The 72089-nt window shown below is 39.6% G+C and overlaps 3 protein-coding genes across 3 annotated transcripts in view; all 3 read right to left on the minus strand.

Annotated features, from left to right (window-relative positions):
- Positions 1-19575: 19575 nt before the first annotated feature.
- Positions 19576-30728, minus strand: LOC139738317 (uncharacterized). Its single transcript, XM_071648957.1, has 12 exons — positions 30662-30728; positions 29904-30031; positions 28958-29186; positions 28269-28463; positions 26425-27207; positions 25863-25964; positions 24999-25126; positions 23287-23512; positions 22496-22642; positions 21800-21850; positions 21422-21564; positions 19576-21031 (listed from the first exon to the last, which is right to left on the minus strand). Exons 1-12 carry the CDS (start codon positions 30726-30728, stop codon positions 20969-20971), a joined length of 2262 nt encoding a protein of 753 aa, XP_071505058.1. The 3' UTR covers positions 19576-20968.
- A 1690-nt stretch (positions 30729-32418) lies between these two features.
- Positions 32419-41688, minus strand: LOC139738318 (complement factor H-like). Its single transcript, XM_071648958.1, has 7 exons — positions 41297-41688; positions 39664-39849; positions 38358-38564; positions 37681-37833; positions 34494-34586; positions 33511-33702; positions 32419-32672 (listed from the first exon to the last, which is right to left on the minus strand). The coding sequence occupies exons 1-7, from the start codon at positions 41379-41381 to the stop codon at positions 32419-32421; spliced, it is 1170 nt and encodes a 389-aa protein (XP_071505059.1). The 5' UTR covers positions 41382-41688.
- A 22339-nt stretch (positions 41689-64027) lies between these two features.
- LOC139738319 (uncharacterized) overlaps positions 64028-72089 on the minus strand; it is an 8197-nt gene continuing 135 nt past the window's right edge. The window contains exons 2-10 of the mRNA XM_071648959.1: positions 71576-71767; positions 70792-70986; positions 69554-69742; positions 68593-68781; positions 68057-68125; positions 67283-67477; positions 66655-66876; positions 65279-66244; positions 64028-64158 (exon numbers count right to left, since the gene is read on the minus strand). Coding sequence (XP_071505060.1) covers positions 64028-64158; positions 65279-66244; positions 66655-66876; positions 67283-67477; positions 68057-68125; positions 68593-68781; positions 69554-69742; positions 70792-70986; positions 71576-71767 — 2348 coding nt within the window. The remainder of the gene's footprint in view (positions 64159-65278; positions 66245-66654; positions 66877-67282; positions 67478-68056; positions 68126-68592; positions 68782-69553; positions 69743-70791; positions 70987-71575; positions 71768-72089) is intronic.

Consider the following 72089-nt stretch of genomic DNA (forward strand, 5'->3'; position numbering starts at 1 on the left):
GGTTATTGTCGCTTCTTCCGTGGTAATCGATGTTACTTTGTTGGTTGACTCTTCCGTTGTTCCCATTGGGCTTGTACCTTTCACTGAAGTAAGGTCAGCAATCGTGGTACTCTCCTTGACGGTAGATGGCTCCATAGACGATGATTCTGGCGATGTCACACTTTCACTTGCAGTTGGTGCAGACGTGACTTCGTTGGTATTGGTTTGGAGTTCAAAAGTAGTAGCTTCTTTGGTAGGGCTCGAAGTGCCACTGCTTGTTTCTTCCTTGGTCGTCATTTGACTCGTGGCCTGTACTGTACTGGGTTCCTCGTTTGTAGTACCTTCTTCTACAGTAGATAAAGGTACACTAGTTACTTCTTTCAGTGTGGTTCCAACACTTGCAGTCTCCTGAGAAGTATACTCATCGACGGTGGTACCTTCCTCAGTTGCTTGTGATGAGGGCAGATTTGTGGATTCCGTTGAGGCAATTCTGTCACTTGTCGCATGAATGGTAGTAACTTCGTTCGCAGAAGATGTGGCTTCTTCGGTGGAAGACATCCATTGACTTGTGGATTCTTGTAATGTTGTCCTTTCACTCGACACTGGTTTGGATGTATATTCATTGGTTATTGTCGCTTCTTCCGTGGTAATCGATGTTACTTTGTTGGTTGACTCTTCCGTTGTTCCCATTGGGCTTGTACCTTTCACTGAAGTAAGGTCAGCAATCGTGGTACTCTCCTTGACGGTAGATGGCTCCATAGACGATGATTCTGGCGATGTCAAGCTTTCACTTGCAGTTGGTGTAGACGTGACTTCGTTGGTATTGGTTTGGAGTTCAAAAGTAGTAGCTTCTTTGGTAGGGCTCGAAGTGCCACTGCTTGTTTCTTCCTTGGTCGTCATTTGACTCGTGACCTGTACTGTACTGTGTTCCTCGTTTGTAGTACCTTCTTCTACAGTAGATAAAGGTACACTAGTTACTTCTTTCAGTGTGGTTGCAACACTTGCAGTCTCCTCGGAAGTATACTCATCGACGGTGGTACCTTCCTCGGTTGCTTGTGATGAGGGCAGATTTGTGGATTCCGTTGAGGCAATTCTTTCACTTGTCGCATGAACGGTAGTAACTTCGTTCGCAGAAGATGTGGCTTCTTCGGTGGAAGACATCCATTGACTTGTGGATTCTTGTGATATTGTTCTTTCACTCGACACTGGTTTGGATGTATATTCATCGGTTATTGTCGCTTCTTCCGTGGTAATTGATGTTACTTTGTTGGTTGACTCTTCCGTTGTTCCCATTGGGCTTGTACCTTTCACTGAAGTAAGGTCAGCAATCGTGGTACTCTCCTTGACGGTAGATGGCTCCATAGACGATGATTCTGGCGATGTCACACTTTCACTTGCAGTTGGTGCAGACGTGACTTCGTTGGTATTGGTTTGGAGTTCAAAAGTAGTAGCTTCTTTGGTAGGGCTCGAAGTGCCACTGCTTGTTTGTTCCTTGGTCGTCATTTGACTCGTGGCCTGTACTGTACTGGGTTCCTCGTTTGTAGTACCTTCTTCTACAGTAGATAAAGGTACACTAGTTACTTCTTTCAGTGTGGTTCCAACACTTGCAGTCTCCTGAGAAGTATACTCATCGACGGTGGTACCTTCCTCAGTTGCTTGTGATGAGGGCAGATTTGTGGATTCCGTTGGGGCAATTCTTTCACTTGTCGCATGAACGGTAGTAACTTCGTTCGCAGAAGATGTGGCTTCTTCGGTGGAAGACATCCATTGACTTGTGGATTCTTGTGATGTTGTCCTTTTACTCGACACTGGTTTGGATGTATATTCATTGGTTATTGTCGCTTCTTCCGTGGTAATCGATGTTACTTTGTTGGTTGACTCTTCCGTTGTTCCCATTGGGCTTGTAGCTTTCACTGAAGTAAGGTCAGCAATCGTGGTACTCTCCTTGACGGTAGATGGCTCCATAGACGATGATTCTGGCGATGTCACACTTTCACTTGCAGTTGGTGCAGACGTTACTTCGTTGGTATTGGTTTGGAGTTCAAAAGTAGTAGCTTCTTTGGTAGGGCTCGAAGTGCCACTGCTTGTTTCTTCCTTGGTCGTCATTTGACTCGTGGCCTGTACTGTACTGGGTTCCTCGTTTGTAGTACCTTCTTCTACAGTAGATAAAGGTACACTAGTTACTTCTTTCAGTGTGGTTCCAACACTTGCAGTCTCCTGAGAAGTATACTCATCGACGGTGGTACCTTCCTCAGTTGCTTGTGATGAGGGCAGATTTGTGGATTCCGTTGGGGCAATTCTTTCACTTGTCGCATGAACGGTAGTAACTTCGTTCGCAGAAGATGTGGCTTCTTCGGTGGAAGACATCCATTGACTTGTGGATTCTTGTGATGTTGTCCTTTCACTCGACACTGGTTTGGATGTATATTCATTGGTTATTGTCGCTTCTTCCGTGGTAATCGATGTTACTTTGTTGGTTGACTCTTCCGTTGTTCCCATTGGGCTTGTAGCTTTCACTGAAGTAAGGTCAGCAATCGGGGTACTCTCCTTGACGGTAGATGGCTCCATAGACGATGATTCTGACGATGTCACACTTTCACTTGCAGTTGGTGCAGACGTGACTTCGTTGGTATTGGTTTGGAGTTCAAAAGTAGTAGCTTCTTTGGTAGGGCTCGAAGTGCCACTGCTTGTTTCTTCCTTGGTCGTCATTTGACTCGTGACCTGTACTGTACTGTGTTCCTCGTTTGTAGTACCTTCTTCTACAGTAGATAAAGGTACACTAGTTACTTCTTTCAGTGTGGTTCCAACACTTGCAGTCTCCTGAGAAGTATACTCATCGACGGTGGTACCTTCCTCAGTTGCTTGTGATGAGGGCAGATTTGTGGATTCCGTTGAAGCAATTCTTTCACTTGTCGCATGAACGGTAGTAACTTCGTTCGCAGAAGATGTGGCTTCTTCGGTGGAAGACATCCATTGACTTGTGGATTCTTGTGATGTTGTCCTTTCACTCGACACTGGTTTGGATGTATATTCATTGGTTATTGTCGCTTCTTCCGTGGTAATCGATGTTACTTTGTTGGTTGACTCTTCCGTTGTTCCCATTGGGCTTGTAGCTTTCACTGAAGTAAGGTCAGCAATCGTGGTACTCTCCTTGACGGTAGATGGCTCCATAGACGATGATTCTGGCGATGTCAAGCTTTCACTTGCAGTTGGTGCAGACGTGACTTCGTTGGTATTGGTTTGGAGTTCAAAAGTAGTAGCTTCTTTGGTAGGGCTCGAAGTGCCACTGCTTGTTTCTTCCTTGGTCGTCATTTGACTCGTGACCTGTACTGTACTGTGTTCCTCGTTTGTAGTACCTTCTTCTACAGTAGATAAAGGTACACTAGTTACTTCTTTCAGTGTGGTTCCAACACTTGCAGTCTCCTGAGAAGTATACTCATCGACGGTGGTACCTTCCTCAGTTGCTTGTGATGAGGGCAGATTTGTGGATTCCGTTGGGGCAATTCTTTCACTTGTCGCATGAACGGTAGTAACTTCGTTCGCAGAAGATGTGGCTTCTTCGGTGGAAGACATCCATTGACTTGTGGATTCTTGTGATGTTGTCCTTTTACTCGACACTGGTTTGGATGTATATTCATTGGTTATTGTCGCTTCTTCCGTGGTAATCGATGTTACTTTGTTGGTTGACTCTTCCGTTGTTCCCATTGGGCTTGTAGCTTTCACTGAAGTAAGGTCAGCAATCGTGGTACTCTCCTTGACGGTAGATGGCTCCATAGACGATGATTCTGGCGATGTCACACTTTCACTTGCAGTTGGTGCAGACGTGACTTCGTTGGTATTGGTTTGGAGTTCAAAAGTAGTAGCTTCTTTGGTAGGGCTCGAAGTGCCACTGCTTGTTTCTTCCTTGGTCGTCATTTGACTCGTGGCCTGTACTGTACTGGGTTCCTCGTTTGTAGTACCTTCTTCTACAGTAGATAAAGGTACACTAGTTACTTCTTTCAGTGTGGTTCCAACACTTGCAGTCTCCTGAGAAGTATACTCATCGACGGTGGTACCTTCCTCAGTTGCTTGTGATGAGGGCAGATTTGTGGATTCCGTTGGGGCAATTCTTTCACTTGTCGCATGAACGGTAGTAACTTCGTTCGCAGAAGATGTGGCTTCTTCGGTGGAAGACATCCATTGACTTGTGGATTCTTGTGATGTTGTCCTTTTACTCGACACTGGTTTGGATGTATATTCATTGGTTATTGTCGCTTCTTCCGTGGTAATCGATGTTACTTTGTTGGTTGACTCTTCCGTTGTTCCCATTGGGCTTGTAGCTTTCATTGAAGTAAGGTCAGCAATCGGGGTACTCTTCTTGACGGTAGATGGCTCCATAGACGATGATTCTGACGATGTCACACTTTCACTTGCAGTTGGTGCAGACGTGACTTCGTTGGTATTGGTTTGGAGTTCAAAAGTAGTAGCTTCTTTGGTAGGGCTCGAAGTGCCACTGCTTGTTTCTTCCTTGGTCGTCATTTGACTCGTGACCTGTACTGTACTGTGTTCCTCGTTTGTAGTACCTTCTTCTACAGTAGATAAAGGTACACTAGTTACTTCTTTCAGTGTGGTTCCAACACTTGCAGTCTCCTGAGAAGTATACTCATCGACGGTGGTACCTTCCTCGGTTGCTTGTGATGAGGGCAGATTTGTGGATTCCGTTGAGGCAATTCTTTCACTTGTCGCATGAACGGTAGTAACTTCGTTCGCAGAAGATGTGGCTTCTTCGGTGGAAGACATCCATTGACTTGTGGATTCTTGTGATATTGTTCTTTCACTCGACACTGGCTTGGATGTATATTCATCGGTTACTGTCGCTTCCTCCGTGGTAATTGATGTTACTTTGTTGGTTGACTCTTCCGTTGTTCCCATTGGGCTTGTAGCTTTCACTGAAGTAAGGTCAGCAATCGTGGTACTCTCCTTGACGGTAGATGGCTCCATAGACGATGATTCTGGCGATGTCAAGCTTTCACTTGCAGTTGGTGCAGACGTGACTTCGTTGGTATTGGTTTGGAGTTCAAAAGTAGTAGCTTCTTTGGTAGGGCTCGAAGTGCCACTGCTTGTTTCTTCCTTGGTCGTCATTGGAATCGTGACCTGTACTGTACTGTGTTCCTCGTTTGTAGTACCTTCTTCTACAGTAGATAAAGGTACACTAGTTACTTCTTTCAGTGTGGTTCCAACACTTGCAGTCTCCTGAGAAGTATACTCATCGACGGTGGTACCTTCCTCAGTTGCTTGTGATGAGGGCAGATTTGTGGATTCCGTTGAGGCAATTCTTTCACTTGTCGCATGAATGGTAGTAACTTCGTTCGCAGAAGATGTGGCTTCTTCGGTAGAAGACATCCATTGACTTGTGGATTCTTGTGATGTTGTTCTTTCACTCGACACTGGTTTGGATGTATATTCATCGGTTATTGTCGCTTCTTCCGTGGTAATTGATGTTACTTTGTTGGTTGACTCTTCCGTTGTTCCCATTGGGCTTGTAGCTTTCACTGAAGTAAGGTCAGCAATCGTGGTACTCTCCTTGACGGTAGATGGCTCCATAGACGATGATTCTGGCGATGTCAAGCTTTCACTTGCAGTTGGTGCAGACGTGACTTCGTTGGTATTGGTTTGGAGTTCAAAAGTAGTAGCTTCTTTGGTAGGGCTCGAAGTGCCACTGCCTGTTTCTTCCTTGGTCGTCATTTGACTCGTGACCTGTACTGTACTGTGTTCCTCGTTTGTAGTACCTTCTTCTACAGTAGATAAAGGTACACTAGTTCCTTCTTTCAGTGTGGTTCCAACACTTGCAGTCTCCTGAGAAGTATACTCATCGACGGTGGTACCTTCCTCAGTTGCTTGTGATGAGGGCAGATTTGTGGATTCCGTTGAGGCAATTCTTTCACTTGTCGCATGAACGGTAGTAACTTCGTTCGCAGAAGATGTGGCTTCTTCGGTGGAAGACATCCATTGACTTGTGGATTCTTGTGATGTTGTCCTTTCACTCGACACTGGTTTGGATGTATATTCATCGGTTGTTGTCGCTTCTTCCGTGGTAATCGATGTTACTGTGTTGGTTGACTCTTCCGTTGTTCCCATTGGGCTTGTAGCTTTCACTGAAGTAAGGTCAGCAATCGTGGTACTCTCCTTGACGGTAGATGGCTCCATAGACGATGATTCTGGCGATGTCAAGCTTTCACTTGCAGTTGGTGCAGACGTGACTTCGTTGGTATTGGTTTGGAGTTCAAAAGTAGTAGCTTCTTTGGTAGGGCTCAAAGTGTCACTGCTTGTTTCTTCCTTGGTCGTCATTTGACTCGTGACCTGTACTGTAGTGTGTTCCTCGTTTGTAGTACCTTCTTCTACAGTAGATAAAGGTACACTAGTTACTTCTTTCAGTGTGGTTCCAACACTTGCAGTCTCCTGAGAAGTATACTCATCGACGGTGGTACCTTCCTCAGTTGCTTGTGATGAGGGCAGATTTGTGGATTCCGTTGAGGCAATTCTTTCACTTGTCGCATGAACGGTAGTAACTTCGTTCGCAGAAGATGTGGCTTCTTCGGTGGAAGACATCCATTGACTTGTGGATTCTTGTGATGTTGTCCTTTCACTCGACACTGGTTTGGATGTATATTCATCGGTTGTTGTCGCTTCTTCCGTGGTAATCGATGTTACTGTGTTGGTTGACTCTTCCGTTGTTCCCATTGGGCTTGTAGCTTTCACTGAAGTAAGGTCAGCAATCGTGGTACTCTCCTTGACGGTAGATGGCTCCATAGACGATGATTCTGGCGATGTCACACTTTCACTTGCAGTTGGTGCAGACGTGACTTCGTTGGTATTGGTTTGGAGTTCAAAAGTAGTAGCTTCTTTGGTAGGGCTCGAAGTGCCACTGCTTGTTTGTTCCTTGGTCGTCATTTGACTCGTGACCTGTACTGTACTGTGTTCCTCGTTTGTAGTACCTTCTTCTACAGTAGATAAAGGTACACTAGTTACTTCTTTCAGTGTGGTTCCAACACTTGCAGTCTCCTGAGAAGTATACTCATCGACGGTGGTACCTTCCTCGGTTGCTTGTGATGAGGGCAGATTTGTGGATTCCGTTGGGGCAATTCTTTCACTTGTCGCATGAACGGTAGTAACTTCGTTCGCAGAAGATGTGGCTTCTTCGGTGGAAGACATCCATTGACTTGTGGATTCTTGTGATATTGTTCTTTCACTCGACACTGGCTTGGATGTATATTCATTGGTTATTGTCGCTTCCTCCGTGGTAATTGATGTTACTTTGTTGGTTGACTCTTCCGTTGTTCCCATTGGGCTTGTAGCTTTCACTGAAGTAAGGTCAGCAATCGTGGTACTCTCCTTGACGGTAGATGGCTCCATAGACGATGATTCTGGCGATGTCAAGCTTTCACTTGCAGTTGGTGCAGACGTGACTTCGTTGGTATTGGTTTGGAGTTCAAAAGTAGTAGCTTCTTTGGTAGGGCTCGAAGTGCCACTGCTTGTTTCTTCCTTGGTCGTCATTGGACTCGTGACCTGTACTGTACTGTGTTCCTCGTTTGTAGTACCTTCTTCTACAGTAGATAAAGGTACACTAGTTCCTTCTTTCAGTGTGGTTCCAACACTTGCAGTCTCCTGAGAAGTATACTCATCGACGGTGGTACCTTCCTCAGTTGCTTGTGATGAGGGCAGATTTGTGGATTCCGTTGAGGCAATTCTTTCACTTGTCGCATGAACGGTAGTAACTTCGTTCGCAGAAGATGTGGCTTCTTCGGTGGAAGACATCCATTGACTTGTGGATTCTTGTGATGTTGTCCTTTCACTCGACACTGGTTTGGATGTATATTCATCGGTTGTTGTCGCTTCTTCCGTGGTAATCGATGTTACTGTGTTGGTTGACTCTTCCGTTGTTCCCATTGGGCTTGTAGCTTTCACTGAAGTAAGGTCAGCAATCGTGGTACTCTCCTTGACGGTAGATGGCTCCATAGACGATGATTCTGGCGATGTCAAGCTTTCACTTGCAGTTGGTGCAGACGTGACTTCGTTGGTATTGGTTTGGAGTTCAAAAGTAGTAGCTTCTTTGGTAGGGCTCAAAGTGTCACTGCTTGTTTCTTCCTTGGTCGTCATTTGACTCGTTACCTGTACTGTACTGGGTTCCTCGTTTGTAGTACCTTCTTCTACAGTAGATAAAGGTAAACTAGTTACTTCTTTTAGTGTGGTTCCAACACTTGCAGTCTCCTGAGAAGTATACTCATCGACGGTGGTACCTTCCTCAGTTGCTTGTGATGAGGGCAGATTTGTGGATTCCGTTGAGGCAATTCTTTCACTTGTCGCATGAACGGTAGTAACTTCGTTCGCAGAAGATGTGGCTTCTTCGGTGGAAGACATCCATTGACTTGTGGATTCTTGTGATGTTGTCCTTTCACTCGACACTGGTTTGGATGTATATTCATCGGTTGTTGTCGCTTCTTCCGTGGTAATCGATGTTACTGTGTTGGTTGACTCTTCCGTTGTTCCCATTGGGCTTGTAGCTTTCACTGAAGTAAGGTCAGCAATCGTGGTACTCTCCTTGACGGTAGATGGCTCCATAGACGATGATTCTGGCGATGTCACACTTTCACTTGCAGTTGGTGCAGACGTGACTTCGTTGGTATTGGTTTGGAGTTCAAAAGTAGTAGCTTCTTTGGTAGGGCTCGAAGTGCCACTGCTTGTTTCTTCCTTGGTCGTCATTGGACTCGTGACCTGTACTGTACTGTGTTCCTCGTTTGTAGTACCTTCTTCTACAGTAGATAAAGGTACACTAGTTACTTCTTTCAGTGTGGTTCCAACACTTGCAGTCTCCTGAGAAGTATACTCATCGACGGTGGTACCTTCCTCAGTTGCTTGTGATGAGGGCAGATTTGTGGATTCCGTTGAGGCAATTCTTTCACTTGTCGCATGAATGGTAGTAACTTCGTTCGCAGAAGATGTGGCTTCTTCGGTGGAAGACATCCATTGACTTGTGGATTCTTGTGATGTTGTCCTTTCACTCGACACTGGTTTGGATGTATATTCATCGGTTATTGACGCTTCCTCCGTGGTAATCGATGTTACTTTGTTGGTTGACTCTTCCGTTGTTCCCATTGGGCTTGTAGCTATCACTGAAGTAAGGTCAGCAATCGGGGTACTCTCCTGGATGGTAGATGGCTCCATAGACGATGATTCTGGCGATGTCACACTTTCACTTGCAGTTGGTGCAGACGTGACTTCGTTGGTATTGGTTTGGAGTTCAAAAGTAGTAGCTTCTTTGGTAGGGCTCGAAGTGCCACTGCTTGTTTCTTCCTTGGTCGTCATTTGACTCGTGGCCTGTACTGTACTGGGTTCCTCGTTTGTAGTACCTTCTTCTACAGTAGATAAAGGTACACTAGTTACTTCTTTCAGTGTGGTTCCAACACTTGCAGTCTCCTGAGAAGTATATTCATCGACGGTGGTACCTTCCTCGGTTGCTTGTGATGAGGGCAGATTTGTGGATTCCGTTGAGGCAATTCTTTCACTTGTCGCATGAATGGTAGTAACTTCGTTCGCAGAAGATGTGGCTTCTTCGGTGGAAGACATCCATTGACTTGTGGATTCTTGTGATATCGTTCTTTCACTCGACACTGGTTTGGATGTATATTCATCGGTTATTGACGCTTCTTCCGTGGTAATTGATGTTACTTTGTTGGTTGACTCTTCCGTTGTTCCCATTGGGCTTGTAGCTTTCACTGAAGTAAGGTCAGTAATCGTGGCACTCTCCTGGATGGTAGATGGCTCCATAGACGATGATTCTGGCGATGTCAAGCTTTCACTTGCAGTTGGTGCAGACGTGACTTCGTTGGTATTGGTTTGGAGTTCAAAAGTAGTAGCTACTTTGGTAGGGCTCGAAGTGCCACTGCTTGTTTGTTCCTTGGTCGTCATTTGACTCGTGACCTTTACTGTACTGGATTCCTCGTTTGTAGTACCTTCTTCTACAGTAGATAAAGGTACACTAGTTACTTCTTTCAGTGTGGTTCCAACACTTGTAGTCTCCTGAGAAGTATACTCATCGACGGTGGTACCTTCCTCGGTTGCTTGTGATGAGGGCAGATTTGTGGATTCCGTTGAGGCAATTCTTTCACTTGTCGCATGAACGGTAGTAACTTCGTTCGCAGAAGATGTACCTTCTTCGGTGGAAGACATCCATTGACTTGTCGATTCTTGTGATATTGTCCTTTCACTTGACACTGGTTTGGATGTATATTCATCGGTTATTGTCGCTTCTTCCGTTGTAATCGATGTTACTTTGTTGGTTGACTCTTCCGTTGTTCCCATTGGGCTTGTAGCTCTTACTGAAGTAAGGTCAGCAATCGTGGTACTCTCCTTGACGGTAGATGGCTCCATAGACGCTGATTCTGGCGATGTCCAGCTTTTACTTGCAGTTTTGGCAGACGTGACTTTGTTGGTAGATGTTTCTTTGTCAACCGTAGTTTTGATTGTTTTTATTTCGTTTGTGGTTATCACTGAAGTGAATTCTTCATTTATAGGAGATAAAGCCGTTGTAGTCTCTTCAGGTAATGAAGATGCGGATGAAATGAGAGGTGTTGAATATACCGTGGAAAGGCGGCTCGTATGAGTCGTAAATATTGTTGACTTCTCTTGTGATATAGTTTCACTGTTAGAAGTGGTTCTTGATATCACATCAGTAGTGGCGGATGCGCCATATGTGCTTGTGGCTGACAAGGATACATTTGTCGTCGATCTTGATGTGGCATGTTTCGTTGTGCTCTCTGATGTTCTTGATTCGGTTGTCGTCTGCGGTTTTGTGGTACTCGGTATTTCAGCACTCGTGTGGTTCCACACTTTGGAGACAAGGGAAAATCTTATTCAAATTCATGAAATTCTTCCGTCGAGATGTTTTCATTACAACTGATTTACAAATTGCCCTACATCGACGTAAATAAGCACTGAATTGATCAGTGTTTTAGTAGTAGCCATGATAAAAAAAAAAATAATGGGCGTACATATTCGAGTAGGACTCGAACCTACGACCTCCTGATTACCGGACAGTAGTGGAGATGACGCCTGTCCGGTAATCAGGAGGTCGTAGGTTCGAATCCTACTCGAGTATGTACGCCCATGATTTTTTTATCATGGCTGCTACTAAAACACTGATCAATTCGGTGCTTATTTAGGTCGATGTAGGGCAATTTGTCAATCAGTTTCAAGGGAAAATCTTATGTTAATATGAGATAAAATCACAATATCAATGATATATAGCTGTAAAACTGCATATTCGCATGTATATACATATTATTATCAACCTTTCCTGTTATGCAAGTCTTAACTCTTAATGTGCCAGGCCCAAAACCCCTAACGTGCCAGAGGTTTTTACTTAAGGCCAGAATGTATCGAAACTGGACTGACAATGTAATTTAAAACTGCCATATCTTTCAAACTATCGACTGTTTTGAATTGAGTTCTACACAACAAATATCAAGAAATGATTGTTCTTTCGTGCCATGTAGTCAGTTTTCCGTAATATCTATCTGAACTTGAAATATTGCAGAAATGAATAATATCATCAAAAAATTATTGGAATTTTTTGTGTAGTATGAAAAGAAAGAGTCAGTCGTGGTTTTTCTTCAATAGAACGCTCCCTTGACTCTGTGAGAAAGTTTTAGAGCTACATCTCCCGTTTCAAATGATAGCAAAATTGTCTTCTAGAATTGTATGATTCCAAAGATACAAGCGGCTTATTTTGTCTTAGCAATTTCTCTTTCTGCCTCAGTAATTCATTCCCAAATCGGAGTCCTTTAGTCCCAGATCCTGTATTTGAAACTAAAGTAATTGTCCCGGGCCCTGGAAAGTGTCTTTTGTCCACTTGAGAAGGAAGCACCCTCTAATCCTTCTTTTGTCTATGCGGACTACGGGCGGGCGCACTCTATTGAAATCGGCAGGCCTTTGTCAGCGAGGATTTGTGCGCGCGCAATTCCTTGGTAACGGCGGAGATCATCCGAGTACTGATTGAGTACAATACACACTAGCGGTTGCTAGGGGCAGCTTGAAGGATGAACATGACTCCTGATCGAAAGCGAAGATGCTGCCGTGATCTGACCGATAAAAGTGCACACGCCTTCCGGTTTTTATTTGTCTAACGCTGTATCAATCAAGAATGTTGATCCGATCAACCTATTGCCAGCCACTGTCCATCCGATCACAACATTACCAAAATATTATAACAAAGTTAATTCACGGTAGTATACCACTTTTGTGTTTATTGCCAATCCAGAGAAATCAAAGTAAAGTGGGTTTGGCTAGAAAACCAGTTCAATCTCAGCACCACGAGGTCAGTCGCTCGGAGCAGCACACCACGTGCTTGTAAGCCCAGCGCTGGTGTTTGAAGCCATGTGCGTGCAACTGAAAAGCTCACCATTCATTTCATGATTCGGTAAAATAGCGCTACGTTGGGAGGAGCCCTCTCATTCTCGAAACGATCATCTCACTTTGAAATAGTAAAGTTCAATAGCGCTGTACTTGTGAACTATGCGGCCAGAGTTGTGAAGTAATTGAATCTTGCAAACGAATGAATTCAGTCAGATTTGAAATTTCCAAAAGCCCGATCAGAACAGCGAAAATAACAACGAATTGAGACAAGACACTAAAACATGACACAGATAAACAGTGAAAGGAAAGGCAGCTTTGCACATATCATGATGAAGGAGCGAACAATGCAATTACATTCAACAAAATCATTACGGTACAAATAACACTTAAAAAGAATCAAAAGCCCCCTGACAGTAGGCCTGATCTGCATAGCAAAATTGGTGACAAGAAGACAAAACTGTAGGTGCCGACAAGTATAAAATCACGTTTTACATTGCTGGTATGCTTTTTCAATGTTTGCTGTCTTTGATTGTCTTTAGTCTCATTCGCCGTGAAACATTTGATTATCTGAATATGACATTATTCAACGGCACATTCCATACTTTCACATGGCGTCAGAAATCTCTATAGCGCCTGCCAATATAGGTTTCATACCGAGCGATTTGTAACCATCAGAATTATTTTGAACGTTCATGGAAATCATAACATCGATCACTCTACTGTTGAAGTTCCTTCATTGGTTTATAATAGCCGATGGATGTTAGTTCCGTACTTGAATTCGTACCTTCATTGCGTTGTGACACAGTTTTCATGAAGCAGCATCATCCGACATTTCTTTCTTTCTTTTTTTGTGTGATCTCCAACACTGTTTTACTCCAAGGACTGAACAGCGGGATCTGAGTTTGAAGTTTTCAAAATCTGCATGCTAACAAATAGTTTGATGTTACTTTGCATCCTCTCTCTCTCTCTCTCCCTCTCTCTCTCTTATCTAAAGTCCTACGTAATAATAACTTTGATGGATTTGCTTGAGTTTGAACATTTTCCTCTTCACCTGCGACTCGGGGAAAATAACACGTTTCTATAAGAGGTAGGATAAACGATAAGCAAAGCTCAACAAATAACATAAATGCGTAAATATACTTTAATTCTGTGTCTCACTGAGCGATGAATGTTTGGAAACCTATCAAATTATAGGTTTCGAGCTTCCTAAACAGTTGAAATCAAAATCAAACAAGAAAACCCGTTTGCGAATTTGATATTGGCTGTCTACGAATTACTAATCGAATTCTGTTCTACTTTATCGAGACTGTGCTGTAGGGATTGTGTCTGCATCATTGCTTGGCGATAAACGATACAGCTTCGATTTTTGTTATCATGAAATGATAAATAATTATTGATCATTTTGCGTGGTTGAGTAAACAATTTCTATAATACACCAATCGACTGTCGATGGTTCTTTTTTTGTTTGTTTTGATTTTGTTTTTGTTTTTAGCCAAAAGAAATAAGATAAATATTCTTGACGTTCGCAACGATTCTGGTCGCTAATTCGAGAGTACGTAGTTAGAGACATTTACTGTTCCAATAGCCAAGGTTATTTACACGCTATTTATAGCCGGAAAGCTACAAGAACCAAAACATCCTCCAAAATACGGCAGGACAATGACAAATTTTACGGATACGGAGATACGCTCAATGCGTGAAAACTAGTTTTCTTCAAAATGTATAGAGAAAAGAAGAAGCAACATAATAAGAGAGAAGGCATGCCGAAAGAGGTACAGTATGAAGACCAATTGAAGAGAAACCCTCAAAGAAAAAAAAAATGCAACCGTGGACGCAAGCACAAAAACAAAAACCAGTACATGGATAACAACATAGTTTGACTGATTTTCACGTGCACATCGTCACATACATATAGAAAATCAGGCTCTATAATGTACTTTCATATCGGTGGAGTAAAACCAATACAGCCAGTTTGCGCTAAAATTACAGTTCCAGTCACTTTCGTAAGTTTGAGAAAAAAAAATCGGTTTTGGGTCAAAACCAGTGTTGATTAGTATTTGTACTATTTGCATGTCGTCGCTCAAAACAACAGCTCTATTCGCTCTTTGCGAACGCTGCCTACAATTTTTAAACTGAACTAAGCAAAATAATGTTAATCTTTTGCGATCTATATTTTGTCTGAAATTCCGAAACACTAGATTTCTACTTTGAATTTCATTTCGCTTCGAACTAGGAGAAGGTAATCACGCCAAAACAAACTACGAACTACGTGTGGTACCAAGCGGCATAGTTTACAGGTCTACTTTCCGTTCACTGCACACGTGCATAAGACAAGAACAAAAGCGTCTTCTTCTTTTGTATGCTAGCGTGGGGACGATTAGTGAAGTTCACCAAAATAAAAGGATGAAAGACTTGACCGACGAACGCAAGCTTACCGTCTTTGAGGGACAAAATCAAAGCAGCTTCCCGCCGGACAGCATCCAAGCGGAACAATACAACTGGAACCGCATAGGCAATACACGCAGATTAAATAGCATACACACGCGTGGTTTACCAATGAGACTTTTGATCTATACACATCTCGCAGAGGGTGCGCTCGCTGCGGATTTTCCCGACGCGAAAAAAATACATCTAGCCGAAAAATCACGTATTTACTCAAAATTTTCCAATGTAAGCATACTCATATTTTTGGTGAAAACGATGGCTATGCTAGTCAGCTACCAGTACATATCATTGTCAGTTTCTTGGTGTAACACATTATGGTACCATAAGAACTTAAATAATCAATGTTTTTCGCGCTCTTCTTTGTCGCCGATCGGCGACCATGGCACGTCAGCACTAAGGTCGCCGTTCGGCGACCATGGCACGTTAAGAGTTAAGAGCTATATTCCACTACAAAAGTCAAATTAAAATTGGCATTAGGTACCTCTTTCACAGTACACTCATCGAATTGTGTACAATTTGCATATTTCAATTACGCCTCGATGTATCGTAGACGTATCTTAAATAAGTCTTTAAAGTTTAAACAGTTTCGCGAAAGTTTAACAAAAAAGCTGCAAAGGCATTGTATTTTCAATCTTCAAACCAAACTTACTTGTAATCAATTCATCTATTTCATCTGTAAATATATGATATTTCATTATGGTTCAACGGATCCAGGTTATATAATTTTCGTGTATGTGTGTGGCTTGAGAAGTTAGCAGGGAAATGAAAATGCCATTAATTTTACCTGTTGTGCTCACTATCACTTCAATAGCGCATTCAAAGCCAGCTGGTGTTTCTCGGCAGACTTGCTCACTGGTGCACATTCCAAAACACGGATCTTTTAAGGTAAACAAGAGAAAATGACACATTGTATATATCACATAATTTCTGTATCTCAGCTGATTACTAGAAAGAATATTGAGTGAGGAAGTTCCTTATTATGAGTAACTGTTTTTCATTGCTCCTTTATTCTCTTCAGAAGAAAGTGATATATTTTAGGGTAGCAGTTAATTAAAGGGATCGTATAGTTTGGGTTGAGACCAAACTTCAGGTTTCTAACATTTTTTTTTAGATAATGAGAAACCTGTTATAAGATATAAAAGAGCATAAATATGAATTCAACGTTCATTTGACGAAAATTAGTTTTCAAATGGCTGAGATATCCATAACAGAGCAATCCTGATAAAAGATGGGTCTTACAATTGCTTTGTTTTGGGATGTCTCAGCCATTTCAAAACCAATTTTTCATTAAATAAATGTTGAATTCCTCCAAGAATGTTGGCAGGCTCTGTGCTGTTTTATATGTGGTTCCTTGGTATCTCGCAAAAAGTTAAAAACCCAATCTTCATCTTCATCAATAATATACCATCCCTTGAAAGTATAGTGTGTGTGTGTGTGTGTGTGTGTGTGTGTGTATGTGTGTGTCCGTTTCACATTCAAGGAAAAATGTTTAAGCTCTTAACATTGTCAATCAAGCGTGTCCATTACCTATCTTCTTCTATATATGCTTCTATGTTGCGATGTGATATCAAATTGTCTTATCAAAACTTAATAATGTTATAAAAATATATCAAGTAATCAATTCAGTGTTTGTTAACATTAAAAGTGATTACTTTCTCTCGTTCTTGGAATTTGATCACAGAAGAGCAGGTTTCTGTATTTAAAGTATTTGCTCTGTCAAAAAAAAAAGAAAACCTCGGATATTAAATAAAATACCTGTACCAAACTTGATATATTAGTCAAATTCAAAGTCCTTTTTATGGGCAATTTAAGCGTGGAGTATGCAAGTTTCGATTTTTCGTTGCTAATATAAAGAGGAACGGATCTTCCCTTGCCACATCATTCATATATATATATATATATATTATATTCTTTCAAAATTCATGTCTGGCGAACATTTTTTTTTCAACTTGGGCTACAGTCAGATAAAGTACACTTGTCTTTCCAGAAATAAATTTAAAATTTGTAAACATATTTGCGTCATGTTTGAGTTAAAATAGATCCATATGAGTGGATGGTAAAAAAAAAAATCAAAATTTTTCAATATAATTATTCATATTGAATTTTTTTCCTCATTGGAACAGTGCGTATTGTAAACTATCCAATTTAATGAGAATTCATCAGTCTTGGAAGAGAAAGGTGAATTTTACCTGGACAAGGGTGAGTTCCAGGAGGGAAGGGACCGAGGCAAGTACAATCATCTCCCACGCAGCGTTCTGTGTCTGGATTGCATTGTCCGCAGGCCAGTTCTATAGAAGTACGTGTACACAAAAGGCAAGAGTTCCTATTTGTAGATTTCATTTTAATTCAAATATTTTGCTGCATTCTGAGTATTTCTGCCGTACCCATGATTTTATCTTAATCAACACGTTGAGGTGATTCAGGGATTACAGAAATCGAATGTCGCCTCGATATGAATGCTCTGAGTTACATGTACGTTTGAAAAAAAAAGGAAATACGGTTTAAATCTTAGTCTCATCAATGTGGACAATGTTCTAGTGTCTAAACGCGAGTAACACGTCTATTCAGATCTAATTCGTGCTGTGTGATTTTTGACTAATTTCATTTCATCAATGCTGACTATTCTTACAGAGTAAGATAAAGTTAATGATATTCAGTGATATTATTACAGTTTGCATCTGCTGTAGATTCAGTGAACCGATAGTTATATTCTTTTACGTAATCTGAAATATTATGATCGTTCCACTGTTTATTATCGAAGATGACATAACTGCATGGGTTTAAATGGTTTAAATTCTTGATCAATTCTTTTTTCTTACCGTGTTTTTTTTTATTTGTGTGAAAATGAATACACACGCTTTATGTTGTATACAGATTTTTTTAGACAATTCAATTATTCAAAGGATGATTTGTACAACTCTGTATCTAAACACATTGTTTAGTGATATTTCACATTAACAAAGTAGGAAATGTTCAACAGAAGTTCAACAGAAAATAGAGGTGAGAAATGCATTACCAAGAAAGGGTTCTGCGGCAGTCATGGCGAAGGATCCAGAGAATAACAAGAGAATCCCAACTTGTACTATTGTGCCCACGTCCATACTGGGTATCCTTTTGGTTGCCATTATAAAGCAAGACCTGGAATCAGTTGGATGTCGGTACATGACATCCTCCGCTCATTCTACAGTTTGAAAAATACGCAATAAAGCTTTGGCGGTTGCGGAATATAATCACTCGGATCGATGTACTTGGTTTTCTTGTGGAATTGTATATAGGATTATGTCAGTAATACGGGCATGCGCACTTGATGCATCGCCACGAACCCCCCCCCCCCCCCCCCTTCGAAAAATGAACAAATCTGGGAGCTGTCATTTGCTTTGGGTTGTTTGGGTGGTTTTTTTTTTTAGTCTCTCCTATACTAGAGCGTTCATCCGTTCAATATTTATGAAGTTTTGAAGTCCCAATGCCGCTATAGCTGGATGAGAAGACTACAACAGTTTTTTGAGAAAACATAAACAGAATTCAAAATAATCATTTTCATGTTTGTACCAAAAAGAAAGAGCACTTGACTTTACCACTTTACCTCTTTAGCAGGAGGAACAGTATCACCCTTAACATGTGTAGTTGAAATAAATCTAAGAAAGTTTTTTTTTTTCGAAAAAAATAATATTTTTTGGAATCGTGTGTGCATTTTCTTTACATCCTTGTCTTGCTGTGATGTCACAAACTGTTGTAGTCTTCCAACTGAGTGATAGCGGCACTGAAACGGTTATTGTAAAACTGTATAACTTTTGAACGTATCTCCTGATTGTCTACGAACTCCGATGAGATGTTGTAATATTATTGATACATTCACTTAAATTACACAAATATTCGTGTGAACTTGTCCTGTAAATTTATATTCGTAGGATGTAAAACTTTTGAGTTGTCATTGAGACCACTTATATCTTAATGAGTAGGTTTGTCGCGTATCTACTCATAATTGGTCATAATATAATCATCATCTTTCAGTACTTATCTCCATCTTGCATGCCTTCGTCTCCCGTGGGTATATCAATTTTATATTTTGTTAGGTCTATTTTTATTCTCTCTTTCTGTTTCTATGAAATAGTATATGTATATATATATATATATATATATATATATATATACAATATATATATATATACAATATATATATATATACATATACATATATATATATATATATATATATATATACATATATATATTATGTAGTCGTGACGAAGGAAGACGGCTGGTAGCGGACGTTGCAGTAGTTATTGCCTTTAATGATGCCAAGCTTTCAACCCTTTTTCAGGTTTTCGTCGGGGCTTGGGACGTGAACATAGCAAAAAGCAACCAATTAGCAAACGGAATAAGGCAAAAAGAAGGCAAAAATAAAACAAAGCCAACAGAAAAGTAAACATCAACATGACACAAGGCGACATTCACTACACCAGAACAGTATGGCATACATTGGCATGAACGGCGGTGAAAGTCACGACTACACTTTTAATGCAGCATCCACCACTCGTGCGTGGCCATCTATGATATAAATATATATATATATATATATATATATATATATATCTGCATGAAACTACCATTATCTCCTGTCTTTTTTTTTCTCTCTCTCTCTCTCTCGGGGGGGGGGGGGGAGGACCTTTCTTATATTTCGCTTAATTAGCGTTTGATATAATGAAAGTAACAAACATACCAGCAATGGATTATGATTTGAAAATTTATTTGGACATAAAGAAGACATTTTAAGCATGAAATCTTTGAGTACAGTTGAATTCACCAATCCAGAGATAAAATGAATTAACTATGTCTAACACAAGGAAGAGAAGGGGAAAAAAAAGCTTTTCTTTGCATAAAGAGTATGCCGAAGAGCCTATCATCAATCAGTCGTATTTGAGTGTTGTTTAAAGAATCCAAGAATATACCTACGTCACTTTGCAAACAAGACGCTCTTTTATTCACTCTTATCGCTGTATGCTTGCAATTCTTAAAGTAGAACCAGTGCCTTGGCTAACGCACCTCCTTTCGTAGAGCTCACTTGATCTCAAATAAAGCGGGAAGAAACTTGACAGGAACAATAGACTCAGCCTTTCTTCAAACTGTAGTGGCTGTGATATGATCATACAATGTAGGCGAGTAAGCTCTTGAAACAATAACAAAAACACACAAACACTCAGTCAAGTAACGATAATATAATATTCGTGTATATAATCTTATGTAAAGTACTTAACAGAATAGGGGTGGTATATGTCAGACGCAGACGTCTGCCAAATGGTTGTGTGGAGCAAATAGGAATGGTGGATTTTAATCGCATGATGTCTCAGATAATTACAGTATTGAAAAGCTCATGACGTAGACAAAATAAAATGCAACCTTCTAGCATGAAACCCAATATAAGCTAATCAAAGTATACCTAATTTCAGTAGCTAGCTTAGAATTCTACACAATAAAGGCAATCTTCTTATCACAAATGCAAGATCTGACATTGCTGTTTGATATTGCACTTATGCCTATGAAGTTGTTACTAATGAATATGGTCATTTGGATTCTCTTTAATCTCGAAACTAGTGCTTCTGATACGATAGTTGTGAAAACAACCCGTAAAATACTTCACGATACTGTACGAATATGTACAATCAGAGAGAGAAAAATGTTTAATGAAAAACTTATTATTGCACAAACTTTACAATATTTTTATAAGCAACTTAGTATGACATCCTTCTATAGTACATTGTAACTGTAAATGAAACATCTGTCTTATATCTATCGATCTATTATTGCTTTTAATATGAGGAAAGAAAAGGAAAAGAAGAAGACAAATCTGTTTTAAGCCGAATACGACAATAAGATTTAAATGCAGTAAACAAGGCGTACGATGCACTAATTCTGACGTCGTTAGCAAGGTTAGCATCGGCAAGTTATATCGTTTGGTGTTTCAAGTTGTTACAGTTTTAAAATTTTCTTTGCGCTAGATTCATACAGTTAGCACTTTAATCTTTGATTCCAACTGACGTCACGTGTGCAGTGAGGGCGCCATCATTCTGAACCAGCTGGCAACCAATGCATTGCGTCATTCGAAATACGATAACATCATACGACGTAGCGAGGAGCGCTTCCGAGACGACGGAGTTCAAAGTTCAGTATTTTTTTCAGGTTGAGAAGTTGGTTTAATGTCTTGGCCTTCCTTTTCATTCTGTTAAAGAATTTTGGAAAATCGAACAAAACAAGGAAAAATACAATCAGCATTTTGAATGGAAAAATCATTTAATCAGATCCCATGAATTTCAGGTAAGTAAATCTTCAATCATATCTCTTGCTTTTTCTTTTTCCTCCTTTAATATCATTACAAATCTGAAAACTTGCCGTCGTCTTCCTTTTCTCAATCCCTCAGTTTCCAACAGTCTAGACCAACTGAAATGTGGACTAATGGTTTGAATGGTGACTAAAATGATGACGAAAAAGAGGGAAAAAATGTTTAAAAAAAGACACTATATTTCCACCTCAGAGAGAACAAAAGTAGTCCAAGCTTTCTACCTTCAAAAATAAGGAGAGGGAAAGTCATTATTTCTGAATTTGTACACACCTTTACTTTCATAGACTCAAACGGTTCCTCCGGATGGGTTGATTTGCCCCGTCGACATCTTTTCACGACGCAAATAAGGATGACGAGGAAGAGTAAAAGTGCAGCGCCCCCACCGACAGCAATCACGATTATTATCCATAATTCTGTTTAAAAACAATAATGAAAGGAGTCCCGCGTGAAACGCATTTCAAATCTTGACATCTTGACAACATACTCATTTCAAAGGAGTAAGGGACTCTAACATGTAGAAAATGTTATTGTTTTTATTGTTCTTGTCCATAAACCGAATAAATTCATAGACGACAGCCATTTTTGTGACATTTCCCAATCTGCTTGAGTGTCTAAACAATTATGCTGGAATACCAGAGTAATTCTTACCAAGTCCTGGAGCCTCCGGTATTTCAGTCGCTGTCGACTCAGTGGTTGCATCTGAAAAGTGACAACGTAAAGACGAATGTTAAGTCATCACTTTATAGTCAACGTCACAAGCTGGTCACCGAAAGAGAATGCGTATTGGGCACATGTTTTGCAAGTATATAATTCGTTTTGTTTTTCCTCACAAGGGCGTGACTAAGACTTGAGCAACGCATTGCCTTATTGTCGTCACCGCCAACATTATGTTTTTATCATCACTAATGTTCTACTAATATGCTGTGACATCGCATTCCACATCCAGGGTGTTTGAAACGCGAGTTTCTTTGTAACGGTCGGCGCTAAATATTTCTTGTACATGTAATCTAATCAAATACCATCCAGAAATTGCATACCTTGGGACAGAAGAAAAAAATCATAGCATTCATAGTTTCCTTTTCAAACATTATACTGTTTAAGAACTATTGACATATACTTATGTGCATGAAAATAAAAGTTTAATAGATATCTTTATTCATAACATCTCAATATGTCATCCATCGAATGCGTCACCCTTGTTTTACGATCACCATGATTGAAATTAACCCGTTGATGACGGACTGATTTTGGTACAATATGCATTTCCCATAGATACCTGCCCGAGTATACTCGGGACTCGTCCTCAACGGGTTCAAAGAATGTCATCATGCAGGTACCCCTCACCTGAGATACATATCAACCCAGCCGGTTGATTGCCCGGAGCGTCATGATATCCGGGTAGACACGTGCAGGAAAACCCTCCCTCACCTGTCTCAGAACATTCAGCGAACCCTGAACAGTCGTCCAGACCCAACGTGCATTCGTCCGTTTCTGTTTCAGCAAAAGTCATATCAATTGAACATTTAAAAACAGAAAGTATCTAAAAATGACGGCGGAAAATGCAATGCCCGCAGGTTTTGCAAAATCTATGAACATTATTTTGTCAAAAGGAACCATTCGTCAATGCGCAAGTCCGAAATTGTACATTGATTCCTTGTCTTTATAAGATATCAACACCTGTGCAACAAAATGTGTTAGACTCTTCCGCTTCCTTTGAAATGCAACGGATACAAAGTAAGGTCACTCTACAAGAACACGCAAATAAAACACACATACCTTTATTTTAGCGGCAATGAGCGCATCTTCTTGAAATAATTTACATACGCTAATTTCTTCACAATGTATTAGGCACCTACTCTCGCAAGAACTTAGGTTTAGACTTATTTTGATAATTCAGCCATGGAAAGAAGTGCAATGTACCAAGAGAGGAAATTCAGACGTGATGCCTCCTTGTTCATACCGACGCGTCGTTAGTTAGTGTGTGGCTGTGGATGTGAACACGTGTGTTGTGTGTGTGTGTGTGTGGGGGGGGGGGGGTGATCCTGTCTTCCTGTGTATCTAAAACCCTGTAAAAAAAAGAGAGAGTTAAAAATTTGCTCCCTTTTTTCAAACTACACATAGTAGTTTCCACTCACCAGTTACTGAAACACTTCTAGTGTCCAGGGTATACGAAGAAAGTGTCCCATTTATCCTGTCCAGGTCCAATGCAGCCGTATCAACGACCTGATTACCCACTGTGTCGTTGGATATGGAGGCTGTGCGACTAAAGTATACCAAAGATGATACAACGATGCTGCCATTCCTGAATTCGAGCACTTCAGAGCCTAGAAAATTTTGCAGGCCCCCATACACTGTACTTATCTGAGAAACACGCAAAATACAAACAAACAGAAAAAAAAATGTGAATTATATAAATCATATAATAATGTGTACGAAGAGTTCAGTAATGTACAACACACTTGGCACAAGTTTGGAATTTCAAGAGAGGTTTTTTTTTTCTCTCTCTTTCTCTCTTTACATCAGAGGAAACAAAATTGCAGAATGCTTGAAATTAAAGTTGACTTTGAACGAAGATCTAACTTTCCGAAAGTATTTCTATGGACCTAACTGTTATCCATTCTTATTCAGGTTTAACGTCATCTAACTAGTAATGCGTCAGAGCTGCATCATGTCACCTAGTTTGTTTAATCTATACACAGAATGTATTTTTAAAAGCATTGAAGGCATGCCTAGGATTAACGTTAATGGAGTAATGATAAATAATCTCAGATATGCCGATGATACTGTGTTGCTAGCTGATAATGAACAAGACCTGCAAACAATTGTTGATGCCATATACCACCAAAGTAAGGCATTTGGCTTGGACATGAATGTGAAAAAGACCAAAACGATGGTGATATCTCAAAAGATGGAAACACCAAAGATAAAAATCTCCATCAACAACACCCTCCTGGAAGAAGTCAGTGAATTCACATATTTAGGACAAAATGCTTATGAAGATGGGAAGAATGGTGGAGAAATTAGGAGAAGAATTGGAATGGCTAAAACTAAGTCTACTCAAATGAGTAAAGTGTTAACATCAAGGAAGATATCTACTGCAACCAAGCTCAGACTAGTAAATGTTACGTGCATTCAACTCTCCTTTACTGTTGTGAAACATGGACATTGTACTTGAATGATGAGAAGGCTGGCTGCATTGAGATGTGGATATTCAGACGCCTTGGCCACATATCATGGTCAGACAGGAAAACAAATCAGTATGTTCTAGATCATCTGAATGACAAAAACCTTGATGAAAGACATTATAATGAAGAAAACTTTTGGCCATGTCAAAAGACATCAGAACAGCCAAAAAGTGTACTGGAAGGGATTCTGGAAGGCAGGAGGTACAGAGGACGCCAGCGCAGTATGTGATGTGACAACATAAAGGAGTGGACAGGAAAGAGTGTGACCGCATGAACAGAACAGAATGGAGGTCCATAGTCGCCAACCTTCGGACTGAAGACGGCACTCCAGAAGTATAACTAGTAATCAGAATCATGAGCAATCTCAGGGAGTGTTATTGATAATGTACAATGATACTGAATCACCAACAGAGATCTGTCATGTACCCGTACCTACAATCATGAGGACTGCCAGATGGCAACTGATAGCCTTATTATAATTGTGGACTGAATACACTTTAATGAAGGATATGGACCATGTTCTTCATGACTCTAAATATGAAGGCATATTGATACTTTTATTTAGGGAAAAAAGTGCTGATGGTCTACATGCCTTTTCCAACGGCAAAATAAATCGTACAGTGCTTTTACTAGCTTACGCAAACGTTGGTTTCTAGACTTACCGCTATGGTAATATCGACTTCGATGTCTCGGTATGCAACACTTTCCTTGTTGAGGAGGTCATTTGAAAACACAGCATCGTTGTTGTCAACCAGTATTATTCGATAGTTTAGAACGAATGAGCTTGTGTCTGTTCAAACCAGATACACAAAGAGAAAAGATGAGAATAAAAAGATGTCAAACACAATTAATGGAGACAGTGGTCATTTGTAAACAGCGGTGAAGCAGTGACACGCGTTGATTTATGTCAGTATCACGGAACAGAATGGTTTTAAGATAAGCTCTTCTTGAAGAGAAATAGAAATCCTACCCCTGTCATATTAGTAGCTTGCTAGATCTCATGTATTTGTATGTATGCGAAAAGACATTTAAGTTTTAAATAGCTGGATACATTTTGTTCTATGCTTTGAACATAACTTCTTACATTTATTTTCATATTTTGATTTGAATGTCAGGATGGAAGTCTTTAATCTAAGTAATACAAGCTGACTAATAGTCTTTATCAATAACTACATTTCAGCGATTGGATCTAACTTTGATTTATAATGGATTCGTATGATTCTTATACATACTTAAAGTGACAAGGTTCTTTCTCTTTTCATCGAGAGACAGGATCGTATTGAAGGATTTTTCATAAAAGCTAATAAATTAGAACAAATAACATTGTGTCGCAATTGTATCTGCATGTGCGTTGTTACCAAAGTAGAACTGGAGAGTACATTCGGTAGGCCGAGGTCTCTACGGCTTTGTTTAACTTGATATCGCATGCCAGTGTGAAGTGTTTGGCAGTAAGGGGCCAGTAAGTTTTGACCCAACTCACAGTCAAGGCCAGTTCCATACCAAACGGGCCCTGACTTGTGTCTCACCTTGACATTGACCGCCTGTAGTCAGTCGGTATTTGCTCGGTCTACAATTACATTCCTGGTCGACGCACACCTCGGTAGTTGGATTACAACTCGAACAAGGATCTGATGTTTGGAGGGTGTTTAATCGGAAACAGAATGATTCAGACTTGTACTTTATTGTTCTGTAGAAAGGTAGACAGATCTAAGTTATAGACAGATTGATTGATTGGTTGTTGATTAATTGATTGATGATTGGTTGATTGATTGATGATTGGTTGATTGATTGATCGATCGATTGATTGATAGATAATTGATTATAATACACTGCATGTACGTATTGGCCGAAGACAGTATCAAATGCAGACAGGATGAGTACCACCAAATATATCATTACAGTTACAATCGTAATTAGGTTTCGGAGAGGGCGTTTTAGAAAGTTTGTAAATTATTTTTATGCTATTGCAGAAGGCCAAATTGAAGAAAGTTGCAAAGGAAGCACTAGTGCAGAAAAGAAATGACAAAAAAACTTACATTTAAGCAAAGGACCGTGAGGGCAAATTAGTGTCTCTGTCTTGATACCCACCTTCCGTTGTCGACTTGGTCGTCGAAATTTCCGTAGTTGAGTCATCGACCGAGGTGGTCAGGGATTCTGACGCTGTTGTCACCGCAGGTTTCTGTGCATCTGTAGTGGTGAAATCTTCTGTGACTGTGGAGAGCCTTTCGCTGTCAGTTGTAAGGTGGAAAATAGTCACAGATAAACTTTGCGTCGATAAATCTGCTCCTTCTGTCGTCATTACGGAGGGCGGTAGTGATTCTTCTTCCGTAGTTTTTGTTATCATGTCTGGCGATGATAGTACCTCTGTAGAAAACACATCTGTTGCTATGGTTTCAGTCGTCCTTTTCTCAGGAACGCCAGTGTTTGTTTGAATTTCTTCAGTGACGGATAAGGTCGTCTGGTAATTGGCGGAGGAAATCCGTCCCGTGTTTCCAGTAACTTCCGGAAGTGTTGTAAGAATCTCCACGAGCTGTGGAGCAGTACTTGGAGGCAGGGGAGATTCCGTACCCGCACCGTCGGTTCTTAGAGCCGTGGACGTCAATGGAGACTCGGTGGTCATAACGGTAGTCTTTTCCTGGCCCTCGGATGTATGCAAAACGCTTTCTGTGGTCGCGTGAGAAGTTTCCCCGGGGCCAGACATAGTTGTCGGGACTGCTTCACTCGTTGGCTCCACTTTAGTAGTGGCGTCATCGCTCGGCGTCGTGAAGCCGCCAGTGGTTCGGACCGACTCTGTGACCGCCTTTGAACTTCCAGTCTCTTTCATCGCTGTGGTCGAGGATGAACTCGTGGCTTCGACTGTTCCTTCAGTCACTACAGGAATTGAGGAATAGGACACGGTAATATATAGAGGAAATAAATAAGCAAGCAGATAAGTAATTTCCATGATTAAAACTCCAGGATCACAAAGAAGAGTAATGTCTTCGGTAGTAAAGCGCAGAGACAAAGTAATGACGATGATGATGTTGTGTAGTATATTATGTTTGTATGTATTGGTATAACATTATACATATTATGAGAGATAAAACCTCCTAAATAATGTTTAGTAGTTATCTACACAAACAGATTTACTGCCCCTACTGAAATTGCTGTTTCTGTCATAACTCAAACCACTAATGCTTAACACATTATTGTTATAACATTTACGTACTACGAAGCGACACTACTGCTACGAGGCACCTTCCACACATGGGATTCGAGGTTATGACGGCAGTGGAATTCATTAGATATGTGGGAATGATGTCTTATAATTCATGACAGTGTCATGCTACGACTTGTCTCAGAAAATAATCAAAATACTGAAAGGAATATCGAAATGTTGAAGAGTCTTTCACATTCATATTCTACGAACATGTCAACGAAGGAGTAGGAAGTGTCACTAGGAATGCGCTTGGCAGTTATATCTGTTTATGATAGTCATGTCTTCTTGTTAATTAGGTGCTATTGAACTTTTGAGCGCACTTCATCCGACATCTCTCCTACCATTCTCGCCGTCATCCAGGGTGCACTATCCCTACTGAAAAGAACACAGTGTCACACAGTGTGTTAACAGTGTTTTCACAGTGTGTTCATATAGTCGACTATGTGAAAACGCTCGAATTTAACAGTGTGAAGATGATTTCACGATGTGGTGTGGTTTCCATAGAGTGTTCACATGGTAATGCTTTGTTTCATACTGTGAATTGACGACTCACATTGTGTTCACACTGTTAAAACGCTCGAATTTAACAGTGTGAAGAGATTTCACACTGTGTTCCCAATGCGTTCACACTATGTTCGCACTATGTGGTTCTCACACTGTGGGACATTGTGTTCTTTCCAGTAGGGATGATTCACTTTAATGAGGGTCAGCTTGCATGGTAGCGGCAATTTACCAACACACGTGGACTCTGTCTCTGGTATCCAGACACCGTTTTCGCAGACAATCTCCTCTGGTCCTTCAACTTGAAGACTCGTGTCCAGACAGAAGAGAGTTATTCTTGTGTCGTGGGCGTACCACATGCCATTCGCTGGTTCTTCACTTGCGTCGAAGCCCATATTTTCGCCGAGGTTTGGCGGCATGCAAGGCGCTAGGGTTTTGTAACACATAATAGAAGAAGTCAGTCTTATGTAAGGATCAGCAAACTTGTTAAGAATCTTACATAATTTTACAGTATAACAATTTCAATCTTTCTAGGTAACATATTAAATTGTATTAACAACAAAAAAAATAATAAATTGATATGTGTAAATTAAGAGAGAATGTGAAGAGCACAATGTGGAAGAAACGTACTTATTAATTTTCAGAATAAAGGTATCATTTTTATCACTTTCATAACCGTTGCTACTATTAATTTTAGTAACCACAGACTGTTTTCACCAAAGACAGAAGACTTACAAGTCTAAATAAAAAAATACCAGACCATTTTGTAAATGCTTATCATGGAGATAGCATGATTGACTTTGTTTTATGTTGATGTTGTTGTTGGGGTTTTTTTTGTTGCTACTGCGCCACCACAATTATAACTTATTCCTCTCAAGTTTGATAGCGCTGTTAGACTTCTTTTTTTTAAAGAGTGCTTACTTAAGATTAGAACTGACATGACATCGATAGTGATGCTCCTTGAGCCACTTTCTAAGGTGTCATCATCGTCCAGGGCGGTGAAGAGTGTCTCGTTAAGATCGTTCGCTGTGGCGTAGCCGGAAGCGGCGTCCAAGAAGGCGACGAGACGAACGCCAATTCTGGTCAAGTCCTGAAAGGACAGTATGAATGACCTCTGGTACCCCGGATGACTCGCGTACACGCTGTCGATCTGTTGTCAGTATGATCCGAATGAAGTTAACGTCATTAAAAACATACAAAGAGTTAGGTAAAGGAAAACAGCTGGAAAAGTGAGGACTTTGATGATTGACTATAATGTCCGATGTGGTTTAAGACATCCTCAACAATGGCAACGTAGAAATATCCGGAATTGACCAAATGACGTTGGTTGTAGTAGCAGCAGCTGTACTAACAGAGATGAAGAAAATTGGTCTATACAACTTCCCATGCTTATTGTGCTGATAAAAGATATATTAACCCGTTGAGGACGAGTCCCGAGTATACTCGGGCAGGGGTCTATGGGAAATGCGTGTTGTAGCAAAATCAGTCCGTCCTCAACGGGTTAATTGTTATGATTTTTATTATCAATGTTCACACTGTTTATATGATCAAGATTATCCATCATGAATATTTATGATGATATGAATTGTGAGGATAGCAATAAAACTGTTGAAGCGTTTTGAGTCCGCAGAGAAAAAGCACTATATAGATATTAGTTATTAATAGTAATAAGAATGATGATAGATTCGAGCAATTTTTTTTTTCGTGGTTACACTTTCACGTGTCAAGCAGTCTGACTTAATGGGACCAAATTGCTTTACGTCAATTTCCTTGAGAAGAGAGAGAGAGAGAGATAAACAAACAAACGAAGTAAGAAAGCGGGAAAGTGAGGAGCGTGGGGGGTAGAGAGACAATAAGTTTAGCTCACCGCTGACACTACCAGCGTCTCTAGTTCAATGAACGTTGTACTGTTTCGCACTGCCAGATCCCCGACAAAATTCGCCACATACAAATCCACATGCGTGATTTCAAATTTTATTTCAAAGGGTACAACATCTGAAGAAAACAAAGCAGAAGAAAACACGAAGACATGAGATTACGATGACAGAGAAGCAATCGCGAAATCAACTCACTTTACCTTTTACTTTGAGATTTGAGAACTTGTTTTCAAATGATAAGATTCCCTGCCTCATACCCCTATGTAAGAACATTAGAGATTTACGCAAATCAAATGTCAGAGAACAATTAAGATGCAAAACCCAGTGATTCCGCAACAGATCAGTACCGTATCCCATTGATTTGTTGAATTCTTTTTAATCAGGTTGGTAATGATATATTATTTGTATGGTATTTTGTACAAACTAAGTTGCAGATTGTTTGTATGTTACATAATTTACATAATTTATATTTTATTGTTCGGATGCACTATTTATGAGGCATTATGGCAATGGGCTTTTATACCTATCTCGCTCTCTCCTATCTCTCTCCCTCTCTCTTGCCCTCGCTTCTTTCTTCCTATCTCTCTCTCTCTCTCTCTCTCCCTCTCTTCAAATTACTTTTACGCGAAATAGCGCAACGTTTTAAAAATCGCCATCTAAATAATGGTTCTCAGGGGTGTACAGAGTTTATTGGTTGTCTTTAGAGATCTTTCTGCAATATTCATACCTCTACATCAAAAGAGCATACCAAGCAATATGACAATGTCCGTTTGATACGGTTTCATGGGGCGCCCTCCCCGTCCATCAGTGGTCATAATGATAATCATGCGATTGATATTTAATAAGCCACATTTTTACAATATTTTTGTTGTGCAATAATTATTCCTGAATGTTATGATATTGTAATATTTTCTGTGAGTTTTTGGAATGTTTTTTTTTCTGATCCATATATTTTGTGTGTATTTCACATCTGCATTCATAAGATTGATATTTTATATCTATTATACGATTTATATGGATAAGGTAGTTTGGTTTTTATCTAATTTTGATCAATAATGATGTACAGTATTGTTAAAAAGATAGCAAAGTTAAGAGATTATATGGATTGAAATGATGATTTTGATAGAAATAGAAGATGAAAACAAATATATTTGATATTTTATATCTTTTTGCATATCTCTTCCCTAGTATTCTCTTCTGTCTCTTTCTATCTTTCTTGCTATCTCCTTTTTACAAGTACCCCTTCTGTGTTTCTCTTTCTCCGTCTCCATACACAAGTGTTTGATATCTCTTGTTATCACTGCCCCCTTAAATTATTTCTCAGCACATGTATAAACAAAATATAAAAGTTGTTGCAGAAGTATAATGATTTGTGTGTTTATATATATATATATATATATATATATATATATATATATATATCTCCGTTTCCATACACGAGTGTTTGACATCTCTTATATGTTATCACTGCCGGCCTAATTGTTTTTTTTTTTTCAGCACATGTATTTGATGTAAACAAGATGTAAACAAAATTTGAAAGTTGTCGGAGAAGTGTAATGATTTGTGTATTTTTGATATATTTTTGTCTATACGTTTGTGTATGTATATGATGGTGATATGAAGATTATGTATAATTTTCCTAGCATATTTCTCAATGTGTGTGTATAAATGTATTTGATTAATTCTGCTATTTTGGTTATCAGGTGGCTTTCTATATGTATGTATATAATTGTGTAGTTTTATCTTTTAATCGTAGACTGATTGTATGATTATGTATGTTACCATAAAATGAAATATTACACTGTACAAAATTCTGCAATTCAGCCATGCTCATGGTTGCAAATGAATTTTTTTAAATAAACCATTACCATTACCATTACCATTACCTGCCTAGCACTACACAAGAATCCTGGTTGTCGTGGTAAATTCAGCAGAATACCTCGCATCCTATCTCGGCTGCCTTGATTTAATTGTCTCGACGATTTGTAGCTAAAAAAGCACCACCAATTACAGTTCTGGTTCATATCTCATATCTGGTTCTGTTACAATATCACTTCCCCGCTAATGATATTGTTACAAAATCAATCTTCACCTGGCGATTCTCTTGCTCTTGATTTTGACATTAGAATAACAGTATGGGCTTTTTTTTTTTTTAGAACCAGGCACGATTCCTTTTGGCGCACCATAGCAAAAAACCGGACCGTTGCCGTTACCGTGCTCGGTGTAAACGCGCCCTTACTCTGGAAAAATTATCGAAGTCATCAGGTTTTCTTTTTTGTTCTGAAAAGCAATGTTCAGTGACTGAATCTTTCATGCTTTTGTGATGACGAATCACTGATAAGGTTCAATGACATTTGCTCCTGCGACAACTGCTCCCATGGAATATGTGCGTGCTAAACCTAACATCAATTCTACCTACAAACATAGCCCTAACCCTAAGTGTTTGGAGAAAATAAGACCTGAGCAACTGTTGCAGGAGCAACTCTCGTGTCAGCCACCGACGAATCATTTGATTTGAAACGGACACACTTGTAGTGGATTTGAAAAGTCTGAGGAGTTCTTACCTACACATGTTGGAACCTGATCAGGTACCCAGACCCCGTCGGCGCACGAGGTGATAGTCACACCGGAGAGCAGCCGACTGAGAACGGTGCAGCTGAATTCAATAATGGCGCCGTGGAGGTAAATCCCTTCCGTGAAGTCACCTTCGAGGGTCGTCACTGACACAGAGTCGTCGACAGATGGCGCTGCACATGGCGCTGCATTTTTTTTTCCCCGGACGCAAAATGTGTTAGTGTGTGTGTGAAATGATTGTGTATGAAAAAAACAGTGAATTAACGTCAGGTGCATGATACCAAAACAATTTCAGCTTGACAATGGTATAACGCGTTTTGACAATTTGTTAAGTGGGTGGAAGAGAAAAATAATTAATCAAAGTCACCGTCTTTTTGTTCTGTTTATAGTGCAGATCATCTTCAATCGACACACACACACTCACAAGACAATCAATATATACACGTGGGAGCTCAAGATGGACACCATCCCCAAAAATGCATCCCCTGCATCCCCTGCAAAATGCACCCCCCATTTTTTTTTCTTTCACAAAATCACTAGCAACATTCTTGTCTGACGTTAACGAATCTCCAATATGGCAACCAATACGTGTTGCTGCACTTTTGTATCATTTTTTTTAATCTCTCCACTTTGATCGAAGGTAAGTTTTTGTGATGTGAGTGTGTGTGTGTGTGTGCGTGTATGTGTGTATTGTTATACAACACTGTAAACAACGTATGTATTATGTATATTTGGTTAGTTTAGTCAAGGCTCAATCCCTCAGCCCTCCTTTATTCAAAAGGAAGAGGGAAGTGTGGGATATTCGAAAGTTACTTGGTTTTGTTTTGTATCTTCTTTTTTAAATAACCTTCCTTTCCTTCTTTTTTTTTCTTTTTTTAGCCAAGAGCGTTTGGTGTTGGACCGTCCCTGGTCATACGCTCTTAGATGGAGTCGGGGTGCAGGTCCCCCCCCCCCCCCCCCCACACACACACACACACATTTTCCGGTTCAGCGGCCCCTGCATAATAACGAATAATAACTCACAGTAGCAGAAGAAATCTTCGGGATAAGGAACCCACAGCTCAGCACTGTAGCAGACGAAACGATCTGGACCGTCGCTGGTCATACGCTCAGCGTCATTGCACCTTACGTCTATGATGTCAAAGAGGGCGTAACCATCTTTAACGGGATCAACAATTGCGTCGGGATCAAGCGACGAAGCAGGATATTGGCAGGCTAATTTGGGAAATAAGAGGAAAGTCAAGATTGTTTAATAATGAGATGTGCATTTTTCGTCAATGATGGGTACATATAAAATCAAGGTACGCTTTAGCTGCATCCCTTCTGAACTATTTGCTGTACCGCGTAGATTCTGTGCACTGTTTATACATTGTAAGCAACGTATGTATGATTCTATATCATAATGTGTATCTACTATCAACAATGAGTTTGCATGTACAATCATAATGCAGAAACCAATAAATCAAATGAAATATTAATCACATCTCACACACGATAACATGGTTACAGCTCGTTATTCCGAAGGTTCGATATTCCGAAGGCTCTTTATTCCTAAGATTCGTTATTCCGAAGGTTCGTTGTTCCGAATTTCATTTTCGGATTGACCAATCTTCGGAATAACGAACCTTCGGAATAACGCCACAAATTTTCGGATTAACGAACCTTTTTTTCATTTTCGGATTAACGAACCTGTAGGTATAGGGAATTTGCGTGTTTCGGAATAGCGAACCTTCGGAATAACGAACAGCACCCGATAACATCGTGTACGGTTTGTCTGCAATAAGATATCCTATTATGGAGTATGATCATTGTATACACACAATTGCATTTAAAGGTACGATAGGAAGGAAAAAGAACAGAAAAATAGTACATAATACTTAGTAGAAATGCCAATATAGATATATAAACAAATTTACAGACAGACACACAAATGAATCAGAATCCAACCAAATTGGGAAGAGTCATCGAAAATGCCGCAAAGCAAGGTATATGAATGGCCTACATACCTACAGGCGCTTCGGTAGTAATCGCGGGTGTTGTTTGCTCAGTTTGATCGGACTCCGTCAAGGCGACCGATACTTGAGTTCCTGATGGAATTGCTGTTCAAATCATGGGGGAAAACCAAATGCATAAATTTAAGTTATTAGCGGTCAATTAAGTCAAGTAACTATAGGCCATAAATTTGAACCCATTGCATCATCACTTATTGTAGTGTATAGTTTTATATTTGCAGTCAATAAAAGGCATTATCATGATTATGTCGAATAAAATATTGTTTAATGTGAGATTCATGTCAATCTTTTATAAAGAATCTCCATCGTTCATGAACAGACTTCCCAAACAATTGAATGCGACTTTCAGGCTTAATCACGCAGTTCAATTGTAAAGACACAGACAGCATAATATTTTTTTTTAATCCCGCTCTGTCAGATGGAGTTACAACATCGGTCAATTCTCCAAAAGCTTAAAGGTAAATGGACCCGGGATTCATGAGGGCGCTGCTTCATGAACCCACGCCAGGCTTACGCATTTGTCGTGTCTATTATGACCCGAGCGTCCTACAATGACCAATTCGCTCGGTGAGTTATCAAAAAAAAAAAAAAAGTGGTCGCAATAATATCAGTCACAGTTCGTCTCTTGAATCGGGCTTCATTCCTGCCTGGTTCTACCTGCCTCAAACAGATCCTCCAAGGACAATATTTGCTTCCTAGCCAGCAGCGGAAACTTGCGTGTTGTCCTATAGGACCTATTTGATCTACCATGATTGACAGGAAACTAGCTTTAAATTGTCAATCTCCTTAAAGCGGTGTTCCCACTGTCGTACGATCTATTACGAACGCCACGGTTCAACATTCGTAACTGATCGTAGAAGTTTCGTTGAACTCGTCTGAAATTTCACGTTTGGATACGAGGTTATGCGAGCCAATACGTGTTGTTTCGCTTGGATGCGATATGGTCACGATTAGTCTATTTCAAGCAATACGATCTGTCACGATCTGGTCTCCCGTTCAAATACGATCCGATAGGACTGTCCCGATTGAGTCCATGATTTGTTCCGATCTACCACTGTCATTACGATCGGGATCCCCGATTTGGTGCGTGCAGCTACGTTCTGATACGTTCCAATATGAATACCACGAACCAATGCGGGCTGTTGAGATAAGATACGATATTTTTCACGATCGGGATCAAGAGTGACCCCCATTTAAGGTGCGATTGGACCCAAATGGGAATATTATAGTCCGGCTGACGATGGATTTTATTGTTTCCTCAACTTCTGCAGAGTGACTAAGCCTACTATCCACAACCATTGATGATGGCAAGGGTTGACAGTTTGAGAATGATGAGAACGTGACCTTTGCAGTACTGCGAATGACGATTACATTATCATCAGATAGAAAGCATCACCTAGGCCAGCCACAACCCCTCCTCTAATTTAACCTAAAGAAATTACTAGATTATTGAATCAATGTGCTCACCCCCCCCCCAAAAAAAAAAAATAATAAAAACCCGAATACGCAAGATCAGATCATTGCCCCATCTTCTCCAGAAAAAAAAAGGATCAAGACAAATGTTTTCACCTTTCTTTGAAATACATGAAGAAAATATGATGAAATTGATGCTAAAAAAAGAGGATAGGCTCTTTGTGAATGCTAGCATAATATGTGTTATTACGCTCAATAAAAAAAAAGTTGGCCGAACTGATAGCATTGCTTGTGTGTTTGATTTCATATTCGCATAGTATGTATCATAGGCATTTTCATTTCAAAATGTCGTTATCTCATGGGATATTGAAAGTTTGGTTGGTTTGGCTTGATTTATTGTTTTTTTACAACGTTTAAGAAAACCGACATACACACACACAGCAGAAAGGTAACTCCCCTGAAATAATGTCATTTTCAACAACAAAAAAAGTCTTAAGCAACATTATTCGCAGGGGTATTGCTGCACTTATTGACTAACTTCTATATGAAAAATAATGACAGTGGTCTTTACACGAGTGACCTTACATCCACGACAATAGTCACTTTTCAAAAGTCACAAAAGTTATTTTGTGGGGTATGTGGAGCATTCTGCTTCTGGTGGATGTTTCAGTGGTGTTGCTATTTTACATGATCATTGTGCCACCCCTCCCTTATTCAACCTCGCAGAATACAAAATATATACGACTTGCGAGTAAAAGAAGGGCAAATGTGCAAAATAAACAGAAAGAAAGTGAAAAAGTCGATCCCGATAAACACGATTAAGAAGCACGATTAGATAAGACTTGCTGCGTTTTGATACGATCCAAGACAATCTGATGCGATGATCACGATCAAAAATTAATTGTGTTAATCGTAAATTTTTTTTGAACCGTCCACAAATTTTCTACGATTAACGCGATTGCCACGATTGACCTCAAGATATGATACAATCTAATACAATCTGATAAGATCACCACGATTGCTTCACGATTAACACCACGATTTCAATCGTGGCGCCAATCGTGATAGTGGGAACCCCGCTTAAAGAAAATTGCTGCTATTATCACGCCTACGAATAGCGCCCTCATGTTCTGGCACCTTTAAAGATAATGTGGAGCAGAAGCTGGGGCATTTAATGATAATTCCCCGAGAAAACTTTATAATTATTTACATTCAGTAAGAATAACAGTTTCTTTAACATTATTTCCCCTTATCATTTCAACAACTATCCTTCAAAATTGCCCTTTCGTTGCTTGTCATACTCTTTCGATTTTGGTTGGATGAAAGCAAGGTAGAAAGGCGGGGGTGGCAAAACCTGATCACTTCTACTTTGGGTTATTCGCTTTCAGTTCAAATTAGTAGAAGACAGACTGTGACCACACTCATACAAACACATTATAATCCTTCTCACGGCTACTTCAAGAGAAGATGATATTCCAGGAACATAGCTTATAGTAAAGGTAACATTTCAACCTTTTAAGGGGTAAAACTTCCCTATCTCATTTTCCGTAATAACTCAACATACCAAGAGTGAAATTACCTTATCACGAATTAAAAAGAATATGATCAACAGAATAAATTCCTTTATCCAAAATGAATATGCATATTCACCTAGCTTGGTTATAACATGACAATCCTAGGAGTAAACCCAACGTTTGCATAATTATCTAAGACAAAAAATTCGCCATAAACCTTCTTTGGAAGTACTTTTCCTTCCATTTTTGATTACCTTCACAAGTCAACGTGTCTGACCACTGGCCATCGAAACATTCCAAAGTCGAATCGCCATTGGGACGAAATCCTGCCTCACAGCTGAATTTGACGGTGGCGCCATGTTCGTAATAACCCGTCTGCAAGGCGCCGTCCGGGGCCAAACATTTAGCTTTCAATAGGGAAAAAGAAAAAATGCTAGCGATAATAAGAGTATGATGAAGATAATGCTATATAAAAAACGAAATGAAGTCCGCAGTGTCGTTTTCTCCCATACGTAGCACCATATTGTATTCTTTGTTTGTTTCTTTTCTTTCTGTTTGTTTTTACTCTTGATTTTTTTTTTCTTTTGGGGGGGGGGGTAATTGCATCATATTGCATGAAAGATCTATCTTCACGTAATAAAGCACCCGTAAGTCGTTACATTTCTGCATTGCATTACGTATTTATCATTTTACATTTATTACTTTATTGTCGTCTTGTTGTCAGCTTTTTGTATTGAATTACCAAGACAAAACACCTAGCTAAAAATGGGCATTTCTCTACGTTCTGTCTCTTTATCCTTCTTTTTGCTGACTCTCCCTTCTGGATTTTTCTTCTCGTTTTTCTTTCTCTTAAAGATAGTATACTATGAAACAACCAACACAGTGTTACAATCTACGCGCTATCAATGCTTTAAATGTATTTTGTATATACCCAAACACACGGGAAGCTCATCGAGGTCCCACAGGCCGTCGGCACAGATCGCGCTCTCCTGCCCCAGCGGGTGGAAGAGGGACATGGTTTCCGGCTCGGAGCAGGCGAACTGGATGATTGTGTCGTGGCGGTAGACCGTCTCTTCCTCAAGGGTTGACGAGTCGTAGTGGACCACGGAGGATTCCACCGGAGGAGCGTTGCAAGGTTCTGGCGAGAAAAATGCCGCGGTCAGAGATCTATCCAAATATTTCAGGACTTGCTGCTGTTATTGCTGACATTTGTTGTTATTTTGTTTTGCTTTTGGTATGTTCTGTTGAATTACCTCGAGTTGCTTCATAGCTCCTTCTACAAATTGTATCGGATCTTTGTGGGCACGCTGCGTCCGGAACACATGTACAATGTGTTTTCATTCAAGGGGAACATGCATAGACGTGCACATTTCGTTTTATTCTTACTATTACCATTGCTAAATACTTTTTACCATTATCCACTCAATGAACGGCAAGATGATTCATGTAATCTAGGATAGTTAATTGTCATGTTGCAACATTATCTAGGGCCATGGACCCCACGAGTTTGATCATGAAGATGATCCCCTGAATCACAAACATTTTTTTAATGATTTACTTTGTTTCCTATCATGTGAACACTGGATATGATTTTTTTTCACATAATCATGTGGGTAATACATTTTCCTTCGTATTACATATTATAATGTATATCAAATTTACAAAATAGTTATGCCGACATGTTGATACATTGTATTGACAATGGAATGCAGGGTCTTTTCATTTGGTTACATTGATATGAACAGACATATATATTTCCTATTATTTGCTATTTTCAAACTGAAAAAAAAAAAATCACAATTCCCCTGTTCTTTACATGAGAGTAAGTGTGAACCTTGTATACTTTACTGGAATGTGATATACAGGCCAGCGAGTATTACAAATGAATTCCACCTTAGATTCCATACGGACACATCATCATTATCATCTCGTTAATTAATGATTCATCAAATTCTGAAAGTGTCGTACAGATAATAACTAGACAGTAAATTTCTTTCTTTTTTCTTACTTTCTTTCTTGAGTTGATGTGGTATGAACATTCTTCCAAGGAGCAAGGTTAACAACAAAATACTAGTACGTGAAGAGGGCAATTTTAAGAAAGCTATTTATAGTTTATTCAACTATTCTAAAATTCACTCATGGAAACACTCACGCCTTGGTATTAATGTTTACAGACCCAATGAAGAAGATTTTGAAACAAGCCGGAATATCTGCTTTACACAAGTCACAATCATTACCATAGCAATGCCTATCGATTGGGTCTGGGACCCAGGAGGTGTTTGAGCAGTATATCACGCCGGGGCCATAGCCCACATAATTCTTCTCTGGGTCACAGTGCAGGACAACAGTTTCCAGCTCCTCATATATGGACTTGTCCGGATAGAGTTCCAGTATGGCGTCATTTTGGAGGGGCCTCGAGCAACCTGTTTGAGACGAGACCGCAGGGACATTCAGGCCATTAAGTGATATACGTAGTGCTTAAGTCTTTATGTGCCATGGTGTAAACCCCCTGTGTGCCACGTTATTCTGAGACAGCAATGCAGTCCTGCTTGATGAAAACATTCTGTTTTTCCAGCTTTGTAACTTGTATAGAATTTCGTTACTCTCTACATGTAATGAGCGAAGTTGTAGAGAAAATGCCACGCTTTTCTTTGATGTAAATTGTATGACAAATCTATGATTACATTTCTTTCAAGTGACCAGTAGGTTACATTATTGTAGAGGCATTACTTTTGCACACAAAACAATGACAGAAAGTAAGAACTTACTCGCAAATTTTGCAAGCAACATCGCTTGATGTTCAATCACCACATGAAATGCAAGCAACATGTACTAGTAACTGAAATGGAACCGCGAGAAGCGCTTTCATTGTGCTATGGCATTTGGCGATTTATCGATCAGTTTGGGCGGGTTTGTGCGTTAAGGCAGAATATGCGAAGTTGGCACGCCGTCGACTGAGTCGGGCATGCGAACGTGGCACATAAAAAGTTAAACATATTAAAGACAAAGAAAGTGTACCGAGACGGTATGTGGATTGCGTAAATGTAAAGCTTTATTATGAGGACACATAAGTGCAGTTGGAGGGAAATCGGACAATCCGTTCAAAAGTTGGGAATGTTTAAAGCTTCAGTGCCACCATCGCTAGACGAGAAGACAACAGCTGTACATGACGTCACTCTAAGACAATCGTATAAAGGAAAAAGGAAAAGAAACTAAGTAGGAGAGATAAGATTTCCCACTCTTACATACGCATTCCGTCGACATAGTGATGTATAAATAAGTAATATCATTCAAGCTGCTTTCTGAAAGAGGCAGGTCAATTGCTCTTCTATTATGCTAGACTAAATAGAAATAATGCTGAATTCTCCTTATATTTCCTTATACAAGAAAACGATATTGCCGTTGCTTGCAGCAACTTCAAGAACTATTGAAGTCTGCTCATCCAGCGATGCCGGCAACAACACGTTAAGAAGTCATATCTTTTGAATATATCAATTTATCAACAACAGTTTATCTGGCAGCACCAGTAAATTTTGGTAGGCCCTATTTGGTGTCTAGCAATGCCAATCGCTCTGTTGTCCCATTGTAACGTAAGGGAAACGGGTAAAAAGTGTTATTATATTCATACAATTGTAATATCATAAATATATGATAATATTTGGATTATTATCAAAGGAACACAAATAATCATATCTTTAGTAACATAGCTAAATCTACACATGATGTTAAGAGTACGTTGATGGCTTACGTATAGATGCCATGTGTTTGTAAAAAAAAATAGCAAGCGCAAACATTATATAAAGTAAAAGCAAAACAAAAAGTCACTGGTCTACTTATACTCAAATCACAAAGTCACCATTCAATACGTACTTGCGTTGGTGAAATGTGGCAGGTTCAGCAGAGACAGAACTAGCAGAAGTAGCACTAAACAGTTCCGTACAGACAGTGGTTCCATGATCGCAGGTTAGGTGTACACAAAGTTCCTCTTCTTGACAATGTGTCGATGGGAGAAGTCGTACACCTGATGCAATATGCAGCATAAGCAGTCGTGTCGGGTAAAAGCACTCGTGACTTTTGTTTGTGCTAATGTGTGAGGGGCTGTAAAATTATTGTAGATGGATGGGTGTGTGTGTGTGTTTGTTATAATGATTCCCAGCTTTATAATGTCTTTGAAGAGCGTACCCACAATAGCCAGTTTCTAATCTGCTTAAGCTAGGGGGTCATGAAATTTGTGAGAGAATCCACGGGGTGCCTGCTATCAAGACTGGCATACTTCCTAAGGGAAAAAAAAATCGACAACAAATGAATAAGTCGAAGTGCACCAGGATCACCACTTCTGTTTGCTGTTATGTCAGACCTTGTTTGCTTATTGATCTGGTGACGTGCCGACACTAATGAGTCTTTGTTTTAACGGTATAAAACTATTTCGTATGAATGGAAATATGCAAGGTGTATGTGCCTCTGCCCGTGAAAGGGTGATAGCGGTATCGTCACCCCTTTTATAACCACACCGATCTCACATCAAAAGGCCCACCAATGAGAGAAATGTCACACTTCCAGAATTGATTTTACAATCAAAGGTCGATGTTCAATCAGTTCTAAGAGAGCTTTTCTTATTTCTAACCCGAAGATATTGATATTTCTCTTCATAAACCACAGTAATCCTGAGGCCAGGCCGCTTCCCAAAGAATGAAGCGTCGTTGGTCTTATTTACTCTTGCATCGGAAATCAAGAAGTGGATAAGTAATCACGTCGTCATTCATTATCAATACTTATATGATATTCTTTTTTTAACTTGACATTAGCACAGTCCTTTTCTGAAGTGAATACTTGGTGGACATTTCAGAAATAAAAAAAAACACACAATGTTTACTTAGTCAGCAGTAATGTGAAAGCTTGTGTCGCGCGGAGCCAGTCACTGTTATATTCATTTCCCCATTTTTATCAAAATTAAAGCAAATACGAAACTAAACATTAAGTAAAAAAAGAAACAAAAAAAACCACTGATCTAATCTTATTAGTGAAATACAGTGGTCAAGTATGATTAATAAAACTGGCTCCACCCGAGTATTTACCCTGGCACAGAAGTCTACATTTATGATTTCAAGTACATCGATACACATCAGTAACTCATCGATCATATGTTATGATCTAAATTTGTCAACAATCAAAATCCAAAGTACCAGATCATAAAATATGCACCGCCAACCGTTAAAATGTGAAAAGTTTAGCTAATATTTCTATCTGCTCCTCATTGCACATAAGGACTACAGCCAACTTGTCCTGGTTTCTCTTTTTGCCTCAGATTTTTTTTCCCTTCATTCTTAGACTGACATAATATAAGCGAGATGTCAAATGGTTTCCGCATTGACAGAATTCTAATCACATAATGTGTTCTTTTTTTTTAAATCAAAGTTGATGGTAACAAAAATGTTGTGTGAAAGTCTATCAGCTATAGAAACAAATGCAAAGTTACAAAATCACAGAAATTGTTATCATGCAATCGAACATGCTAACGCATTCACAATATCAGTCATGAACGCTGAAATAAATACATTAAATGATAACATTTGACATTAGATTACAAAGCCCCCCCCCCCCAAAAAAAAAAACAGACCTTTATAACGGCATCGCGTTGACATTAAAGTCTTGCAATGTTTTGCTGTTTTGTTCTGCGTGAATCTCCCTTTTTTGTGTGTTTGTGTGTGTGTGTGTGTGTATGTGTGTTATAATAATGCACGTTGTGTTTGACGTGTCTCCTTACATGCATGCCTGCCTGAATTTTTCGTCACTCCCGATAATTCTCAAATGCTGTGCTTATTTTACATTAAGTGGGCTGATTTCTTGCTATTTTGTAGCAGGGTGCTAGAAGTAGAAAATATCAATCTTGTTGAAGAAAAAAACAAATTATCGATAAGCGTGCGACAAATTTGGCTATAACATCCCCCCCCCCCAAAAAAAAAACCACACGCACACACACACGCACGCACACACATACATACACAAAAAGAAAATAGCCAAATATACACTCTAAAGAATTATCTTTCATGTAAGCTACACGTACAAAAGGTCCAGGAACCTGAAACTTGACATTTATTGCTTTATTCGTTTTTTTTTTTAAAAAGGGACATACACTTGCTGTAGCTTATTATGTACAGGCGTAAACGTGGTCTGAGCTTGGTACTGATATTCAAGTCTGTGCAGGTTACGATGTTGTCATGTGTGAGCAATTATGCTAAATTTCACGTTATGAGGATGACCGATTTAAGACGTCTTTAGAGACGGATTCGAAATGTTAATTGTAAAACTAGAGCACACTGTAGCGAAAGCGGATTTGGTAGGAGAATAAGAAATATGAAATGTGTTTAAAATATTAGGAAAATCCTGACTCAGGAATTTGAATTCCTGCGACTTTATCAGTCATGGATCATCATAAATATTTCAGTTTGCTTGCAATGATACACTGACAGAAAGGGCGAAAAAACCCAAACAATAAAATAGATAAGGAATAGAAAAAGACCGCAGGTAATTGATAAAAATCACAACTATAGAAGAAATAAGGAAAATCACTGAACTTGATGTATAGATGTAATTAAACTTGGTCGGCCCGTCTTCTCTGAAATCAAAGCCCGAGTGTAATTTGTTATGATCTTTTCACCAGTCTAATTTAATATCCGTGGATGAAAAAAAAAAATCCTTCGCAATTAGCGCTCAATCGTTAACAACGTGTTTTGGTTTTTTTATCGGTGTTATTGTGCATAGTAAAGCCGTTTTCACTCCAATCTAGTTTTTTTTTTTAATCAAAGTCAAATCTACGAAAAATTTGGAGAAAGTCTATACAGAATCAAAATGTTACCATTTCCGTTGTGCAAATCACTGTATCTCAAGACAGCAGGAAAGTCAGCATATTGATAGAACAATTCTGAATAGAGATACTTTGAAAATAATGAATATAAATAAACAAGAAAGTGTCTTAATCACATCTTTTTTGGTAGCCAAAGATGACACTATAAATATGCCTCAGTGACGGAAAGTATAGTGTATCTATTGTTTACCATGGTGTGCCAATAAACACAGTGCCTGTGTGATGTGTAACTCACAGCAATTCTTCAGTTAAACATATATATATATGATATATATATATATATATATATATATATTCATGTGTGAGTGTTTATACAAATTATATATTACTATTTGCATTTACTAGTTCTTACAGGATGACCTTATTAGGGCGGAAAATATGGCATGCAACGAATATGGAGGGTTTTTTATGTTTTGGGTCGTTTAAAGGTATATTGTTAGGAAGGGTAGGTACGGAGAATTGCTTTGGGGATGTGTTTTATTTCAGATGTAGTATACTTCTTATTGGGGGGGTTGTAATTTGCTGATTTATTGACATTTCATTTGCTATATTGAAAAAATGAATAGTTGCCTTCTATGTTACAGGTTAAAGGAATTATTCTATTACGTTGTACAGTGATATCAAATGAAATGCTGTTTATGGTATTATTTGGTAATATTTGAAATAGATATTCTGGGGAAAAAAACAACAACTTTTGATACGAAGAGGGACTGTGCTGCCAAGCAACACAAAAAAAAGTAAGCAGCATAGACTGCTACGCGGGTTCATATTCCATGTATTCTGCATTATATGTCTTAACCAGGCGATCTGAATGCATTATTATGTCCAGACTGAAGATGTTTGCGTTCAGTTAGTACTTAATGTCCCAGTTTTTTAACACTAAGAAAGGGAAACAATCGACTCCTGTTACAGCTCCATGTCAATCTGTGAAGATAAGAATGACACAACACACATTTCGGTGAGAATAGGTTGAAATCCAGAATCCTCCTTTCAAAGAAAGGAGAAGTCATGGAAAAGGGAAGATTTTTAACGGTAAATGATATCTTCCCTTTTGTACACCCAGGGTTGTTTTTAATACTGTAGAAGCAATCATTATTCCAATTGTTTTGCGCTGAGAATTCAAGATATTTCACAAAATACTCATTTTGATGTACTGCGCTTTATCTCTGCTTGTGTGTCATGACATGCATCGTTATTATGCACTTTTGATGAAAACATTTTTTTAATGAACATTTCAGAGCTCCTGTTTTAATAATTAAATATTATCACCATACTTCGGCTTTTTTCCCCGCTTAACGACACCGTGGCAAAGCCTATCATACGTAAGGAGCAAGCAGTAGGGTCATTATCCTTCACAAGAAAATAAAAGACGAAAATAATTCATACCTTTACGTCGTTGGATACAAGGTGTGTTATTGCATTGCCGTCTTGCATAAATGCGTTGATGATTGTCTGGTTATAACCGATGTGACAACGCTGAAAATCCTGGAAATATAACAGGCAACCAACGTGTCTCGTGATTTTAAGACAAAAGTAAAACAGGATTTACTGTTCAACATCTTTTCGACGAACTGTCACTTGCGTGTTTAATTCTTTAACTTACGATTATTGCATTCAGAACATAATGACAGAAATTAGTGAGGACTGGAATACATTATATCTTAAACCAATTTATGACAAAATGTGCGCATTCTGCCACTTTTAACACAGCATTTTTATTATTATTTTATATCATCAGTGGATTTATTGGTTTTCTATACGTTGATAAAAAAAATAAGCAAGTGTGTGCTACTTCAATTTTGTCACACGCAAGAAAGTTACAAATACAAGCAGACCATTGGTTAACACTAACAGTGAAGATTTTTCGACTTCAAAGAGAAAGTGACTTGCAATGAGCCCAGCAACAATACAAGAATATCGCACATGGGATGCAGTGTTAAACCGCCATTCCAATTGATTTTTGTTTGTGTGTGTGTTGTTTGCGTGTGTGTATGAAATTATCTAAACTAAATGCTTAGACTACTCTCAAGGGTGACATGAGAAATATGCAACAAACTTTTGTTTCTGTCGTCACCCGTTAAAATAAAGGGGGAGAGAACATCGCGATTTTTAATTTTCGAAATGACACAATAATATTAAATTACAGATTTTGCGGTGTGTATGGAGAGGAAAAACATTGCAGAGCCAAACGTCTCTGTATATCGCATTGGAAATAAATCTTCTAACACTATACCACCATCCGCGTTTAAATGGCAGCTTTCTATCGTATATAAGTTACCATGATAATTGCCCACCGTAATAAAGGAAATGTCGGGCGAAGATCGGGCTCTCTGCCTGCGAGTTCGGTCTACAATGACTCCTCGTCGGAAGCAGCACAGTATACAAGCCAGTAGTAGTGTGAGTACGACGACACCAGCAAAACCAGCAAGGACGACAAGCAACGGAGTCACGTTACCTTGTTGGAAAATATCATAACATGTTATAAGGATAGAGAAGCCTATATTACAAGTGCGATTAACATCACAAGCATCAGCACGCTGCTTTGTATTGCCCAGAACGTTGAGTGCTGCCACATCTTACTTTTATGAAGACTTTTTTATTGATGATTTTAGCATTAAAATACACCTACAATGTGTACACAAGCATTTTATTACAGACATGCCAGTACTCAATAACCAGTTCGTGTAGGACACACACAAGTAGGCAAGTACTTGAAAGTTTGTGAATGCTACGTTAACCAACAGAAGGGAAATATTCGGCAGTTCAGACGATAGGGTTATTGTACTTTGCTTTTCAGAGAAAGTTAGCTACACCAAATATCGTTCAGGATATTGTTTTCTTAATATCCAAATCAATCCTTAAGACCTAAGTGTGTACCTTTTAAAAGTTATAAGAATAAAGTGACTGCCGTTGGATAGTATGATATCGTGATATGTAGGGAAAATAATAAATCGCGCCTTACCTCTAGAATCAAATCCGTTTGAGATCGGTGAGGAAAAGATATCGGTGAGAATCGTGCGTGAAGGCTCCTGGCTTGATCGCAAAATTCCTGTAGTTCCTTGCATTTCTTCATACGTTGATGTTGCCTGGACAGGCTCCAAGGGAGGTGGTGACAGGTCTGTTCCTTGGAAACTTGTTACTGAGCGTGTCGTCTGAGAAGTAAGGCCGGATTTCTTAGTTGAAACGCCTCCTGTAAATTCTATAGTATTTGACGAAATGTTCGTGATGATGTCCTCACTACTGGACATTTGAGTGTGTATTGTGCCAATTGCTGTTTGAGGAGAAGAGACGGAGTTTGTGGCACTAAAACGTATTGTTTTACTTCTCTCTGTTGTAAATGGTTCTGCAGACCCAAGAGATTGGGTTATAGCAGTTTCGCTTGTGGCCGGAAAATCAATAGCAGAATCCGAGAGTGACATCGTGGTATCACTGATTGTGTAATCTTCTTTTTGGAATTGTGTCGTTTCCTCGGGGCTAAGATCCTCTTCAGTGACGGGATGCGCTGTTTCATCACCTCTAGAAGTAGTTAGAATCCATGTTGTCCAACCGTCTATATCTTTAACTGCGGTAGTTTTAGTGTCGTTACGACGCAGCGGTAAAGTCACAGAATGCTGATTTGGATTGCTGGATGTAGGAACTGAGCTCTGAGTTAATGAGTGTGTTATGTCAGGAACTGTTTCATTTTCGTTTTGAGTTGTAGAAGAATCTGTTACAGTGTTGCTGTCGATTTCGATTACACTGACAGGACCATGAGAGGTGTCTGTAAAACGAGCAGGCGTATCAGAGGTGCTAGTGCCAGTTTTAAATTCGGCGGGAGTGCCCGTATGCAGATTGATTTGAGGTTTCGTACGATAAATTGTGTTGACCTGTGAACTTGCTTCAGCTCGAATTGACGAAAAGATGTCAGTGGTAAAATTACGAATCGTTGGCAGTGATGTACGTTCCTCACTTAGTTCATTGGTACTCGCGGTCAAATCAAAATCTGAAAATGGTGTAACTCTATTTGCAAAAGATATATCGGCGTTTTCTTTGTCCGTGAAAACGCTGGTTTGAGTATGTTCATCACGAGTAGATATTGTTGACAAAACAGTCCAATAGTCATTTGAGCTTTGTTCTTCGACTTCAGTCGTATTTTGGATCATTGTCAACATTTTCAGAGGCGTTGTTTTCGGCCTAGATAGTGTACTTCCTCCCCCGTCTCCGGAAAGAGAACTTGAGACTGTGGAGACGTAGGAGGCTTCTGTGGTGGTATGAGAGGGCAGACCAGTGCTACTTTCTACTGTCAAATTATGAAATGTGGAAAGGTTATCGTTAAAGGCAACTGTTGAAGAGGCATTACTCTGCTCGACGGGGACCCTTTGTCCTGTGGTTTTTGTAACTGAAGAGGTACTTGATTCACTTTCTGTAGTTGCATAAACTGATGTTCGTGTTGACATGTCAGTTTCTTCCATCTCTGTTAGCGGCATTGGTCCACCAGTGCTTGTTTCAGTGGTCAAAGTGGTTGGTCTGGCTCTGTTCCCCACATGTGTTTTGTAATGGCCCGTATTCTGAGTGAGCTCCTTGGTAAGGAACTCTGTAAATGTTTGAAAACTTGTCTCGGATGAGAACGGAGACGCAGTAGATGAGTCTGACTGGCTAGAAACGGCCGTTGCAGTGTCATCTGAGATTCTTGTCGGTACATACGTATCACTCTCAGCCACTCTGGTACTGTACTCATTTCTATCAGGCATCGTTGTATCTTCAGTGTGTGCATTCTGTTCTCTTGTTTCCTCATCAGATTTAGTTTTTGTAAATACACTAAACTCTGTGTATTCCATGGTGGCGTGCTTTGAGTTAGGTTCCATATCTGCGGTGAACGTGGACACACTCGCCGTCAGGATATTAGTGGAATCTGTGCTCACCGTGCCGGAAGTTGTTGGTTCACTACGGCCAGTTATAAGGATACCTTCAGATGTCTTGTCTTGGTTGGGACTTTTGTGCGAAATAGTTTCCGTATAGATATCTGTTTGCACGTTCTGAGAAAATAAACTGCCATGTTTTTCAGTGTTGAAATGATGTAGCGGAGTAAACGTTGAAGCGTCAATAGTTAAGTCTGAAGTCGGGTCTAGCAGCAAAGTCGGAGTCGGCGTTGTGGTTTTATCAGTCGGACCGTCATTCGCTGGAATTGAAGATGATAATGACGTTTCGGTTTCAATGACTGACGTGACAACATGACTTGGATCATCAAACTTTGTTACCATATCAGAAAAGGATGCCGTTCCTTCCGTACTTGATTGTGATTCTCTCGATGACACACTGCGTAACTCCGTCAAAACAAGGGGCGTGGTTTGTCTGTCTTTGGTAAGAATCACCGTCTCTATGGTAACAGGCATGGTTGAAGAGGGTTTGCCATCTGTTGATGCTTCTGACGCTATACGGGTCGCACCCTCATTAGCCGGAATTAAAGATGATAATGACGTTGCAATTTCACTAGCGGACGTGACAACTTGACTGGAGTTATCAAACTTTGTTATCGTATCAGAAATGGATGCCGTTCCTTCCGTACTATTTTCAGACCCTCGCAATGACACACTGCGCAACTCCGTTAAAACAACAAGGGGTGTGGTCTGTCGGTCCGCAGTAGGAATTTCCGTTTCCATGGCGACAGGCCTGGTTGAAGTAAAATTATCTTCCGTTGATGTTGGCGAGCCTATGTCAGTGGTACCCTCATTCGTCGAAATTAAAGACGATAATGACGCTGAAATATCATTGGCTGACGTGACATCACTCGAATCATCAAATGTTGTTATCATATCAGAAATGGATGCCGTTCTTTCCGTACTTGATTGTGACTCTCTCGATGACACACTGCGTAACTCCGTCAAAACAAGGGGCGTGGTTTGTCTGTCTCTGGTGAGAATTATCGTCTCTATTGTAACAGGTGTGGATGACGTGGGTTGACCTTCTGTTGATGCTTTTGAAGCTCTATCAGTCGTACCCTCATTCGCCGAAATTGAAGATGATAATGACGTCGAAATATCAATGACTGACGTGACAACATTACTCGGATCATCAAATTTTGTTGTCATATCAGAAAAGGACGCCATTCCTCCCGTACTTGATTGTAATTCTCTCGATGACACACTGCGTAACTCCGTCATAACAATAAGGGGTGAGGTTCGTATGTCTCTTGTGAGAATTACCGTCTCCATAGCGAGAGGCGTGGATGAAGTGGGCGTACTGTCTGTTAATGCTTCTGACGCTAAATCAGTCGTACCCTCACTCATAGGAATTGAGGATGATAATGACGTTAAAATATCAATGTCCGACGTGCCAACATCACTCGAATCATCAAATTTTGTTATCATATCAGAAGTGGATGCCGTTCCTTCCATACTTGATTGTGACTCTCTCGATGACACACTGCGTAACTCCGTCAAAACAAGGGGCGAGGTTTGTCTGTCTCTGGTGAGAATTACCGTCTCCATGGTAACAGGTGTGGATGAAGTGGGTTTGCCATCTGTTGACGCTTCTGGCGCTATATCAGTCGTACCCTCATTCGCCGGAATTAAAGATGATAATGAAGATGCAATTTCAGTGACTGACGTAACAGCATGACTGGGGTCATCAAACTTTGTTATCATATCAGAAAGGGATGCCGTTCCTTCCGTACTATATTCCGATTCTCGCGATGACACAGTGCGTAACTCTGTTAAAAGAACAAGGGGCGAGATTTGTCTGTCCCTTGTAAAAATATCCATTTCCATGGCGACATGCGTGGTTGAAGTAGGTTTACCTTCTGTGGATGTTGCTGACGGAAGGATATTTGTTTTCTCTATCACTGTAACAGGTTGAACACCCGCCCTTTCATCCGTACTGACGGGGAATTGAGAGCTTATCATACTGCTGCCCGTTGGTGGCGCACTAGAAATTGGTAAGTTTGTTTCCGTGATCCTGCTGACCGAGCTAATGCCAGTGTTCACTTCTGTTGCAATGGGAATTACAGTGTGAGAAATTGGCTGTGTAGTTCCGAGACGCATATCCGTGATCTTCCCTGTGGAAGTGTAAGCTGCAATGTTTGGTGTTGTTTCGGAAGATACTTCTGGTGAATCACCTCCATTGATGCTGGTCTGTGTACCCTTGGTGAAATCAGTTTCTGTATTTGTTTGAGACAGAAGAGTGCTAGCACTAAGTGAATAGTTATAGAGTTCAGTGTAATAATCGTGTATTTTTCCGTCTGTTCCTCCTGCAGAAAACGTTTCGTCACTTACAGGAGCTGGTGCTAACTTTGCAGATCGGTCCGTTAAGATTGAGGTCAGACTTTCACTGTAGTATGTGGTCATTGGTATAGTGGATGGGCTTACAGAACTAGATCCTGTGACAGTTGATTTTCCTGTGATTAAATCGTTTGACGTATGTAACGTTGACACAGGCGATAATGACTGAGAAAGTCCAAGACTCGTTTTGTCAGTCTCAATGTCGTTTGCAAATTGGGTACCAGATCTGGTATTGACGTCAGTTGTTCCCGTATGAATTGAGTGTAACTCGAAACCATCGCTAGACGAGGAAGAAGCACGCATATCTATGGTAGATGCTGCTGGTATTGTATCAGTTTGGATGTTTTCGGTGGAAATACCCACGTCAACGTTGGTGATGAACACGGTTTCCCCCACTGCTGCAGTTGTTGTTAACTCTTCGTCTACACCGTTCACCGGGGAGAATGTGGAAACGTCTGAAATCGTCACAGAATCTACCAACGTTGTGGAGCGGTTCGTCTGATCTAAATCGTTTAACGTTGTTGTCTTACTGTCTGGATTGGATGTTATGGTAAAAGTAGTCACTAAATCCGTTTGCGGATCACTTGTGGGTAATGTTCCTGGTATACCAGATCCTGATGAGGGTTGGAAAATATCAGCCGTGACATGCGATTCCTTGCTGGATGCATTAACTGAAGTTGCACGTGATATGACAGAAGAAGCCAACTCACTCACGTGGGGCATAGTGGTATCGTATTCATACCTGGTAGATGAGGCAGTTTCAGTTTCCATTCGGGTGGAAAGTAATGAAGTGCCGACAGGTTCTGTCTCGATCAAAGATACGAAATATGCCGTTGAGCTATCCATCGTTGTTTCAAGCACAATATTATCAGTTTCCGTAGGAGATGAATTCATCGTCATATCTGTGTTACCTGCCACAGGAGATTCTCTCGGCTTCTCTTTCTTCGGGACTGTGATCGGAAACGGGGAGTGCAATGAGGAAGCCGTATAACCCGTTACGCTATGCTTCCCTGGCATCGAGTTCCGTGGGGACGTAGTATCTGTGTAACCTTTGCTAACAAGACCAGTTCCAGCTATACTGGTTGATAATAACTTTGTGAAGACATCAGACAGATCTTGGGTTCTTGAAACAGTTTGCTCTAAGCCAGGTACGACAGTGATAACGTCCGTACTTGGTGACTTGACAGAAGATAACAGGAAAGATACAGTTTCCACTGGCAGGGATCGGAGGGTATTTGTCAAAGGCATACTTTGTTGTTCAGATATCATTATTTGAGGTGACGAACTTTCACTGGTAATGATTTCATAGTCTGGAGTTTGGCTTACAGTAACTGTATTGTTATTGCCACTTGATATCTGAGGTGATGTGGGTCTTGAGGTGGATTGTTTACCCGAAGTGGCAGGTGAGAAATGATCCGTCATAATATCAAAGACTACCGTTGTTGCAGACTCTGTCCGAGGAGGGGATGTTGTAGTTATTTCTGCCTCAGGTTCCGTATCAAATGTTGCTATCCTCTCCGGAGGGGTACTCTTGTCGGATATTATTGACATTAGTGTTTGCGAAGAATGCATTTGAGCAGTACCGTAGGTACTTGTCATTCCATGCGCCGATGGTGAAACATTTTGCGTGGGAACTGAAGAGGGCGCCATTGTCTCTAATTCTGTCACAGATAACGTCACTTGGGTACTTTCCATACCATATTCCTCTTTTGTTGTATTTACTTGAGTTATATGATTTGTTGCAGCTGTAGATTGGTAAGTGGAATACTCAGGCAATGGATCAGTAGCTTTCTTTGAAGAGAGAGTAGAGGGAGTTACGGTGGAAGACGTTGTTGGTTTACTGGGCACGATATCGGGTGTTGGTGGAGCTTTGCTAAGATCGAGGGAAAGTTCCGTCCACGTTAGTGTTTCTAATGTTTGAGCTGAGTTAGCTGTTAAATCGCTGTCACTCGGGGAAGTTATAGCTCTGGAATTAAATCGATTTTCTTTTGTGTAAGACTGAGTAAACAACCCGTCCGATGTAACGGCTGCCTCGCTTGGATATATTGACTTTAATTCTGAGGATAATTCATTTTTGGTTGTTAACGGTCTTTCAGACATTGTTTGCATTATTGTAACAATATCTGTCGTGGCAAAGTTCCGTGGTTCTTGTCGAAAGTCCGTTTGGTCTGGATTAGTAGGAGTATGTGTTTGCTGATCGTTCCTCCTTTCAGACGTTCTTGTTGTTCCTTCCGAGGAAGATGAGAGGAATGTATTTAAGGTTGTCATGACCATAGTTGATGCGTCTTCAGTCGCTAATGATGCCATTGTAATGGTCTTGTTAGGAGAACTTGTCGACCCTTCATGAGTGGATTGCAAGGAATATTCGGTTGGTCCGCTTGAGTCTACCTCAGTAAGTAAATTAGTAACTTGTGTTACCTCGCTCATACTTGAAGCTTCAGACACCGTGAGCATATCATCAAATTTCGTCAAAGAGGAAATTCCCGTAGCCCTTTTAGTGGTCTGCAATGCTAATGTCTGTGTTGAATGGTCTCTGTTTCCAGTTGTGGCCACCATTACTGAGGTTTGTCTAGAACCTGTTATTCCGCTCGAATCTGTCATATCTGGTTGATACGAAGTGGTGGTGACGTCTTGCGTAGTTGGCCCTATCCATAGAGAGAGAAGGGAATACAAGTAGCAAACGCACATCGAAGCAAAAGTAAAACAAAACGTCGGAACAGTTTGAAATCCAGTTTAACAGTAATGAGATCAAACCAGAAAGAAAATTGAAAGCAAGTATAACACACATGCAAATTCATCATTTGTGTAAGAAATAGTCTAGTGTCATCTTCCAGGTCTCATCATAACTAAGATATCTAGGGGAAGGCGGCGTGGGCAGCAGAATGCCAATTCTGTCGTTATGCGGAAATTCATCACATGTTGAATCTGACAGACAGAAAGGCATTCACAGCTCTAGAAGAGGGTTACTGGGGCAAGGTTTTGAAACAGCTTGATCTGTTTACATGTCATGCATCATGCACGGTTTCGTGAAATTGCGCATGAGAATAGGCCCTTGCGTTAAAGTGGATCTCAAATAAACGATTTCTTTTAGGAACGTCAATCTTTGTCATGTCTTCATCTCCATCTATTTTTGTCGTTTCGCAGTGGACCACCCCAAAATATTCTTTGCTCGTAGTCATGATCTTGCTGTGCATGTCAAAGTTCAAAGCACGTGCCAAGAACAGTGAATGATTAGTTTCATTCAGCGCTGTATTCCTGAAACGTAGGTGACATTCACTAAGCATTCAGACCCATGTTATTCCTTTATGGTAAAATTTCATAAGTCATGCCAGCTTGCCTATTTCACTACATCCACAAATAGAAAGTTTCATGTATTCTATACCATCACTCTTCAAAGATCTTATTATAAGGTACACTCCCATTCCATGCTTAAGCTTGAGTTGGTAAAAAGAAGTAAACTAAAAAAACATTAAGGTATGCATTTCATCAAAAATGGACTTGAAACAAGCACGTTATTTGACTTATACAAGTGTCTTCATGAAAGACTTACATTAGTAACGATAAAATACATCAGAAGACATTGTCTCCTCACAGGTCTCACGTTGGTCTGTGTACAGGTTTGCATTTGACTCATGACATAAAATCAAGAAATGATAAGTGAATCACATGAATCTAAATTTTGTGCTGTAAAAATAAGGTTTAAACGATGGATTTCCGGGTGCGGGAAACGTCGTTACTAAATCGTTCCCCTGAAACATTTTCCAATCTTGTTTGTTCCTAATCTTGTACAAACTTAAGCGAGTGTTGTAAGACGATCAATGCCAGCAGTACTTCCGCTGATTTTGTCATGTGATTGCGATCTATCATCTTATTTTTTTAAAGCAAACTAAACTCTTTCATTCCACCAACCTTTTTTTTCGGTCAAATTAAAAAGCTAAATAAACGAACAAACTTAATCTGTGTTCGAATTCACTCTTTGTATACTTTAGATATCAGAGCATGAGAACATGAATTGGAATTGAACTTCATACTGGTATTTGTTTGGACGGGTGTCATTTCTTGCGTTACCTTGGCATACCAGTGGTGGCGTCCAGACTCCATCCCAGCACGTCGAATCGCCGCTGACTGTCCCGGAATCACAAGTAAACTGTATCTCGCTCCCATGTGTGAAGATGACGTCGTTGTGCAGCCCAGACGTGACCGTGTAGCTGATTCCCCTCCCCGTGGGCACCGGACACGCATCTAAAGACAAGAGGAGACTGCTTTGAATTGACAATTTTTTTTCCTAATGTTGGACGTTAAATCAGCAGATCTACTTCTGTTTTGATGACACATCCTAATAGTGATAAAGGAATTGATAATTATAGAACTTAAAAATTTTGCTATTACGGGGATGCCATCACCAACGATGAATAAAGGTTAATGCCATTGCAGTGCCAATTTGTTATGTGAGAGCTAGTAGTCTTACATGATAGCCAGTCCCTTTTTCTGCATTGTATTTCTTCTTCTTTTTTTTTTTGGCTCTAGTTGACAAAATGAATGAAACATCAATATTCATTAAAATTGATATCATCATTAGGCCTATGTATCTTCGAAGTATGATATTACTATAGAGAGGTATTCATATCTACAACCAAAGTAAAGGTTAAAGTATTTCTTTCATATGGTTTCTGACATAAAAGCTTTCGAGTTATTAGAAAGGGCATCTTAATAACAGCCTTACATCACTTGATTAGGGGCTTTTGAAATATCAATAAATTAAAGTTTCTTAAGAAAGCACCCTTACATATCACATAGGTAATCAAGATTACACAGTGTGACATGATTATTGAAGAAACGTACGGAGGATGACACCACTGTTCATATCACTTTTTAAATTAGTTGTAGGCATTATATTGATTGATCTTTATGCTATAAATGCATACAAATGTAATTTGTGTGGAAACGTAATAAATGGAATGAATGAAGTACAGTGCCATGAAGCATGGGAAAGAATAACCTTGAATCGAGGGAAAGACAGACTAACATAGTGGTATAAATACGCAATTTTCCGAGTAGAAATTTTCACTTGCCATGACATATTTCCTCTGGAACGCTGGGCACCCAGCCTCCATCGAAGCAAAAGGCGACGTAAGCCGCGTAAGGAATAGTTTCATTGCAGTAAAGGTAGATTATGTCTAATTCGGCGTAGCCTCTGTACTCAAACGGGACTATAAAAGCTTCCTGTTCTCCTAAATCTGGGGAAAAGCAATCTGAAAGGAAGATACATCCTATCAAGTGCGGTTGGTAATGAAGAGTAGATGTCAGAAAAAATAAAAGAATCATGAGACACAAATCGATACCTTACATTATTTCTGATTGAGAATAAAGGCACTACCAACGTTTTTTTTTTCTTCTAATTATATCATTAATATATATTTTATAACACATTTTTCTCATATAAATTGATGAGTGCAGCATTTTGTCCAATAATAAAAGCACCATCTTTGTAAAACCAGATTGCCACTCATATGATGATACACCTAGACCAAGAGGAACATTTTTAAAACATTTCCCGTACACCACATTACAATAACAAGCAAACTGATAAAGTTACAAGTAAACAAAAAAGACATACTCACACACACACACACACACACACACACACAGACATATATATTTTTTGAATGTGTATGTATATATATATATATCATGTACAAAATAGCGCCCAAATGGACGTGTTAGATACACACATTAGCACTCAGCATGCATACCGACTTGTGGTGTAGTTGCCAAAGTGGTGATGGGAACCGTTGTCTCTATGTCAGCATGTGGATCTGTGTCAAAACATAATTCGAATTTAACGAAAAATTACAATTTAAAATGGACCCCTGGATATGTAAATAGATACGAAGATGCATGACTGCTGTGTGCTTTAAATAGATATCATGTACGAAATAGCTGGTCAAAAAATGGAAATCAGTGCCTTGCTAATGGCATACCGAAATGTATCCATTAATCATTCGATATCGTTTCTTCTTCTATTTCCTTTATTCTCTCTTTTTCTGTCTTTTCTTCTTGTGTTTAGTTGTCATCCCATGCAATATCATCACTTTCAATCTTCACTTCAATTCAGTCTGCACTTTCAACTTACTGACGGCGAAGGAAATAAAATCCAAGGCGATCAGAAGCATTAAAGCGCATGATCGGTATAAATATGTTACAGTCTTCATAGAAACAGGGAAAATGGCCTCGGATATACACATTCTCTGAATTTGTTGGTTTGTAGATATTTTTTTTTTTACTTACACAATAATACGACCATCTTACTTTTGCAAGTTGGAAAGCTTGCTGTAGTCCAGGCTCCGTCCTCACACGTGGACTCTGATTCCCCTTCAAGAACCCCAAGGTCGTCAGCACAGGAAAAACGGATGACTGTGTTGTGGAAGTAGCGCTCAGATTCGGCAACGCCCGACGTTTTGTCTGCATGAAGTACGTCCGCTCCAACGTCTGGAACAACGCATGGGTCTACGGGCAGTCACGGGATTCATTAATGGTGGCAAACGGTAACATTAGACATACCAGACACACGCACGCACGTGGCGCACACCGACTCTCACGGACAAACAAAATTATTACACACACCCTCCCGATCACTCACCAAAACACGCATGAAATGCAAGATTTCAGACATCTAAGGCCCCTTTGATTTTTATCTTACGCTAACTAAGATATTTTTATGCGTATACATCATAATCAACATACACAAACATGCCCTATGAAGCGTAAGTTCCCTCTTTATTAGGTCTAGAGCTATTGATAGCAAGATCTTTAAAATTCGTATTAGTATTAATCATCAAATTAAATGAATAAGCCCCATTCTTGTTAATTTAAAATATTTCCGATTAAGGCTGTCAAATCAACAACACAAAACAGAGGGAAAATGATAAGAAAATGTGGAATATTCTTAATTAAAATTTCAAGAATATTCCTGTTTACCTAACAAGTGAGGAATCACTGGAGAAGTATTCTATCTGATGATAAACTTTACACTTTAAATTGTATACGAATTATTAGTTTATCAACCTGCCTTGAGATCAAACTCTTCATTTCTATAATGCGGTATTTCAAAGATGTTTTTCTACTCTACCAGGGTAAGACATCCCTATACGACAAATCTATTATTTTCTACTCTATTTGCACGTGCGTTAAAAACATTCCTGGGCCCTGTTTCATAAAGCTGTTCGTAAAGTTACGAAGAACTTACGAGCGACTGGTGATCAGTTCTTGTGCTGAATTATGGAAATTCTGATAAGTATAGCACATCAGAACTGATCACCAGTCGATCGTAAGTTGGTCGTAACTTAACGAACAGCTTTAAGAAACAGGGCCCTGCTTGCATGTACATGTGTGCTTGTGTGTTTATTTCTGAGTTTTAGCTTGTAGTTAGTGACAGTGAGCACACATGTGTATATTATGAATGTGTGCTTTACACACGTTACCGTGACAAATTGCCAACGCAGGGTCGACGCTCCATGCACCGAAGAAGCAGAAGCTGAAAGATGGTCCCTCATGGACAAGAAAAAGACTGGTGTCACAATAGATGGTTATCAGTGTGAAGTCTGGATACTCGTTCAGAACAGGGTTAATCAGTAGTCCGGGTTCAGCGAAGTTAGGCGGCGCACACGCTGCATCGTTTCGTGAAAAACAGGGTAGATTTCACTTGTGTCAAATGTCATTGTACTTGCAATTTATTTCGATAAATGAAATAAAGAGTCATCGATCAGTAGAACAACTACTGTTGACTCTTCAAGCAAAGTGAAACATGGCACTACCTTTTTCAATGGTTAAATCACTAAAGTGATCTAGACATGAATAAAAGGTCGATGCGTTTTCGAATTTCTCTTGAAACGAAAGCATTGTGTTTTCAATATCGTCTGTGAAAGATGAAACTAATGGTAGAGAGCAATGTTAGACAAAGTTACTGATGTCTAGTTTGATGCCCCTACTATAATTTTGAAACTGGAACTTATCATATCATTTAACTTAACAGCTGAAAATATGTTCCCTACAATGTGACAGGTATTCCCAAATTGCCTCAATACTTCTTGACAGCGTTCATTTAAACGATTACCTCGCAATCATTTTGAAACGTTATAGTATTTATCGGTATTAAATCAACTTCAGCTTCTTAAAGTATTTTGCATATTAAAGCAATGTCAACCTCTACCACAAGCAGCACAACATATATTTAGCCATGACGAGAAAATTCTTACCTGTATAAGTCCAGATGAAACACTCGCAAAGAACAGCGAAAAACAGAATTACCCTATGCATGTCCGATGAACGTCTAAATATCATCGCATACAACGATGACTATTTACAAGTCCATGTTCCCAATACACTCTTCGGCATTACCATGTCAAATTCCTTTGTAGATTTCATCCTGTACGACATTTTACAGACGACATTGATGGCAATACGAGGAGTCAACTCACTTCAGTGATGCCATGCATTCATAGGATTGGTATTTGGTCGTCTGGCAACAGAGTCCACTCATAAACAGTTTCCTTTTTTTACTAGTCAGATCAATCAAACACAATATACACACCTATTGCAAACTGACCATCCACTTATGCGTAGCCTCCTGATGCTTGTTTGGGCACCGTTAAACATCTTGAGCGCATCAATCATTATGAGAGGTGTACAATCTACACCTGCTTTGTCAACAGCAAAAAGAAATACAAAGTTCATGCTCTTTATAAATTCATTAATCTTCATATTCATTAATCTTTGTTAATCCACTTTCACAAGAACGTTTACATTGTAAACTTGGAATTGCTAATGTCGCTATTATTGGTACTGAAATAACAGATGAGCTGAACAGTACATGATCTGAACACTTCGTCATGCAAACAGCCCATCAATATAAAGACTCTCAAACAAATTTAGATCCTGAATATATATGTAATCACCTCCATATCACTCTCTCTATATATAGTCATATATATAAATATGATATACATATATATATATAGAGAGAGAGATATGTATATATATATATTGTATAATTAATTCATATTCTATTTGTATTATATAATATACATGTTATATGATATATGTATATACATATAATATAAAGATACCTACATGTATGTATCATATATTTGTGTGTCTTACATAAGTATGTAGACAAGTATATACATAAGTCATGTTATTATATTATTAGTATGTCTTTGCCTCTGTTCCTCGAGAGATCTGATACACGTCATTTGACATTGTTCCCGATTTTTTTAGGTGTGTTAAAGTGCGTGTTTGAAAGGAGGAGCTAAAGAACTTAAGACAATATCAGTGATAATTACTGATTCATTCAATACAGCTTAACAATACGGCCAGTTTGCCTTTAGTGTCACTTTCTTCATATTCTACACACACACACACACACACACACACACATGCAAACATAACAATTGGTACATTGGTACAGTACCCCGTTACTTTTCTCCCATAGACAAATTAATACTCCCACAATGTCCACATTTATACCAACAGTGCTGACTAGATAATGTGAAACATATTGAAGATAGACTCCCTATAATATACCTCTAACTCGTAAACACACACACGCACACACACACACACACACACACACAAATACACACTCGAACACCCATACATAAGAATATAGAGCAGAACACACAAGACAATCGTAAAATCAATTATAATTGAATTTTAATGAGTACTGCCGTTTCTCTTGAAAGAGCATAGTTCATATTAATTATTCAGCAATATTAAAAGAACAGACCCTTCTGCTTTTAGGGATACTTGCCGCAATGCAAATTTCTTTGGACATGAAAGTCCCTGATTTATGTTGCTATGGCGTTCAGTAATGGTTTATGCTGTAAAACGATGGATTACGTTTTTAAATGGGGTTAAGACCAGAAAAAACACTTTGTTATTACGAGAGTTTGTCATTTTAGTGCTGTTTATTTAGAGAGCCCTTTGCACTGTCTCGTGTTATGCGGTCTTAGATTGCAAATTTCATGTTTAGCTCTGTTCCAGGGATCTAAAAACACGCTAGGAGTGACACAAGCTCATCTGTAATCAAGATTGTCATGGTGCAGGGGGAGAATTGCAACAAACTTTTCCTCAAAACCAAATGTGGAAGCGCACCATATTATCCCTGCTGTAGCGATATTTTTCGACTGAGTTTCCATTACAATTCCGCACCCTCATCATTTTTTTTTTCGTTCCTTGCATACGATGTAGTGCGCTCGAGGGGAATCTTAACATCATAATGATTGATATAAATGTAGTTCAGACAATTCAGCGAATCGGGATGACTACAATGCCACAGTCAAAAACCGAATTCCAGTTGAGTACACTATTAAATTGATATGTACACATGAAGATATCATTGGCGGTTGTCTGCGTTTCTGTTTAGTAACACTGACTTATAAAATACAAGTGTGAAATGGATATCGATACGACATGTAATAACTTATAGCTCTCTCTCTTAAAAATGGATATAGAGCACATCTCACCAAAAGGCATTAAAGAAATGCATGAAAAAAAGACAACAGGAATATAGTTACATGTTCGGCACCAAACAATTATAATGTATATTTGAATGAAAGCAAACTAACATTTGAAATTAACTGTGGATATATGACATTAAAAAATGGATTATATATTACAGTGGATATTTACACTTATATCACAAAATAGTATTCTGCAATAATCTATAGACCAATTGTGACCCTGCACCTCAAAACAAACAAAAAGTCGCCAGACATTAATTTTTATTTAAGACCATATTCTGAAAGAGCAGACTTTAAGCTTTAAAATGATGTATAACTCAAATCAAATGGACTCTCCTAACCTATCTAAATATTGGAAAGAAAGCACAAACTCAGGAAAAGTGTGAACTGAGAAAAGAGGCTGTGAAGTACAGTGTCTACTGAAGCGCTTAATCTTTACCAAACCGTGCTGGCTGTGCGATGAACGGGACAAAAAACAGGAAGTAAACCACCAGAGTAACAACAATGAAGGGATTATCAAATTAAACTGAAATTAAGCATGTCTCACTCACACATTCTGTCCATAATTAATGCCAACTTTCAAAGCAGGAGCACTATCCTTTCAAAAGTTATTAGAGTTGAAAGTGAAGAGTGTGGACAAGGTTTTTCAGAAATGAAAAAGGGATTCTAAAGACACACCTAATCACACTATTCTACGAAAAATATTCGTGATAAACTGCTAAAAAACACACTTATGATACCAAATTTTAGCATAATGTAAACGAAGACCCGCTCTTTCAGAAAATATGAAAAAGTCAAATTCGGCTAGGTTGACCCATTTCACTTATTTTCAGTCCTCACGCAAAATCAGTGTGTGCGATTTTATGTTCGTTTTGAGGTGAACGGTCACAATTGGTCAGTATAGACACTAGTTAAGTGTGCTGATCAGACGCACTTATAGTTTTCCGTCGGTATTGATTATTGACACAGTATTTGTTCAGATTTTTTTTTCATGCGCAACGCTCTGACAGAAAGTATGATGTACGTCTATATCTGAAAGTTACATTGTATCAAATTGAACTATTTCATTGTTCAACTCTTTCAGTGATGAGTAAAGCAAATAAATATTTCAACAAATACTCCTGAGTAGGCACACTAAAAGCTTTGACCCGAATAGTCCTTCAAAACCCAATAGCTCGAGGCCTGAGAAATTGTGAACCAAGCTGGCTTTCAAATCTGCATATTATCTGTACAAGCAAGTTTTAAGTGTTCACTATAGGTAATAAACAAAGAAAGGTCATGAGTATCCCCCAACATAAGAACAGTAATCACACCACGTGTTTTAAGGCGTCAATCAAGGCTGTTCAGCTTGTCAGTCCATCAGCCGAAGGAATTTGATTTCCGTTTACTGCTTTTGGATTTTACGTAATACTCTTGCCATTTCTCCGTGCTGTTGATTTTGGTCTAACACCTAGCATTTATTTTCTTTGTTTGAAATACATAATACATTCTGAACATAGTGTCTATTTCAATTAAAATGTAAGCACTATTATTCAGTGGTTCACTAAGTCATTTTTTTTTTCGTTTTATACTGCTGTTACTGACAGGTCAATCTCCCCACATAAATTGTTCCCGGCCGCAACACTCCAAAGCACTCAAAATTTAATTGATAGCTATGTTTACAAAAACATAAACCGGTATCAGTGAGGTTTTCTTAAAGTTTTTAATAAAATTGCATTGATAGATGTTCTTACGTACAAAACATCTCTTTTAATGAGATGTATTATTTTCGTGGGAGATCAATGACCACATATGTACAAACCACATTGAGATATGAAAGGTATATTGTAGGAATTTGAAAATTGCACTGCAACAGTTACAACAGTTTACGTTTCAAAATTTTTTACAATTACTGTTGAAGAAACAAAGGACACCCAGCAATGTTTTTAAAACAATTTGCTCCATACTTTTAAAAAGAAAGTTACTCTGCCGCATACGTGTCTGTGTAGTTATGTTCAGTCACCGCCGTGATGAAGGAGATTGTTTTGGTCTTAAGGTTTCCGGATCTCTTTGCGTTGAGGCGCCTGGATTTATCGTCACACTTGTTGATCGCTGCAAGAAAAGATAAACGTATTCGGAAACAGGATTAGCGATGTAATTTTTGACTAACTTTAAAGGGGTGGTGGACTTCTGGTTGAGATGGGGATTCAGATTTAGCCTATCTTGCGACCTAATTAGAAACCACTTATGAGATACCAAAAAGCATGAAATTCTTGGAGGAATTCAAAGTTTATTTAATGAAATCGGTTTTGAAATGGCTGAAATATCTAAACACAAAGTAAACAATTTGGTCCTGACAAAATGTGGGCCCGATCTTTTTTAGGATCTCTTGGTATTTTTTTTTTGTGTGATATCTCAGAATTTTTAAAACCAATTCTTCATCCAATATACTTTTAAATTCATCTCAAAAAATGATTATGCTCTTTCATATTTCACACGAGGTTTCTCATTATGCCACCAAAAAAAAAAGTTAGAAAACTTAAACCTCATTTCACCTAAACGATACCATTCCTTTAAAGAAAAACATTGTTTAGCGATGTTTAATTGAAAAAAAAAGTGAGGCTGCATAGATACGATTGTCTTGGTGTAGAGTAGATTGTTATCATGTTTTTCATTCCCTATTTCACTCTCTCTCTCTTTCTCTCTCTCCAAAAGACAAGTACTCCGTTTTTCATAAGAGCGAACAAACGTGATAACCATAGTTCTTGAGTTATCACACCATTACGAGCATTATATGTTTCTCTCTTTTTATTTTAGGATTGCATCCAATATAGCTAATGTAGCTAACCAAAGACAGATCTCCAATTTAGGATACTACTTGTACAGAATCCTAAAAAAAAAAAGAATTACTTCATTGAAATCATCTAAGACATACAGATTTGTATATAGCACTTGCCACTGCGAACTGTTCCAACTACCTGTGGGAAATGTATTTTGAATTATGGAAATAGAAACCAGATCTGACTGGACTGTTGACTGTACTGATTGTTGCATCATACTTGTAACGATAAGGAAATAGACAACGTGAAAGGCTGTCATCTAATAGAATATAAGATCAGGACACCATTTCTTATTTGTTCATGAACAATATTTTGCAATTGGTCATCATTACGCAAATATTCTTACTCTAACCATCATTACTACATGCGTTGCCATTTTATATTGCTGTCACCATTAGCATCAATATCATTCTCATTACTGTCTTTGGTTCCATGCATACGTACCGTTCCACTATGGCTACTATCTGCCCACTCCTTTTGTCTCTCTTCGTCCGATTTCCGACGATTTTTGTCGAGGAGGCCCATGCAGAAGAAACAGCACCAGCACGAGAGAAGAAGAATGGTAACCGCAATGGCCGTTACAATCAAGGTAATTGCCCACCAAGGAAGACCCGGTGGATTCGGGGTTTCAGTCACAGAGACTGTGGATGCGGTTGTCATGGAAACCGTCTCGTCCACAGTAAAATGTTCGCCAAGAGTTGTTGTCCTCTGGGTCGAAACAACTGAAGTTGGCTCTGGCTCAAATTTTGTTGGTTCCTCTGATGTCGAGATCGTTGTCCTTTCTGAATTAAGTGTTGAAATATGTGACTGGTCTATGTTTGTTTCATGAGTCGTGAAATCTGGTAAGTTTGTCTTTGGTAAGTCTGTCGACGACTCGGTGATACCGCTTGTGACTGTCTGTGGTTGGCGATTGACTGTAGTCCCTTCCGAAGCTTTTGTTGTTGCAAAATATGCTGGCGTGGTAGATGCTGAACTTGTTAGTAGCTCGTCCTGCGGCGCCGTAGTCAAAACTGAAGTTGCTGAAGAAGTTATCCTGGTCGGGGAAGCTGTCGGAGTTGATACCCACTCTTCCGTGGTCCTTGACGTATGCGCGTCTGTCTGAAGATCAGTTGGACTGTAAGTAGTGGCGTATTCTGAAGTATACTCTGTGGGCTCTGCAGTGAAAGGTATTTCTTCAGTCCCTTCTGTAGTTGGATTAAACGTACGATCCGTCGGTTGCACGGACTGGTTTGGAGAAACAGGTTTCATTGTTTCTTCGGGTTCTATTGTCATCGTAGTGAGAAAAGGCGGAGTTGGTGATCCTTGAGTATCTATATCGGTCGTTTCCATTACGGAACCAGTTGCTGCCGAAGATCCATCTAGAAGAACAACAAAAACATAAAAGCAAAAACGATGAGATCAAAAGAAAGATAATGTACGTAGGAAGGGCAGACTGGTATGTGAATCATTATAATACTACTTGGTCTATACGTTATGCGAATTTGCAATCTAGTCATTATTATGATTGCATAATTCAAACATGAAACTGTGATTTTGCTCCGAGATACGATTAAGTATGCAGTGAATGTCGCCCAAGTATGTTCACAATTCTTCATTGTTTTTACTGTGTACTGGAAGATTGGTAAATTGCTATAGCTGTTTCCTTACTGACTTGCCTCCCTTTGTTTTTCATTTGGTTTACTGCTTCAGATTCTTGCAATATAGATGGATACCTACGTTGCTTGCAATCGAGTAGACGATATGCTTTTACTGAAACAAATCGCCTTACCAGTATATGCATCAGTAGTGGAGGTTCCTTCACAGGTGGGCGTGTCTGAGGGATCCCAAGTTCCGTCGTAGCAGAGCGCGCTCTGGGGACCTGTCAAATCCTGCCTGCTAGATGTCGCACATGTGAAATTGACTTCAGTCAGATGCTTGTAAAATGTGGTTGATGTCTCGCCGTCTGATGAGTGCACAACATTCGATGAAACCTCGGGAAGCTCGCAATATTCTTTAAAAAGTACGAAAATTCGAGAATAACATAGATCAGGAAAGAAAGACAACATGTAACATTCACGTCCAAGAGGATAAATGAATCATTCCTGAACTAATTAGCAAAATATTATGAAACTTATCACGAAACACTGTGTATTTCTACAGGTTGTTGCTGTTGCTGTTGTTGTTGTTGTTGCTGTTGTTGTTTATGTTTACTGTTCTTAGTTCCTGTATGTATTTCAATCTTTTTCAACTTCGTTTAACATGTTAAAGGTTAGTAGAAGAAAGCAGAGGGTTGACCTGGTTTGACGTATTTTAGCATAAGAAAGTCTCGGTGTCATCCCATAGGTCAAGTCGAACAGGTCATAAAGAATGATCAATAATGTTTCTATAATAGACGATGTTTTCTAAAAGGTCCTTACTGTAGCAAAATCTCTCGGCTGGGTCGGGAAACCAACGGGAATCCCAGCAGAAGGTGAACCAGATCCTCGGGGTGGAGATCGTGTGGTTGCAGTAGAGTAGGAAGCTGTCGCCGTGGATGAAATGGTTGTCGGGCCTACTCTGCTGAGGAATGACAATGGGGTCGTCGTCGAGGATTGTGGGATACGACGTGCAATCTATAGACAAACATATACGGTGCACTCCCGTTATAACGAAATTCCGGTTACAACGAAGTAAAAATTCAGGCCGCAACATTATGCTCTTTTTGTTTGTTTGTTTGTTTGTTTGTTTGTTCGTTCGTTTATAGCCCGAAATTTCGATAAAACGAAACCAGACTGCCGGTCCTGAGGACTTCGTTATAATGCGAGTCAAATGTAATGGACAGTCATATAGACGAACTTTCTGAATGAAAACAACAACACAAAAAGCCCTCAGCAAAACAGTAATGTCGTGAAAAGACTTTGGTCAGAGTATTGCATTCTTTCAATGAATAATTATATTCAATCCATGGTCACGGTGTTAGGTTTGATTAATTCACCAGACAATTTATCTTGGGTTAGTTGGACCTGACGATGCCTTCAGCAGCTGCAGCGTACGCTGAATGGACTAATCAGTCAGTTGCGGTTTAGAAAGCTGAAATTCATGTTGTTCCATTGGCAGATATCTTTCTGAATAACACTTTTCGGACCTTTGAAAGGAGCCCTTGCAGAATTACTGTCTATGAGAGGATCGATTATAAAACTAGTATCACTCACTTTCTCCATATGGGGGCAAGATGATTTCTTCTTGAGTGTACATATTTGGTTCCAGTGTCGATCCGGATGCTGTAATCGAAAGGTATAAAACAGGTCACAAAAAAGTCATCATATTCTGTCGTTAGTCACATGAAAAAGTCTATTGAGTATCACTTATATCAGTAAAAAAAATGTGAATATTCCTTGACTTAATTAAAAAAATGTTGCAAACTGAGATCATCAGAGCACGTTTGCAGTGAACGAATGAGTCTCGATTATTAATAGATAAATGTGTCAAGATGTGTTATTGTGTGGTCATGCATGATTATACTTTGTAAATTTTTCTTTTCGTGCCAAGTCATGCTAAGCCTACAATTAATTCTTTTTAGGTCTATTGGTAGCCTATCATTGGAAGAGCAACGTAGAGCAACAAAAAAAAAGGCATGAAACTAATAACAAATACCTAGGCCTATTACCTATTCAACGCGTGCCAACATCTTAGCTTACACACTGTGCCAAAGAAAACTGACACTATTAAAATATGAAAACACACATACTTAAGCATATGGGGACAACATCCGGGTCCCAATCCCCATCCTCGCAGGTGGCTTCGTCTGTTCCAGATAGCTGCCCAATGGAACAGGTGTATGACAGAATCGATTCGTGGACGTACAAACCGGTTGTCACCAAGCCCTCCTTCATAGTGTACTGTAAGGCGCTACCCGCCGTAGGGGGGTAGCATGGCTCTGCCGTGAAGAACACAACGTTTGAAACACAGTCTTTTTATTTAACATACGCTTTACAGATTGTACGCGACAAGTTCCATTTTGCCTACATTGCCGTGAGTTCTTTCAAGGTGCGAATGTTGTAACTTTTCCACTTATGTGACTGTCATTTTATGTTTTAGCCAATGGGTAAAGGTATGCATTCGCTTTTTCTTCTTCAAAGACAAAGTTTACAAACGCAGACGTTTCGTTTTACAAACGCTTTCCACATAGAATGCGCAAGTATCGTTTCTCCCAAATAGCAGAGGGCTCTTTAACATCCACATAATTATTGTGACTATTCATCTCATTGGATTATCCGAGGATCGCATGGTTTTTTGTCTCTTTTTCTTATAGACATCTCGCTCCTGAATTATCATAATTACACATTATTGGTAAAGATACGAATTATTCCAATGATATAAAAGGCATGTGAAACAATAATGCAAATCACGATGAAAGTGGTTTAACTATGGACAATTTGACAACGTGATTAGAAAATGATGGCCTATGACATTGTGAGTCCAATTCAGGAAGACGTTTGAATATAATGACAAATGCAATAACGTTTCGGCTTTAGGCTGACTGGTTGTTTCCCGGCCGGCTGCGGTCAATGCTGCCACAACGATAACAACTAACTAGGTCTACAATTTGCAAACAGCGCGATGCAATGCCTCTGGGTCTAGCAAACTTGGAATAAAGTGGAATGTCTTTTATGTGATCAACACGTTTGAAGGCGAAAAATCGTCCTTACCGTAGCATGCATTGCCCGATATGTCAGGTTCCCAGTTGCCACTTCTGCACACCGAGTAGGCCGTGCCCACCGTGGCGTAGGGCGGGGGAGGACAGTACAGCAGGATGAAGTCGTTCTCGACGTACACGTCTTTCACCAAATTGATGATGATGTCCTCATCGAAATTGTCCGGAACCCTACAAACTGGGTCTGAATTGCGACCAGGAGAGGATGCACTGAGTGACAGGATTTGCGCCGTTTCAAAAGGCAAATTCTATCTAGAAGATGACTTCAATGAACAGAGTGAGATCGATTTTTTTTTAAGTGGCAGTTTGACTGAAATCTGAAAGCAAAATGTTATGGCAAAGATGTTGAATCGAGTGTCCTCAATATCAGAGTACAATATTGAAAAGCGCTGTGCACATTTAACACGCTATTTTAAACTCTGGACTGTTTCATTCCTTTTTTTTTTCAGGATGATTCTGTCATGGAAACAAGTACAACATTTGTCAAGCGATGTACTCGCGTAATCCCGAGAATCTGTCCGAAGAAAATGAAATGTCGGATCGAATCTCGCGTGCGACACGCGTCTTGACTCATGGAACGCGTACCGCGCCTTTACGATTGAAAAAAAAAGAGGAAATAATAATTATGTATATCAAGGTAGTCCAAAATCTAAACTTATACAACATGCATGCTTTGAACTTGGGAGTAGTGGATGCCCTTGTTTCTCACAATTCCAGGTACAAATGCATATCAATCTCATATACATCATGTTTATTTTGTAGGCTTTGCTTTACGTTTAGTAGTTATTGGTACTTCTCCTTCCATTCATATTTATGGGTTCTCGTCCAACGCAATGTATTGTCTACACAAATCATGCTACAATCATATACATTTGCTTATCAAAATCAAACCGAAAGGACATAACATTCATGTAATGAACAAATTATTACATCATGATAATAATAACAATAATTAGGTCTTCTTTATCCAGGACAGCCTCTTCAGTGGTGCCACTGCTCTACCAGACTTGAGAGGGCCCTGTCATTGTTATTACCCTAGCGTTGTCAGGCACCCATTTATACTCCTGAGTCGAGAGGGAGATGGTAGGTAAGACATATTGTCCAAGGACGTACGCACAGGGCAGGAATCGAACTCAAGTCCTCCGATTGGGAGTCGGGAGTCTTATCCACTATGCCACAGTGCCCACTAATGATATACAATGGCAGAATGATCATCTGTGCGATCCTACAAACCTATACACGTAGGCCAGGCGGGAACTTGCCACTCTCCGTCGGAGCAGTTCGGGGAGATGTTCTCACTGGGGACCTTGCCCGCCGTCACGCAGGTCAGTGTTATCACGACGCCATGTTGGTAACTCTCTGACGTAGTACCCGTCGATTTGTCAGAATGCGTGAAGTTAGTCGGTATGTCGGAAGCCGCACAGGGAGCTGTGAATATTGTAGAGAAAATATCAGTTTTTGCCCTAATCTCATAGGAATGACGAAGATGTGAATATTTTGTGCAACACTCTCTTCATGGGAAGAGGGGAAAAAACCTGTATGTGACGCATGATCGCGTAGGACCTAATGGTTAAGAGTCATTATAGATATCATATACGTGTATATTCTGAATATATGTCCACAATCACAAAGAGTATGTTTAGTTTTGAAAAGCATGTGCTAGATTATAAACGGGCATCAGCCATTCTATTTGATTTAATTTGAGACATAACTTGTGTATTTGATACGGGGTGCCTATACCGGAAAATATGAAACATTATTCATTCGTTAACTAGAATTACAGATGAGATGTACAGCTAGCATAGTAACTCGACAGATTGGAAGATTATATTTTAAAAAAAAAACTGATATAAATGAATCAGTCTTGCGCAATACTAAGAAATTCCTTACACATCGCTGTGGTGTTGGTGTAGATATTTTCTTTTTCTCCTTTATATTCATTCTTTCATCCATTCATTCATTCATTCATTCATTCATTCATTCATTTATTCATTCATTCAAGCGCGCCACTGCTCACCGATGCACGCGTTGTCCGAAATATCTGGTCCCCATCCTGAGGTTAGGCAAGACGAAAATAAGGAGCCAACTTGGATGTACGGTGGAGGAGGACAGTAGAGTAAGATAAAGTCGCTGATTTCGTATCTGCTCTTAGTTGGACTGATAGTTATGTCAGTGTCAAAGTCAGACGGCAATGCGCATCCGGGCTCTTCTGAAGAAAGAAAAGAATGTTATTAAATGAGCAAAACTTCGTGAACTTAGATCTCGCTAAGCTTCGAGAACTTAAGCGTCGTAAAGTTCGGCCAGTGTGGCCGCGGCTATTGACACCGCTATGATATACCAGCATGGAGAGGTATAGTCTAAATCACTGTGAGTTCCATGGAGAAAAAAAAATAATGAGATTTAGAGCGGTTACATATTCAAATCATGCAAATGTTTTGAGGAAATGAATTGAACCAGCGGTGCCATGCTGACTCGGAATGAAAGGATTTCATACAGCATGATCTGTCATGTTTTTCCCCACAATGGAATCA

The sequence above is a fragment of the Diadema antillarum genome, unplaced genomic scaffold (assembly GCF_040938485.1).
Source record: "Diadema antillarum isolate AM-2024a unplaced genomic scaffold, OU_Dant_1.0 seq00000735_RagTag, whole genome shotgun sequence".
Classification (NCBI taxonomy): domain Eukaryota; kingdom Metazoa; phylum Echinodermata; class Echinoidea; order Diadematoida; family Diadematidae; genus Diadema; species Diadema antillarum.

Excerpts from the sequence above, each read along its gene's own strand:
- LOC139738317 (XM_071648957.1), bottom strand. The coding sequence starts at position 30,728 with ATGACCACTGATGGACGGGGAGGGCGCCCCATGAAACCGTATCAAACG. Across the intron at positions 28,464-28,957 it reads CATGTCAGTTCTAATCTTAA|CGCCTTGCATGCCGCCAAAC; the intron begins GTAAGCACTCTT and ends ACAAAACCCTAG. Across the intron at positions 22,643-23,286 it reads TAGAAGTGTTTCAGTAACTG|AAACGGACGAATGCACGTTG; the intron begins GTGAGTGGAAAC and ends TTGCTGAAACAG.
- LOC139738318 (XM_071648958.1), bottom strand. The coding sequence starts at position 41,381 with ATGGAACCACTGTCTGTACGGAACTGTTTAGTGCTACTTCTGCTAGTT. Across the intron at positions 39,850-41,296 it reads GCCACATTTCACCAACGCAA|GTTGCTCGAGGCCCCTCCAA; the intron begins GTACGTATTGAA and ends CGTCTCAAACAG. Across the intron at positions 38,565-39,663 it reads AATCGATAGGCATTGCTATG|AACCTTGCAACGCTCCTCCG; the intron begins GTAATGATTGTG and ends TTTTCTCGCCAG.